This window comes from Bombus vancouverensis, chromosome 3 (assembly GCF_051014615.1).
Source record: "Bombus vancouverensis nearcticus chromosome 3, iyBomVanc1_principal, whole genome shotgun sequence".
Taxonomy (NCBI): domain Eukaryota; kingdom Metazoa; phylum Arthropoda; class Insecta; order Hymenoptera; family Apidae; genus Bombus; species Bombus vancouverensis.
The window spans coordinates 6,444,514-6,516,602 of NC_134913.1; the positions used below are offsets into that span (position 1 = coordinate 6,444,514).

General features: G+C 36.0%; 1 protein-coding gene and 2 long non-coding RNA genes across 3 annotated transcripts; 2 read left to right on the forward strand and 1 right to left on the reverse strand.

The window, feature by feature from the left end:
- Positions 1 to 18,058: 18,058 nt before the first annotated feature.
- On the forward strand, positions 18,059 to 20,396 carry LOC117165853 (uncharacterized). Its single transcript, XR_004466109.2, has 3 exons — positions 18,059 to 18,122; positions 19,383 to 19,830; positions 19,955 to 20,396. It is a non-coding gene; the product is annotated as an uncharacterized LOC117165853 (long non-coding RNA).
- Positions 20,397 to 38,941: 18,545 nt separating this feature from the next.
- On the reverse strand, positions 38,942 to 42,330 carry noc (zinc finger protein no ocelli). The gene is made up of 2 exons (XM_033349138.2): positions 41,756 to 42,330; positions 38,942 to 41,358 (listed from the first exon to the last, which is right to left on the reverse strand). The coding sequence occupies exons 1-2, from the start codon at positions 41,840 to 41,842 to the stop codon at positions 39,991 to 39,993; spliced, it is 1,455 nt and encodes a 484-aa protein (XP_033205029.1). The 5' UTR covers positions 41,843 to 42,330; the 3' UTR covers positions 38,942 to 39,990.
- Positions 42,331 to 47,569: 5,239 nt separating this feature from the next.
- LOC143302511 (uncharacterized) lies at positions 47,570 to 48,549 on the forward strand. Its single transcript, XR_013058099.1, has 3 exons — positions 47,570 to 47,596; positions 47,981 to 48,069; positions 48,176 to 48,549. It is a non-coding gene; the product is annotated as an uncharacterized LOC143302511 (long non-coding RNA).
- The last annotated feature ends 23,540 nt before the right edge of the window (positions 48,550 to 72,089 follow it).

Here is a 72,089-nt window from a genome sequence, read left to right on the forward strand (position 1 = left end):
CTAATCCTTCGCTCCTTTCTCAATTGCCGATTTGTCTCTGTGTGACTCATGGAAATCCAACCAAAGGGCACAGAACCAGTTAATTATAAACATGTGATTAACCAAAATATTAGTCTTCTATAGTATATGTATGCATAATTCAAGTAAAATCTGTTTAAATTTACAAGTTTCTATTCATATAAATATGCAATATACGTGCTTATGCGTAAAGCGCTGTCAAAGTGTCAGATGTTGATAATTAAGTTGATGTTTTCGCGATAGTTTGGTGGAATCATCCCATATCTTTCGTGCATGTATCTGCATCTCTTAAATGATAATGTAGCATTAAGTTTAAAGAAAAACGCAAAATTTTATTGCACTTTACATAGCCACAGAGACAACCAGTCTTTGTAACGTTAGGCGAATAATTAAAGGGGAATGTTAAACGTTCATTGAATGTACAAGAGGCCAATTAAGCAAGAATAATACGACGAATAATTTAACATAGTATTTTGTTATCAGTTAGAAAGTTGTTGCAGCGTAACGAATTTGGTCAATGAAAATGGGGACGCAAGCCTTTTATTGTGTAAATTGGCCGATCTAACGGACGCGACGGTCGAATATAAACGTTCGTTTTCCGGAATTCCTCGGCAAGCGAAAAAGCCGAAACACCCAACTTTTAGTTTGTTTAGCGTATATGAGATAAGCCAAACGCATTTCCATAAACGGAGCGTCGTCTGTGTATTTTTCAAGGTACGTGGAGCTGCCGCGCTTACGCCGTGACTTCCACTCCAGGTGCTAAGCATCGCAATGGCACCGTGAAAATGGAGTTATTTTATGTCGAGCTTATGAGGATCGTTTCAAAGAAAGGCTGCTTCCGCAGAAAATGGTTACCGTCTGTATACAGCTTGGTACACACTCTCAAATTTATACAAGCTGTTACCTTCGTTCTCATCGTCAGCTCTTTCTACTTGGCTATGATCTTGCGTTACCAACGGCAACTACAATGGTCGATTTTCGTCAAAATGGCGCGAAAGCGAAACTGCGCGTTCACGTGATACACCGAACGCGTTATTAGGTCATAATTATTTACAAGCCGTTTGCCAAACATCTGTGAATTCACGCGATCCGATGTCTAAGTTTCATACCGAACACAATACATAGGACGTTTGAAACATTTATCGCCGTTTTACTCTTACGAAAAATTTGTAAAATAGGGAAATCAACGTTTTACCTTTTTCTCTGATATCGCGTCTAATTAATGGAACCGTCGATACGTTCATAAACTGAACACGTATCGAGTTGTACATTTTTAAACTATACAAAGATGGCGAGCGGAAATATGAAACGATAGGTTAATTAACAAGGCGAGTATTTCAACATTCATATTTTGTTTTCGTGAAACACGTTCCCGCGTTTTGGAAATCTTTTAGAAATTTCCAAAGCAGTACGTGCCAAATATGAGAGACTAGATCGAAAATTAGAAAGGCTGAACTGCTTTGTATTTTGAGATTACCTACATAGGCAGACCTTCATTGTAAAAACATTTCGAAGAAACTTTATGATCGTTAATCACTCGAAAATATATATAGGTTATTTATTTAATTAGAAAAATATTTACATTGGAATTCATTTGTTTATGTATATTTGAAAAAGTTTAATGGAAAGTAGAAAATGATGTTAAAAATACAATTCTCTCGAGTTTGTTTTAAAAAAGTAATGTAGTATTAAAATTATGAATAATATGTGTAAGAATTATATTTTACCATGCCTAACAAGGATGTTTAATGAAAGATTAATTATATAATTAACATCTGCATGTGTAAAAAAAAAAACGTAAACCATTTCAGTGAAATCTGAAATGCTAAAATGCACAATAGATATTTTACAAAGTGGGATAATGATTATTGAATTGATCAATTACGAAACGTTACAACGTATGTATGTATACCTATAGTAGGGCCTACGCAACAAGATGTTTTATGTTTTAAGTGAAATAGCAGAAGGAACGCGCGAGATATCGTAGAAAGTTACAGGAAGACGCGCGCAAAGCGTAATTGTTCACAGCTACTAATAATTAATGGCCCTGGAGCCGATTAGATAAAATTGAAACGAATATCATAAATATGCTGGGTTATTCTTGTACCGTGAGCACGATGTGCCTTATCGACTTTCTACTCGTAACTCAGGCGAATAGAGCGCATAAATTTCCGCCAACAATCAACAACGTATACTGGTTTGAAGGTGTGTTAAAGTAGTTTGAAAGTACTCATTACATGCCGTACGTTTTTTGTTCAATTAAAAGATTTATACTTTGGATTAGAAACAGCATTTTATGCAATCGGAGTGCCGCTGATTACCGTTTTGTTTTATCCGACAATTAGATGTACACATGTAGCTGTTGGTATAAATATTCTGTGTCAGATGAATAAATCCCAACAATTTAATTTCCTTTTATATTAATTACAAGTTAGCACCGATTATGCCGAGGACTGTAAAAAATATTTCAACTAGAATTACGATGCACATTTTCATCCTTAGATCTGTTTCTGAAAGAACAACAAATATTTTTAGAATAGTTATAGTTATAGAGTTACAGAGATAAAATAGTTATAGAGTAGACATCTTGAATAAATGAAGTTATTTTATGAGCGAAAATTGAGTTTTAACAGAAACGATTCAAAAGTAATTTTTATTCTCATTTTATATTCTCTTCTTCAAACAACTTCGAAATCCTAAGAATTGAATCGCTATTTTAAAAAATAAATACATACGTAATTGTATAAATTGAAGTTAACATGCTGTTTGACATCTAAGATATTATTTTACTTTTACACGTAATTTTGGACATGTTTTAAATTTGCTATATCTTATATTAAATAATGATAAATTCTTATATTAAAATAAGTTGTTTCGTCATAATTTTATTTTTAGTCCTCAAAGAATAAACTTTACAAATTTAAATAATTTAAAATGCTGCCGATACTCCGTTGCATAATGTATAATCATATATGTAAAATAAATTTTAGCAAATTTTAGTTCAGTAACTCAAGTCATTTTTATCATTGGTGGTTATCATAAATAATATCAATCATTTGTAATCGTGTCCAAACAGGATAACATATTTATGCATACTTACGTATTACATATTCTACAAATATCTCTATGACTTAGGTACTTGGTAAACGACCTTTCGACAATAACCTTAAACTATAGCACTAATTAACAATGGAACGAAACAGTATGTTTTAAACATGACCCTCGTTTAACAAACAGTTATTTAAATGACTGTCTCAAAAATATTATATGTTGTCATTTTTATTGCTACCGATAAAAGTTTTTAAAAGGAAAGATAGTAAATACGTATTAGAATGTAATCGTATTTCTAAATATAATTTAAAGATAAATGACAATACGAAAAAACATTTTTTAACTAAACCAAATGTTTAACCAGAAAAAAAGAAATAATATGTAAGAACATGAAATAATAAGTACATGAAGCAAGAATTATACGATTTAACGCCGATAGAACAACATTACCGATCTGATGGTGCTTCATAGGGGGCGATCAATGAAAGCGCTCGGTACTGAGAAATTGAATTTCATCGACTATTAGTCGAAGAAATAGCAAATGATCATACGTCAGTCGAACCAGTTCTCTTTCATTTATAAACTAAAGATAGATCAGAGAGGTACATCTGATCGATTAATACCAAACCTGTTTTACATAAATCGATATCCGATACCGAGCGAAAAGAGAACCTGGTACATTGATAATTATTTCCAACGATCACTTGCCCCGTATCTTTCCACGTCACCGTACTTATATATAGAGAAACGGTCCATGGTTTATTATCGTTATCATTACCACGACCATTACCAGCATTATTACTGAGAAACGGAGCACATCTGTTGTGTGCGGTATAATAATAATCTTGATTGTCTTTGGCCCGCAGCTCACGCCACTTTGCGCGTCTACGTGCAATTATACTCTCATAAGAGAGACCGTTGCTTGCGAACAACCGCGCCGCCGAACAGGGGATAAATGAATTGATATTTTACACTAACGGCCAAGCGTTCGCACTCCGCCTACCGCAATTACTTAACGCCGTTATAAACTTTCGGCTTGTTCGTAACGACTTGCTCGGCATAGATTGCGAACTTATCTTTCTCAATAACCGTATTAATATTTTCTTCGTTAAGTATTTCTTAACCAACCAAGTTAGCATTTTAGACAGCTTTTACAATGGTTATATTTTCAATATTTTTTACTCTTTAAATATTATACTATGAGTCAGTTCTGTTATCGATTCTTCGTTTAGTATCTAATTTTACCATTTTTACCATATCGTACATAATACATCATACTCCGTTATGAATATATATCGATATAATGTGTATTTACGTGTAATATAAAAATGGAAATGCAAGCAGACCAGCCGACCGGACCTTGATTGTAAAGCTTAAAAAATTACAACGACGAAATTGATTATGGAGGGAGGGAATGAAAGATCGTCTATTTAAAAGTTACCTTCGATATTGTCTCTGTTAGATCAAGAGAAACAGAAAAATAAACTTATGACTAACAAAATGAAATATGTAGACCTATGCCATACACGACATTTAAAAAGAAATCAATTTATATTACGCTTCTCAAGCGAGTAACAGTGTATTCAAACAACATTTTATGAAGCACATCTTATCCATTGAAACCATTGAGAAGCCATTGGTAGTTGCCTCGTTGTATGGCAATTTGCTTAAAGTCTCTTCTTTCTCCGGACGCTACATCGCTAAAATTTAAATCCAGACCCAAGTCTTTCTAGTCGTAAAACAAAAAAACTACTTATAGAGAAGGAATAAAAAGATAGATCACGTAAGCTAATTCAATTTCACGTGGACGACTATTGATCATAGTGATTGCTGTCCGTTCACATATACATGCTCGAGCAATTACAGTACTCGTACATATATGGAGTTTGTTTCGAGATATGTTCGTCGCGACCGCAATCGCAAAATTCAAAAAATCGAAGGGCGCAGCTAGAGAAGACTGGCATGCTTCATTTGTGCCAGCGTCGCCGTTGATTTTTCAGATTGCATTTCGCGAGACAGGTTGGACAAGCGAAAGGATAAGCCTATCCGACCAGAAACTGCGCTAATCTACTCAGTTCTACTTATACACTTACAATTACAACAAACGCGCCAGGAAGTATACTATTTATCCTATCTAATTCTACATTACAAAGATGGCAATATAAGCGTATCAACACATTCACTTCATGGTATTTATACATAACTCGGGCGCTAAAGCCTACAGCAGAAAGACGTCTCAAGTCGCTCGGGACAATCGAATACTTTCACATTCTAATTTTCGTACTATTTTCTTGAAGTTGGCTGACGAAGACTAGCTACTATTGCGTAAAATAAAATGATAAAACTTATACATAAATATTCGATTTTAATTAGATATATTTCAATTTCAATTTTAATTCAATATTCGTCGTCGATCGCGTTATATAAATATTCATAATCATGTGTATATACGTCATCTGAATAAATGATATTATTGAAATAAGTAACACGAAATTTGTTACCGTTATTGTATACTTTTCATTATCATATCATTTATTAAGATTAATAATTGTACTATTATTCAATTTGTTGTTTTTAACATCGTAAATTGCGAACGTATCGATAGTAATTACGAAGTTTATTAATATTTCAAAACTATGTTGCTTGGAATATAATAGGAAAGGACGATGCAATTCCACAGCCTAACCATACCAGCTAACCAACGTAACCATACGATACATACATAATGTGAATACAGAAAAAATAAGCCTGAAAATCATGAGCTATAAAGATCATCTTGAATATACTTTGATCTTATAAATAATTATAATGAACACACTCTGTAATTCCATTCACGGATACATATACTAATTATCAACATTGCGTTATTCATATCAGTTCTTTATATTGTAATATTTTGATCATTTAACAATTGTACCTATATTCATATATTATACTTTTATACAAGGTGTGTACTACAGGTCATAAGTCATTGTATTTATATTAACATGCTGCATCAGAAAATAAGTAAAAAATAAGTAAACAAGGAAAGTTAAAAAAATGAAGCTGACTTTGATATTTCCTCTATATCCCCATGTATAAAAAAGATCATTAACAACAGATTATGCATCAAAATCAAACAAATTTGCAAAAGCAAGAGATTTATTCATGTTGCCTGTTTTAAGTGCTCCACTCTGTATACGTATATTAGTCATTAATGAAGTGTTATTAACATTTAAAAATGTGACGTGTAACAAAAACATATTCTGAACTAATAAATAACTATGTTTTATGCACTGTGCTCGAAAGTTTCACGTAATACAACCAGTCACCTGTGTCGATTTAAACCTTTCATTTTACGACATGATTGAGTGACCAGAGGGGCAAAAATGCATACAACTATTTTATGAGATGCGAAAACTTGATGTCATTGATGATGTTGTGGCTGAGGGGATGTCAACATACAGCTCGGCATCAAGCAGGAATCATCGAATCCAAAGGAATAAGTGGAAGAAATCTAACGAGGTAACGAGGCATAGAATATTATAATTTATTCTTAAAGACTGTGTTAATTAATTGGAAACTTTGAAACAACTAAAGACTGACATGTTTGTGGTTCTTCGGCTTTTATTTTCTATGGGAGATTGATTTGTATCAAACGTACAATTTTAGTGATAATAATTCAAGAGAATAAGAAGTTTAAACTTACGGACAAATTTACGTTCGCATTCTATTTTTTAATTAATAATAATTAACGTAAAACACCAGAAGTGGAATTAAATGAAATGCACATTACGAGGTTATTTACATTCTTGGCTTTTGGAATATCAGAGAACTGATTACCATTAGGTACTTTCCTGAAAGCAGGAAAAAGAGGAAGGAATGAGAAATCTTTAACAAAGTATGAATTACTGTAATCTACTCTGGCTGATCTAACGATGATTGTTTAGAAGATTTCAAGTAATAAAATATGAAATTCTAAAAAAATGTAAAACTTTGATAATTGAAAAATTTTTTTTAAAGAAGAATTATAGAAATAAAATTAATATGAAAGCTATACGCAAAGACTCTAACATACATTGTGGATGTGAAAAATTAAAAAAAAAAGATATTATTCTTTACAAATATATAAATGACTTGAAACAACATTTTTCAATACACGAAATCGAAGGATGTAACGTAGAATACCGACTGTGAGATCTTGCTTAGCTGTGGCTCATGAAAATTATATATATTAATTATATTATACTAATTATATTAAATATATGTACATAATTTCTTCTATCTTTTTTATAGTGAAATAAACCGGACATAAATAGATGTTATCGTTGCAATAGCATCCAACTCTCTAATATCCAATTATTGTATCGCTTGAACAAAGGATGAGGAAATGCGTTGTATACAATAGAGCAATGTAACCGTGATCCAATTTATGTAATGTTTGTACGATTTTAATCAAAGGAATTTTAATATGTAAATAAACAGTTTATAAAAAGATATTAAGACATAAACATTGCTACAAATCCCTATGCTTGTATGTGTGAGAAATTATGTGAGTAATTTAATATAATTAGTATAATATAATTAATATACATAAGTTTCATGAGTTGCCACGGCTAAGCAAGATCTTACGGTCGGTATTCTATGTTACGTCCTTCGATTTTGTGTGTTCAAAAATTTTTTTGTTTCAAATCATTTATGTATTCGTAAAAAGCTCTTCAAAGACCATATATGGTGTGATAACACAAGATAAAATTTCAGAACTTATGAGTAGTGGGGGTAAATTTTGAAACAACATTTCTCTTTTTTTTAAATTTCTCACATTCACCAGTGTTTACAGTTATTTATTGAACAAAATAACAGTAAAGAGATAGTGAGCTGGCAATTTTATCTGGCAGTGTGTATGTATAGTTGATCCGATTTTCGACCTTCGTCGTGATTTACCAAGCGAATTTCGTTCACGTGGAATAACAAAGCTTGGTGGCAAATAGAATTGCTGGAGAACCTATGCTCAAGGAAGTATTTTCGATAAAGCGCATATTACGTCGCGTGTAAAAAAAATGGTTCGTTGGATTGAAACGTGAAGGTTCGAGTAGAAGCTAAACACACCTGGGCTAATATGATTTCGGCGAACAAAATTTATAGATTTGAAAAGTAGATACTCCTACGATTAGAAATGTCAAATAGCTACGTGTCATGATTGAGTTAAACGAAATTGATTAATAGGTAGAACGTATAAAGACGATAATCTTTAGTTTGAAATAAAATATTGTGCCCAGCTGGAAAGTTGTATATCTTGTACATATACAACAGTATGTGTTCACACGTATGTATTATTCTCTTATTCGTACGTTATATTCACTACCATTAATTATTACTATTCATACCTTATATGTATATATTATGAACCGCTGATATTATAATTATAATTAATACAATTATTATAATATGAAGATTATAATCTATTAGTATTTGTACATATTCATGTTCCAAACGTTAAATGCTTTAAGATTCTGAAAATCTCCTTATAATTGTTCCTTATCGCTTTCAATTTTCTCGATGCAGAACGGAATGGAATAAAATTCTAATGTGGAGTAAGATGATAATGTTGGCATTTATAATTAAAATAAAGTATTGCGAAAGTTGATAATTGCTTAGAAAATCAAGTGCATATCGAGCTATAAAGTATCACGTAAAAATTGATGATAAGATAGTAGCCCGTAGATTGGCACGATACGCGTGGTTCAATGCCCGATAATAGTTTCAAATTCCTGAGTGGTGAAAATACGTAGTATGTATCGCGGCGAAGATAGTAATTACCGGTTTATTAGCAACGGAATCTCGAGATTCTACGAAAATCAAAGAGCAGTTGGTTGTTTTGCGTTATAAAGGATCACACAGATTTCTCGCGTGGCATTATAACGCGGTGTGCCGCAGCACGCGGTAATTACAGGATTTGCAGGTAACGAGCGAATGGCGAGTAAATGACACACGAAAAAAATTTAACTACGATGGAAAGCTCGGCGCGATGTGGTACGGCGTGGTGTGGCAGCGAGCGGTGGTCGCGTCTTGAGATACATAAATTATATCGACGTTGCACGGTCGGCTGGCAACGCATGTAAAACAAAGTCGTTATGTCAAAGAGGCATCTTGACCTAGCAGAATCCCGTCGCGCGGACACGACTCTGACAATCGTCGTGTAGAGTGTAGAATGTAGAGAAGCGGCCAAACTGGCGAGCAGACCAAGAAGGGGAACGTGAGGCAAAGGGATGGTAGGCACGGCGCGAATAAATAAAGCTATCTCGACTCGCGTTTATCATTCGCTATCCGAGCGGTCCTCGTAAATCTGCCCGCCATCCAGCCAGCCAGCCTTCCTACCAGCCCGCCTGTCTGCTCCCAGTCGATAAGAGTCGGCTACGGGGCAATATGTTGCATCTCACCCCTGGACTGCGCTTCATAGCACGAGTACAATTATGCTACAACCGCTTTTAACCTCTCCACAACCGCAGCCACACAGCTGTCTTCTTCGCGCTCCCGATACGTCGCGTCGCACGTTCACCTTCGCGCTTCCAGCTTACCAGAGCGCCCTTCCCTCGCGCGATAAATATTCCTTCGAGATGGAAGACGTCCTCCGGATATTCGATGGGCCGGATGCAGATAACCAAATGTACATGGAGCTCACGTTAGGATTGTATTCTCGTTCCTTCCTCGCGAGCCTTTACGTTTTAATTTTCCGCTCAACCGGACACGTTCCAGCGTTACGTAGCCTGACACGTCCGTACTCGTCCTTCGCTATACGATTTACCTTAGCGATCTCTCGATCTCTCATCGATGATAAACGTTTATGCGTTAAGCGCGAACCGAGTTTCATCCACACCAATTATCAATTATTTAACGTTGATAGGTAATTATTTAAAAAGCGTTCATATTCGCCTGTATATAAAACTTCCGGCGTGAAAACGTTTTATACTTTATTACAAGCATAAATCAAAAGCTAGTTGGGCTAGATGCAAGCGTGTTAATCTTTTACTTGTATCTACTCCGCATTTGCATACCAATAACTGAATCCATAATCGCCAATAAATTGAATTGATTTAAGACACTATCGTTTAACAACAAGGTTAAATCAATTTCTTCGCGCGTCTGCACAATCACAGATAATGAATACGTTATACGCTATGCAACCAGCCATGTACTCGTTGCGACACGTCAAAACTAATAAAACTCTTGCACAATCCTATAATCGCGTTAGTCATTGTGGGAACGATGATCATTATCTCTTCTTTGTCACCTGAAAACATTTTTCTTCGCAGTATTATTGTATTCGATGTTGATTATTCGTTAAACGTTCTCCCACGTTTCTTAAGAAACCGCCGCATTGTGACACCAACGCTGTAAATGCGTAAAATATTCATTTATACAAAACGTATTAGGTATCTAACATCGTTTTCCATAGATAGCGTATAATAATGTGTTAAAGAATTTTGTTACAGCGAGGCATTTCACATAATTACTTTCAACAAGATACTTCACACAATTTGCTAATATATCTACATTTTATAAGGTTCCTTGCATACGCAATAATTCCTTTCAACGTACTTAACATGAAAATTTTAATACGAAAGGAACCAGCCAAGTGAAACGTATTTGAGAGAAACGATTTCTTACAGAGATCGTACATACGTATTCAGAATACGTACGCGAATAAGTTAAGGTACTGCGATTTTATAGCGTAACAAAAATGTCATTAAAAAAAGAGAACAAAATCTGATATATGTCATACCTGACCAATTTGATATCAATTCACTGGTGACAGTATATTGTAATTTACGGCATAGGATACAGTGAACAGTACAGAATAATATAACATATAATTCATCGATTGTAAATATCCGTTTTTTCATAGTAATATTTCTCATAGAATTCGGTAAATTGTTTATTAATACATCGAACAATTTCTTTGAAGGAAACGATCAACGAAGATAACTAAGAACTTACGCGGAATATTAAGGAATTCATTCTTTCTTGTAATATTACCAATTTACGCAAAGAAAAATTCTTAAAAGTCACTATAGCCCATCGTTGATTTTATAAAGCATATTATACACTGTTTATGCTTTAAAAAAAAGTACTTTAGACCTTAATATCTTACATAGATTATGCAGCGAAGGAAGTAAGAAAAATACAGGTTAGTTTCGGAAAATCCAAGCTTTTCAAACAAATCGCAGGGATGTATAATCGTACATAAAGTAAATTCGAGAAAGATGTCCCCTGTTCGCATGCGGGTTATAAATACGTAAATGCCATTGAGTAACGATATAAAATATTTTCTGAAAACAATTTCACCGTAAGTATCCGCACCTGTGGCACATAAAACTGCTCGAAATCGCGCGTGGGTAAAACATAAAAGATGTTTCGAAAAGAGAAATGACTAAGTCGAATCAGCTACGGAAGCCGGAGGCTTTAAAGGGGCCCGGATAAACGTACCGTGCGTTCCACCCCGCGCAGCGTTCTACGACACTCTACGTGACTCACTCGACAAACTATCAATGCGTCGCTTCGTTCTCAATTCTCAATGTCCTCGTCGTCTTCTTCGTCTCTGTCGAAAAGAAGTAAGGAGAAGTAAAGAGAAGCAGGAACGAGAAGGGAAACGGTAAACGATAAAACGAAGGGGACAGGCACAGAGAAGCGGTATCTATTTTTGTTAGTTTCGTCGATGGGTTGTGTGTTGTGTGGATTTTCCCGTTCTCCGTTCGTTGCTACCCCTACCGAAGACATTACATTTAGATATACACGCGATCCAGTAAATTCTTTTTACAACACGGTTAAATCAGCATGAGATGAAAGGCAGGGTAGAGCGTGTAGGATCGGTTAGTATTAATGCGGACAGCACATTAGACACGTCTCCGTGAAGTATCTAACAAAGATAAAGTGGGCAAGAGGAACTGAGAAGAACTATAGCAGAGCATTGGTACTCTGTGCGAAATAGAGAGAAAGAGAAGGAAAGAGAAGGAGGAACGAAGGAGAGAGAGAGAGAGAGAGAGAGGAAGAGAGATAGAGAGAGTCTCTTTGATCCGCTTAGGCTGACTGCGCCATCAAAGTAATCCGACAGTAGATTACTTTCAATACATACATACTACATACGTATGCTCGCTTGTCCGGCAGCCGACTCGTGTTAAAATCCTACCGTGTGGGTGTATCCGTTTGTACTCACTCGTGTCTACGTATATGCAAGACTAACCGCCATATCTACCGTCGATTTATGCGGTCAACAACGCGATATCTCGCTCAAAGCGAGTCGTCGACCATCTCGGTTCTCTCGGTCGACGTACGAAAATAGCGACCAGTATGCAGAAAACTTTGTATGCCTACGATCTACGATCCAACTCGCATGTACATTCTCCGAAATTCTCGTAATTCGTGCTGAATCACCCAGGGATTTACATATGAGCCAAAGAGTTAATTCTTGCACTGTGATATCGGCCGAATATGTAATCGCTGTCTAGACGTTCAACAAATATCTAGATAATATTTCAGTAAATGTAGACAGTAGACACGCTTTGAGATTCGTAGTTCGTTCCTTGTCCGGTTTAAGATACGAGTCCGGACTACGATTTTATGAAACGTAAGTTATAGAGACGTCACCCTGTTTCTAGTGAAACGAACGAAATGTTAGCACTGCAATGTTTTGTACGGACCTATATCGAAATAGTGCAGATCGTATACAAATTTTACGAAATAACACTTTCAAACAAATACGAGAGAGTTGATGGCAAATATATATTTACATATATTGCAAGTATCTGCGTGTACCTACTTATTTTATGCATGATTATCATTACACTCAACTTTGGTATAAATCAGTCGCATTTTACACTTTTATGCATCCCTGTATACATATACGTATATACGTGCACACATATACAGTCGCTCACATTAATATTCGGACACCTTTTAAAATGGAATAACCTTTGTAATATTGGACCAAAATTGGACTTTACGTTTTATGACAAATTCGAGGGATTTGTGGACTAGATTTTTACGATTTCTTATCTGAACCTGTGATGAAAATTTGTACGATACGTTCTGTTGATTTATGAGAATTATTGTATATACATACTGAAAATTTCATCGAAATAGATTACGAGCCTTGCCAGTACGTTCTTACGAGCTATAAACTGTTAAAAATGGTAAAAATCGCAGATTATCGTGACTTGCGGCTTATAGCTGCTATAACATCTTTCCATATCTGTCGCTTATTTCTGCATCAACTGATTTCGATGAAATTTCCGGCATGTATATCTAATTGACATAAATCTGCAAAATGTATTTTTTAAATTGAATTGCAATTGCTATATTTTCAAAACTTTTTTATGCGTTATCTAGTAAAATAGTTCTTCTAACTTCCCAGGAAAACACAAGTCGTTTCGTCCAATCTTAAAAAAATTATTCCGTTCGAAAGGATGTCCGAATACTAATCTATATTCTAAAACACTAAGTCAATGTACATATACGGAGTTTGCCCTGAAAACTACTTTGAGAAAAGAAATATAAGAAAGTTTGAAATCAAAGCTTCACATATGATACAATGATATTTATCGCCGTATACAATATTATGCATCTTTACACACGATGTATACATTACGCGATTCTAATCAAATTTTTTAGTCTTTAGCTTCACAGATTTTTTGCAACTTCGACAGTTGATCGAATTTACAATTTTTCGCTATATGTATCTCTTTCACCGACTATACCTATATTGTAAAGATATAATAAAGTTAACTGTTAATGTTTATTGTTAGTATTTTGTCTTACAATTATTTTTTACGTTTTGGCATCGAGAGGTTAAAAAACTCGTATATTATATGTATTTTAATATCATATCGGTTCTATTAGTCATCGATTTCTTTTTGGTCGTTAAAATGCCTTCCTTTTAATTACGAGTACGTGAATGTAATAAGTTTTAAGGGTTCGCAATCATCGATTCGATTACTACGCTTCAACGTTAATCACCCGCAGTCAATGATTCTTGTGGTTATCGTAACATGCAGCAGATTAATTATAGTGTCGAGGCGAAAGACAGAAAGTCCAAAGGCGACAGCGGTTCCGGCGGGGACTTTCACGTTCCCGGCTGCAACTGGCAACCCGTCAATTAGCGCCACTGTCACTGCCTTTAAGGTTTGCTGGAACCCCTCCTTTTCACCATTATCGCGAAGAATTACGGTATGTATAGCTGTCAGCTCGTAAGTCTCGTTTCTGTTAAAACTAGTTGCCCGTTATCCACTCGATTAGCGATCAATTAGGTTCATGTGACAGCCGTTAAGGAGATTCCAACAACCACTGATACGAAATATTTCACACGCCTTTCTTTCTCTCTTCCGAAGAATATAATCATTATAAATTTCACACTTTTAGGTAAACTCTCCAGGAAGATCGCATCTTCCAACCATCAACATTGATTACGTAGCACGTTATAACAGGACTTTTGATCGTTCAACCTGCGATGCCAGCCATTAACTTTAAAATATCGATGACGTAACTTTCAAAAGGATCTCTCGATACTTTCCACTTTTCGGTCATCGCGTCAAAATTACAAACGATAAAAGTAAGATTTGAAATGTGTTAAAAAAATGTTCAACATGTCCGAGTGTAAATTAAGAAAATGCACTAGTACTTGTATTCATACCGTTTAATCTTAGTAGATACAGAAATCTATTATCTGTTCGCATACCTTTTGTTGTTAATTGGCTCTGTCTTTTTCTTTTCGTGGTAAGTTGCAAATTTCCAAAACATTTCTATCCCTGTAATTTACATATGTAATACGCTGAGTCTGAGTTAGTCTTCTGGAATATATCTTCTACCGAATGTATTCACGTATTTCAGCGTCATTGCAGAGTTATCAAGAGCTGTCTAAGGTATTTTACGGATCAGTCGCGAATGTCGATCGGTGTATGCGTGCCTTTCTAATATCCTAGAAATACATAACACAGTAACGTATAACTGTCAGGCTGTAATTCTCGTTTCCACTAAGGTTACTTGCCTGTTGCTCGTTCGATTAACGGTCGATTAAGCCTGTCGGGCAGCCGTTAAGGAGATACGAGAAAGAGCCAAAGATATGAAATGCAAGATACTTTATAATTTGAGATAACGTTATGAATGGTAACGAGCTCTGCCCGCCTTCTACGGTGCGTGCATGCGCGTGTACGAATACGTGTGACTACCTAACCTGCAGAACAGCGCATACATTCCTCTTGGCCGTCGTTTTAATCGAATGGAAACTAATGAAGCCGAGTGTTATGCCGCTATAAATTTTTTGCACAATTCGCATGTTTATCGCGATAACCGCGAAACCCAACATGCTGCGAAATCGAAGCTGCTTTTAAATTTTATTATTATAACTTTATGAATTTCGATAGCCTTTCTCTCGCTCCGGAATTTTATGGAACGTATAAATTTTAGGATCGATGACGATATAAACGCTGACACAACGTTGCCGAGTTGTTCCTATTTCCACTTTCAAAATTGTCACACTTGCATAAATATCCCACATAACATATAAAATTAATTAACAAGCAGAAAATTTATGATTGACGATAGAGCCATTTCATTTTATAATTCACTGATTCATTATTACGTACTCAGACGCTGCTTCGCCTAGGAAGAAATAGTAATTAACTGCATCAAGGTTATCGACACGCATACTTTATCCACAACTAGCACCTATTGTAGCCGGATCACATATATATGTATATATACTCTTTTTCTCAGGTTTACTTTTAAATTTATCGATCTCCCTTCTTTTTCGCTTAACTACTATAAATTTTCATTAAATGTGGCACGACTACGTAAAGAATTAAATTATTTTGTTTTAACCTTAGAAGATTCATTTCCGAGAAAATAAATATGGAAAATAATAAGGTATTACGTATAAAAATAATAAAAAATGAAATAAATTATAAAAATTAATATATTTCCTTTTTAATGGTTTACTTAGTTTTTTTATACGATAAACATAATAATATAATACAGTAATAATTAGTTAGAGTATTCATTTTTATTCATTAGAATTTTCTTATTAATATATGAAACTTTCAAATTTAATAATTTAAAAAGTGTTCTTAAAGCAAAATATGTAAAATTATTATTACCTAGATATTTAGGTTTGCTCAATTATCTCGTAAACGTATAGAATAACATGGTTGAGGCTTTAAATGATCTATTTTAAATTACAGTGTTAAAAATTATTGACATTTTTCAAACTGACAACATCTATAATTTTTAATTGCCATATTTATAAATTTTCATTGTAAAAGCGTCTCAAATAGAAAGTGTTTGTAAAAGCAGATAATATATGATACGTTTATTCGTACCAATTCTGATACTGGAAACGCAGGTAATATACAAATAATAAATGAACAACATTTAAAACTTCCGCTCATTACAGCGTTCATGACAGACTGCGTAAAATCAATAAACAAATGTTTGTTGAAACAAATTATTATTACTTAATGGCTGGTAGCCAAACCATAAATTCGATTTCCATGGATTTAGATAACGATAGGCGGATACCCATGTACGCTGTACATACACTAGGGATATTTTATTCCGGCATCCTGATACAGCATGTTCGTGTAATTCTCAATTACAGCACATATCGTAATTACTGTTAATATAATTGACATAAACATTAGTTGTATTTCGTAGTATCTACTAAAGGAGCAATAAACTGCGTTTTACAGTATTTGTTCATTTCGCTTGGAAAAAATCGTCGAATATAAACCAAATGTGTTCACGCTTTTCTATAATAAAAAAAATTGAAAATTGATTCTTTACGCGTGTGAAACGCGTAAGTTGGATATGATATTTGTGTATTAGGTTTCAGGATATAAAAATATCAATAAAAAGTGATTACGTTATGAATTTACAATAGTTTAGTGTTTCTTGGTTTGATTTTTATTACTTGAACGATCACACGTTTAATAGATGACAATATATTTGATGCAAGTCAAATAATATCATCAGCACTTTAAGGTTACTCATAATACTTAGATATATACATATGTAATAGCATTTTAGCCGTAGCTTTGTAATAACCGTATCTATGTTTAGTATGGGTACTCTTCTAATCTCTGTAAATCTTAATAACTCTACAAATCATATTCAGAGACAATTTCGTGAAAATTACAGAATAATTCAAGCTAAAGCATTATCGTGGTCGGAAAGTGCCTCGACTATTGTACGCCGTTTAAGCTGCTCTTTCATATGCATAGCATGTTTCATGTATGTATTTAGATGTATGTATGTCGCGTAATCAAGAAATTAATTTAAACATTGCTAGGATGTCCTTCCTGCTCATCTTTGTTTGCAAGTATTTTATTTGCTATTATACTTATAATTATTATTTGTACTAAACAGAATTATTCAAACTAGTGATAGATTTTTAGGCATTTTTGACAGCTAATTAAGAGCGCTAATTAAGAGAGCGTAAATGCATGTATCATAGAATACATAATAAAGTAATAAAGTAAATAGAAAAATTGCATTTCACAAGTTCTAGCATTTATTTTACAAACAAATATTATTTTTGAAATAAGTTTACTTAAATATAGAAAAATGAGATAAGAACATAAAGTCAAACTTTAGGGCTGACGAGCCCCATTTGAAAATTCAATTGATTCGATTGCAGGATACTTTCAACGAAATTCTCGTTCAAGTAAAATATAATCTCGTATCAAATCGTAAAAATATTAAAATTCCGATTCATTCTTATAAGTACATCTCTGATTAACGATGTATTTACGAAATTATTAAACTAAAAATGGCAAAAAGCTAATTATAATTTGCAGAGTTCTCAGAATAGAGAGTTAGAGAGTGTTGTTACTTCATTAAACATTAAAAAGTTTACGATAATACGAAGTTTCCGAGGATAAGTTGGATCGGTGGATTTTAGGAACAATTACGAGAAGGTAAGACAGTTGGTACGATCGAACTTCCGAGGAGGCGCAAGAAGAGTGAAATAGTGGAGGACGAATGGAAAATCGCGGCAAGGCACATGAATCTAAGCACGGTAAGCGGTAAGTGAATTGATCGTTCGAGGCGGCACATCGTTACGACACACCGGTGTCTCCATCCATCTATCCCCGTCCTTTAAATCGGCGTGCCCCGTTCTTTGTTTAACTCCTTTCTCGCCTCCCCTCGGCGAGCGGAACGAACGTATTAGGTTATGGACCTCGCTTTTCCAGGCGCGCAAGTTATAAATGGCCGTTGCACGCCGAGCTGAAACGTATACACAGGGTGCACGGTGTATTCTCCCGCGAGCACGAGAGGACGAAGATGACGTTAGGCCGCGAGTTAGAAGTAGAAGCGAGATCGCAATATACCGACGCGAGACTGGAAGCGGGACTAGTCGACGTAGTCGATGGAGGCGCGCGGGCTAGTGGACTCGGATTTATGAGACCGTCATATTTCGCAAGTTGCGAGCCGGTAATTCCTGGCCGTGCGGCGATTTATGGCCGCGGTGTGTCCCGCCTGCGCCATTAATCCTTCCCTTTCGCCCTGAATCGAACTTCCACCTATCCTATAGTCTCCTCCTCTTCTCCTCCCTTCTCTTCTCTTCTCTTCTCTTCTCTTCGCTTCTTTCCGCCTCTCTTCTCTTCTCTTCGCTTCTCTTCTCTTCTCTTCTCTTCTCTTCTCCTCTCTTCTCTTCTCCTCTTCTCTCCTCTCCTCTCCTCTCGTCACGTCTTTCACGTCTCGTTTCGACTCTTCGCATCGCGTCACGTCGCGTCATGTCGTATGTCGTTTCTTGTTGCCCCTTCTGTAAATATGAATTGATGTTGTCCAAAATTCGAAATGCTTGAAATCTATCTTGAAACAAACAACTCGCTTATTTCGTTTAAATATAAAACGCTTATGAACGATACATTTGATCCTTGACATATTATAGCCTTTATTCTTTTGGAAAAATGACACCAATTTCTACAATTAATTATCACCATGTTCTTCCTGCCATCACTAAATTCTGAATATTTCTCGTATGTTATAGTGAGGTAATATTTGGATAATATTATTCAAATATTTTCGGACTCTAATTACGTTTTTCGGCGATTTCTTCAAGAATTTTAATCACCAATTTCACCATTCAAGCATAAAATGTTTCGTAAACCAATTACTTTTATTTACGTTTGCTGGCGAAGTTAATAGCTTCTTGATAGATTGTAAATGTTCAATCCCGAAATAGACGAGTTTATAGTTCTTTCTAAATTAAACAAAATTTCACGTCATATCGCATTTTAGACAAATCGAAAGGTATTAAAATATGATTTTTTCCAATTCAGGAATTTCATTTCCACGTTCGCGACAACAATGCTACACGACTATTACCTATGATGCGCGCAACTTATTACGGATCCACGCAAACGACTATAGGACGTAGATTATCGAGATTAAACGAGCTATGACTGGCATCGTTAGACGAAGAAAAGAAAAGGTAGTGGATCGACAAAATAATTAATCGCAGCGATCGGCATGGTGTTGGCGGTTCTAGTAGAAACGAAGCGAGCGAAGAGGAGCCGGTTGCACGTCAAGTATGCGCGGAATGAAAACTGTCAGTGGCCTGACACGGCGGACTGGTTGGGGGCGACAGCTTGCTAAATGCACAACCACCCCGGCTGACTCTAGTCAACGTCTGCATACCATCTACCTGCCTCTGCTTCTACCGTCACCGCCTCCGCCTCCGCCTCCACCACCACCGCCGCCGCTACTGCTGCTGCCATCGCTCGAAAAGTACACCTCTCGATATTGTTGTCCATGCGTTAAAATTTTTCCGTGGCTCAACCATAAAAAAATCAACCGAAATTTATACATATATCAAAATGTATAAATAAATGACCGGAAAAATAATTTGCAGATGCGTGATATTGACGTACCGCGACCGATACATAGTCCATTAACCTCTCGCCAACGGCGGAAAGGTACAACGAACTGCCGAAAACCACTTTAACTGCTTACCGCGAGACCGCAGAAGCAATGATTCAACTTGTCGATATCGATTTCCTGGAGCTGCTTCAACCAAGGTATCAACGAGTCACTGGTTTTTTTCGGCCCACATATTATACGTCAGTGGCCGTGTTCATTCGCCGACTCATGGGATAATGCGATGCGACGAGCGTCAAAATTTCAAGCTGTCGTAGGAACTGCTTTTCGAGCAGACTTAACCGAAGACAAGGAAGATGGATTATATACTTTAATTTTCATACTGTGTATATAATCGAGGGTTCTTCGTTGTATATGCGTTATAAACGCAACGTTTCTGAATATATCATAACTTTTTAACATACATACATGTACGCAGGTGCTATCATAGTTGAAAAGTTTACGTCTTATGTATACAATTTTTATAAATATCCTGTTATACGTTTATGTTCGCCGATTAAATTCTGACCAAAACCCAAGCTTTTCTATTATGGTAGCTGTGTATTAATTTTATTTTATCTCTTCTTAAATTTAAATAAAGCAACTATTATTTCGACGGACTAAACAATTTATTTTCCTAGGAAAAAAGACAATTAAATGGAATAAATGTTAAAGTTTCGAAAGAGGAGCTAAACATATTTTTTTTACAATTTACATAAATTATTTATTACAACGTTTACTAGGATATTGTACAAGTGTGTGCGCGGGAACGGTGACGTGGCTGATATTAGTACAACGTCAAACTTATAATTGGCGTGTCCCGATCGATATTTTAATTTATCTAAGGGGAACGCTCCAGTGATGCTGTCAGTACACTTAACGAGTAAGGACAGCTTGCCGAACCGGTGAGTAGAAAATTGAAAACGTGACGCCAGCTATTCAGATGTCACATACCCACATCGTTGGGGCTGTCAGGAAGTAATAAGTAAAAATAGATCTTTCTCCTTCGAGTCACCAATTACTTTGACAATTATTCAATTTACCACTGACAATCTTGATCGCAAAAACTTTTTTATCTCCGAACACATAACAAAGTAATTAAGAAAATCTTCCGTATCTTGCCGACATTATGAATTTGTTTTCCATAATAAAACTAATAAGAGCGTTTAACGGAAAAGTACTTCGGATAATTATAAAATGAACATCGAGTGTTTCAGTTTTCGGATAAATACTGGAACGGTATAGTCATAAGATCGATCTAATATCGCAATAATAAACGAAATATTAAAATAAGTAATAAGTATATTCTAGGAAAGATGAAGTAAGATGAAAGATACTACCAACGCATTTCAAAGGATTATTTTATATGCTTGCTGAAGGCTGGAGCAAAGGAATCGAATAACTCCGAAATTTTTATTGATATTCTTACAAATAAGAAAGCAAACATAATGTCTTGTTCGCTCTATACTTTTAAAATTAGTAAAATTTGATGTTTAAACGAAGTAAGTAGACCTCGATTCATTGGATTATCGGTGTCGATGGCAATTGTTACGAAGTGAACTAAATTCACCAATGAAATTAACGTCCCATCGTATCTCTCTAGTAGCTCACTTGAACCTCTATTAATGAAATCTCACTAAATAATGTAATAGCAATTACTTAACTGATACGTGTCTGCCAGTTTAGCGTTCAAATAGACGGCCGATATTGTGTAAGCGTCAGTCATTTTAGAATCAATCATCGTACAGATTCGAATACGAACTGCACGTTTCCACGTATCTATAATTGAATTTTTGTTACATTACCTGTTTACTTAAAATATTTTTTTACAGGAACATTTATTACAATACGATCAATCGCTGATTTGTTAACCTTTTTACTTAAAACGTATGATATTTTAATACATACTCCACTTGCTTTCAAAATTTCTGTACATAAACTAAATCTTATGTGCAATATTAAGAAAAAATCTTGATTCGAATTACGCAAACTATCATACTTTCGTATATAACCGATTTATCGTACAAAGAATTCGTATAATAGATATGTACGTGTTGCGAAGGAAAATACAACGCATTTATATGAAAGTATATCACCCAAAACACGTTATTTCGTGAAAGCGTATCCCACAAAGCGAAATGAATCTACTATTCATCGTATATCCTACCCTATCTGAAACGACGTGCACACGATCATTTTCATTTAATGCTCGAATCTTGCGGACAACCGTAACAGCTAATGTTCACCGTCTTTGGCCGCGGCAAAAAGACGAAGAAAGAATCGAGAAAGCGTTCTTGGAACAGAGTATGTATAGATGTTGAGGCAAAAAAGAGAGGGGACGGCCAGTTGATGCAAAGCCGGCGAGACACGATCGAATCATGCTGGCCCATTGTCCCGCAGTAGATTGGCTGATTTCGTCGGGACGTTTGACGAAGCCCCACCGCTGTTGCGTTCGAGATTGATTGGCAGTGATAGGGCCGATCGACAAGTACGACCGAGACCGGCACAGAAGCTCAATAAAGGTAATTAATGGCTCGACCAGACCATAGGTGTTCCGACCGAGGAGGGGGACACTTTAACTTACAAGAAGACATCGCCGAACCATTCGCCCCCAATTTCATTGAAAGTTTATAACAGTCATTCATTCTGATTCCTCTGGAATTTCTTTGTAACTGTAACGTTAATGAATTTCTCGCGCTTTTGTATCCTACTTTTTCTCGTAGCAACTGCCGCTTGTAAACAATATAATTAATTTCCAAGTGAAATCCATTCGAGACTCGATGCAACTTGATCTTTTTATATTAGCTAGATTTTCATGTGAATTATTGGACTATAAATATTCTACTTCAGAAAGTGCTCGCTACTTTTCCATTTCACTTGTTATAATAGTTCGTTATAATAGACTTGTATATATAATAAACAGATACGCTGAATAAAATTTCATGGAAGTAGTGTATATTAAAGCGTATTGCACGAAAGTACGAATATCGGAAATACTTGAGAATCATAATCACGTAGTCTATTCTCATTAGAGGAAAATTGCTTGTGCAACAGGTGCGACATCCCGAAATTTCGTTGTAGTATGATTTAAGCAAGATTAATTTTAAGATACGAATGTATAAGTGAAGGTTCTCGGTATGTGTGAAAATACGTACACATGTCCGTTTTCATACTTTCTCTCTTCATACGAGTATCAGTGTTTTATCAAGTTATTGATCGTTCGTTATTCATAAACAGTAAAGTAATACGATGTTCAAGCACGGTAAAATTCTTTCAATCGAACACGCGTTTTTTCAAGATAACATTATTAAAACACAACAACTGAAAAGAAATTACTACGGTGTATGTGATTGGACCTTTTTTGTAGAATATCGGATAGCAAAAATCTTTGCCAAAATAAAGCCAAGCGAAACGAAATTGCATTAATGATGTTATACTAATTTTAGCATCGATAATAATTTCTGCAAAACCATTTCGATTTTAGGTAATAAAAGAGTTGAATAAAGAAACGACTGAATGATTTTATTGGCCATAAATATAATATAGCCACTTATTTTATCTCTTATAACCTGTTTGTTAATATTATACAATAATACCACTTTTATGGTTATAAACATTTAATCGATTGAAAACATCAAAATATAACTAATATAATAAAAATGGATTACAATAAATTAGTTAACGGTAATTTGTAAAAATTAGTGTAAAACAAATTTCTGTAATCATAATTTAAAAAGTATGTATTGTTATATGTAATTTCAAATTAACAATATGAGAAAGGATCGTTAAAATTTCTTTTGCCATAAAATATATTTGTTTAGTTTTAATTAAAAGGCATAAATCGGCATAAATTAGAGAAATTAATGAAGAGAAAGTAAAGAGAAAACTACCGATCTTATATAAAATATAAACTCTAAAATAGATATCCACTACACAAAAGTAATTAAACTGTTACGGATATAATAATCTCTGCGTACTGAAAGGCAATAAATAATAAAAGCATAGAGGAAACTGATGCATGTAATAAGAATTATATGTATGTACAAAAAATTTTTATTTTCTACAAATAGTTTTACACTTCCATTAATTGACTGGTAATCGCAAATGATTTTAGGAGTTTTATAATTTTATTGGTAGTCTTTATTATTGTTATACGTATTAAATACAGGATACATGCGATCTTAACGATGCGAACTAATTAACTTTTTTAATTTGTTAAAAATGAATAATCAGAATAACAAAATTATTCTTCCTCGTTAACGCTATTTTCATAACGACAATGCAATGTAAAATACACAACTATCTTTCTTAAACAATATCTTGTGGTATAATACATACATATCCACATATGTATAATAATGTCAAAAGATGTTATTACGCGTATATAGTATACTTATCAAAAACTCGTAATCTTTTTTTTTCATTCTCCCAGAAGCTCACCATTTACAGATTAATTTTAATCTCTAATATTTTAATCGCAAAGTGCAATTTGTTACAAGGTGAGATTATGGGAATATTACTATAATGAACTGCATAATTCTTCTTAGGCAACTACACAGATGTTACGAGTAACTATTGTTTATATTATCTTAATCGCAGAGTCATGTAACGTAAAATTATGTAGTGTATAACAAATAAAGTTAGCTACAAACTTTTCTCCAATTCCTTCGTATTCTACAATTGTCCTAAAAATACAAAAGCCTAGGCGTCCAACCCTATCAAGTACGATCGTGGTTGATCATAATTAATATCGTCACGTTTAAAACGTTGCACGGTATTACGATCAATATCTGCGTGTATTGTACGAAATTGCCGATAAATCATTCTCTTGATCAGTAAATCGCCATAGTCCCTATTTTACGTTCTTTGAATAACGAAATAACGTAGTTAACATCAGACTGATAAAGCATGATATTAACGTGCTGAAAGTATGGTTAATGGCAATAGTAAGAAGAAAGAGGGAAATGATAGAACCTGAGCTGTGTGACGTCAGAATGAGGGTAAGGCGTGAGAAGAGACGAAGCGCAAAGTTCCCTCTGTCAGTTTGTTTCGTGCCGTAGCGCAAAGCCAAAGCAGCACGAGCAGAAAGACGCGCGAGTTGCGTTAATCATGGTCGTGGCGCGGGTTGGGCTGCACCGCATCGCCGCACCACGTCACGAGCGTCGCCGTACAAATGAGTCTCGTGCCGCGTGCCATTTGTTTCAATCTATGGACAGAGATAATTACAGTAGCATCGAATAACGCTCGTATTCGGGTCTCTTCACCGGTCAGTTTCCACAGGCGACGCAGGATGATGCAGAACAATGTAGAGCCGAGTGGAATAGAACAGGGCAGTACAGGGCAGAACAGGGCAGAGCAAAGCAAAGCGCAACAGAACGAATCACGTTGGTCTGGCTAGCAGGCTCAGTTGACGTTACTCCAGACAGGATAGTTCCTGTCAAGCTACATGGAGACAAACGAGCGACCGGCAATCAACCGCTGTTAGCCCTGTCCGACCTTTCGCCAACCGCCATCTGACCGGTCCTTTTTGCCCCTAGAACCGTTTCATCATAATTTATTGTGATACTGTCACGTTAATAACTCAATTTATTTCGCTGGAAACCCTATTATTTTTATGGTTAGCCTCGGCTTGTCGTCGCGAGCCACGCCACGCTGCAGCTGGTCACGTATTTTATCCGGTCTCGCGTGACTCCCCGTCTACCTCCGCTGCGCTGTGCCGATCGCCAGCTCGCAATACATCCTACGTAGATTCTTATACTTCTTGCAACTTTCCGTACATCGTTCCAACCATTCTCAAGCAGACGGCATCTCTTTCACTACCAACGGCACTTGCGTAGTTTTCGTTTAGATTCCATTTACTTGAAGCTTCGAAAGAAACACGAATAACAAACGATACAAGTTTTATCAAAGAAATTTTTTTTAGTACACATTTATATAGTTAACATCATTGGAGGAATGGAACGGTTGCCCGATGCTTACATGATAAAATGGCGAAGTATTAAATTATTTGCTAGATGGACGTTACAATACCGAACACGTACGGTGTAAATCTTCGTTGAAATCACATAAAGGAAAAACGGAAAATTATAGTTGCAAGCTGTTGAAGATCCGTAAAGTGTGCTCGTTAATTTTAAACTTTAATAGGTACTTCTCCGTTCCTACTGGCTAATCACTTCATAAACATAGTGTGCCAGATACAACACAGATACAATGTCCGCATTAATCGTAAGAATTGCTGGTTTACGAGCGGCGCACAGCACGATGTGTCTTTCCTTTCGTTTCGTTCCGTTTCGTTCCGTTTCGTTCCTACCGCGTATGCATTACATCACGTGGCTAATTAAGCCCTCATTATTCTCCGTGAATTATGGCAGTAATTCACCGACTTTCTCTCACTACGGTACACGGACACGCAAACAACGATGCCTCGCGAGGATCCACCCGTTGAATTTCAAATGAACGTCCATTTCAGGCGATTATAAAGAACCACTTTTTTCCCTTTACACGGCGATACTTCGCCAACGATATAAAATACCACGCAGTGTGTAACTGCTAATTTATTCGATTTCGGAATATGCCGGTTACCCGACAACGTAACAACTTGCTGACAACCACAAATGAATCATGAATTACGTCATTAAGGCCTAGAAATTCGGTTTATTTCGTTATCATCGATTATGTTAATCGGCTCTAGGAAAATGCAAAAAGTAGGATTGTTAACAAAATGCCAACATCGATACATTTTCAAATTGGCGTTCAGAGATCGAACATCACGATCCTGTAATTCCTACAGATACATATAATTAACCCGTGCCGTCGATAACGAAGAGTTACGAGGTATTTTGAGTCGAATAATAATCTTCATCGAGAATTTCTGCGTTAATAGCATTATAAATTTTAACGACAGATTTTATCTGATATAACACCGAATGAATCATTACATTAAGAAACACAATCGTAAAACCTAAGATTTTATGCTTCTGCAAATAAAAAACGAACGATACCAAAAAACGAGTATTTAAATGTAAGCCGTTTCGTTCTGAATTTTAATCGAATCTGTCTACACCGTTTCCATTTTCAATATTTAGATACGCTAATTTAAAGAAACAAAATTGAATACCTATCTCGATCAGAAAAGTGTAATACATATAATTATGCTGGGCGAAGTATGTTGTACATAATTATCGCTTTCAGCGACGCCTTTTACACGTATTTCCTATAGGGCAAAATATCTGCAGATATCCTAAGCAATCGATATTGAACTGTTACCTTGGAATGTTCATTTTTCGCATAAATAATATTCAGGAGTATTGAAAATTAATAATTTGTTCGTTAACAGGTTATCTAATAATTTCCTCTTTAAATGCGGTTGTTTTTCAATATCGTATCTTGAGTTTAAACGATTGCTGCAACTGGGAGAGGAATTGGGAAGCAATTAAGTAAGATTTTATAAAATCAAAGTCATCTATATATTATCATGATTTATATATCATAAAGGACGAAATAAAAGATTATTTAAATGTTAAAAAATTGTGTAGATATGTTTGATCCTATTGAAAATATAGCTTTTTATATTAATGGTTTTATACAATGGATAAAATGACTGGCGTACGTATGTTAAAACTTTTTTTGTGACAAAAGAAAAAATAACGGTACACACATATAAGCAAAATTTGATAAAATAAAGAATCTTTAAGAAACATTATTCGCCGAATGATGCACATGGTACTATTACCTTAAATATCAATATTATTATTTGTAGTGAAAAATACATAAAAGAAATGTTCAGTGATTTCAAAAGGGGCGTATTACAAATATAATATTTTATTTTATAAGCTATTTAAAAAATGTATATTTACAAAGCAAATTCTTATAAATGACAGAGAGAAAAATGACAAGACATTTCGATAAAAGTGATATGTCTATTGTACATTTTCGGTAATTGTCATTTCACATATATGTAGAAAATATGTATATAATTTCGTATTGATAGCTTTTGACGATTTCAAAAACAAAAAGGAGTAAAACAATACATAATGGGAGTACGAAACATACTTTTATAAGTCGTATTTAAGCAAGTAGTGTATATCATGTTCATAGTTCGACGGATCTGCTTCCTCCTTACTTGGAATTCGTTCAAGCCGGCAATTGAATCGTCCTACTCGGAATCACTTAAAACCACTCACACAACACTGCGGTTGACTTGCACTGACTGTAACTTGTGTAATTCTATTTGGAGCTAATGAAATAAGTGTCACAGGGGCTCGACAGCGATACGAACATGATTATGAGGACAGAAATGTCGAGACGAACAACAGAGAATGGATAATCGGCACTTCGATTAAAATGTGACCATTTCACTACAGAAAAGTTTCCTGTCGTTCTACATACGATGCTCCAAATAATCAAAATATCGTCTTGTTTTCGTTTTATTCGTTTTATTCAAATGAAAATTATCCGATATTACAAATCTGTAAAATACAAAAGTTGAAAAGAAGACATTCAGTTTCTCAATTAAACAAGAGTAGTTAGGATATATATTTATTAAATCGTATTCCTCTTCTGCTCGGTGTCGAAGAATTGAAGTTATACAATATTAATATTATTAAAAATCTATACTACAATATTCGAAAAAGTTTATTATCATATATGAAAAATATATTTATGTTAGGAAATTATTTCGCGTGAAATGTCATTGTTGCTTGATTCCTAAGATCATTTTGCGATTTTGCAAACGATTTATTTTGTGTTACTCGACAATTACAATTTTCATAAACGATTTTCACCTTCCTTAAAAATCCTTTAATAACCATTTTAATACAGATGGCCGGATTTATTCCAAGATTGTTCATAACTTTTGTTATAAAAAAAAATATAGTGTCTATCTATTTAAAAGATCGAAAGCGACGTAGAAATTTCGAAATTTTGGCAGGTGATTAAAAATATTAAATAGTATCTGTATGGCTTTCCTCGAACCATGTATGATATTTATCTGAAACAATTTTCGCTAAAGTTTTTATCTGCGGAGCGATCAAAATATATACGTATGTATATAGCTGCAATTACACGCGCTTCATTCTGTAACGTAATATAAGGCATCGTTTCAACAAGGTGAATGTTTAAAAAGTCGCAGAGACGGTTTAATCAAAGACTTGTCTGGAAGGCGTACAAATTGAGCTCGATAATTGATTCGATAATTCCAGCAGCAATAAACTTTCTTATTTCAATAAAAGTCTCTTGGTGTAGATTTTAATTTCTATTTGCAATATCGACCCAAGAGGTTACGCGGTGCTTGTTGTCTAGAGAGCACAAGCCCGGCAAAGACATTGCGGTTCATTAAGACGAGGTTGCGGCTGATCCTTCCTGATTCCTTGTATTTAGATTGTAAAACGACGCGATAAGGAGCGCGAAGGCGCCTTCCATCCGAAGGTATATCTACCCTCGACTGGGCCGGATATATACGGGCTCGCAGGATAACGCGAGGCAAGAGATAGCTCGGGTTTAACCCCTCGCCAAGCACCGCTATACCTCCTCTTACTTAGGAACTCCTTGGCTCCTTATCACCAGCCCCGGCTATAACCAACCGAAGTTTCCTCATCAATGTCCCATCCAACCTGGCGTCTGCGACTTCCTGCCTCTTCTCGAGTGCCTCGTTATACGGCTTTTGTCACTAACATTTTACTTGGAAATTACGATACCGTGCTTTAAGCGAAACAAAGACGCTTGACTCATAGTAATTCCGATCTGCGGAATAGTGTAATTAATGGATATCGTGTATCATGTTTCGATGAAATCAAACCAAGTATGGCAAATGAATTGTGATGTAAAGCATAGAAATCCATCATCCTTTGTTTCGTGGGTCAATCTCTCGAAACAGAGCAATTAGTTTATTAAAATATCTAACGATGCGTACAAAATGTCGCAACTTTTCAATAACTAAATATATGTACTTGTATTCAGCGATTGCGATACGAACGTTTTCCTCGTGTATTCGTTTATAGAAACAACTGAAACAATTCGAGTAGCGGCGAAATAAAATTCGTACTTGATTGTGATAATTTTCTGAAAATCATCGAAATAAAATGTTCTATCAAATATCGTTTTCTTCTCTCGACACCATGTTACCACGAAATCGGTAACAGTCGTTGAGAAATGTCGACTGAACGCCGCGCTTTGTGGACGGGAGTAGCAAAAGAAAAAAGCATAAATGCCGTATATAATAACTACATGGCTCGCTCACAGATAAATGCAAGTATGACATATATATGTATAATGAAATGTGAGTATCGTCTCTTGTCAGTCCGCTCCGTTACACCAATCACAATTACTCGGTCGGCTCCTTTGTAGTCGACTAGATTGAGAGATAACTTGCTCCTTCATGCTCGATCCAATAATTTAACGTAATTACAAGCGTAGCATGCTGGTAGATAGGCTGCAGACGCGGCTCAGGCAAACACATTTGAAACTGCGTTCCATGCCACGACTCACGACATCGTAACGTGAAATGTCTTTTAACAGAGGATCAGTGATTGGCTCTGAAATTAATTTGATTTCGAGAGGTAGGATCGCTTTCACAAACGAAGGAAAATGTAATAAAAATATTTTTCATGGCACGCCATTCCGCTTGAATTTCAGGCGAATTAATTTAATGCGTCCGTTTAATTGGATCTGCATCGTCGATACGCTTGAACGCACGATTATTTCATTGTCACTTTAAACCAAGGTGAAAGTGCACGTTAATTTCATGTCATAATGGTGCATTGAAGTGTTAATAATCGCTGTAATTAACAAGTTTGAACTGAGAGACGATCATTTCTATAAACGTAACTGACGCAACCTTATTTTGTTTACTATACGCATCAAATGTATTCTATTTTTCACAGTCTCTCTTTATTTTTCAGTACATATCTCGAATACACTATAAATTGTATATCCATAAATTTTAGCGATTTAAACGATTTCTGTATTGCATACAACTGTTTCAAAACACACATCTACACGAGAGTAATAAGACTATCTTTACATAGTCTTCTACGTATTGCCTGAATTTTTTAGCATCGCACATTATTTTTCAAATTCCTAACCGTTCCTTTCAATACATATTATACATACTTGAAAAAAAGTAAAAAATTTTAAAGAAACTTTTTTTAAATTCTTTGTGCTATAGGTATACCTACAGCCAGCCCTTAAATAACACTTTTCGTTTGCTAGTGAATACTGATCGATATCGCAATAAACTACTGAAAAAAGTAATACACACCTTTGTAAAAAATACATGTGTAACAGGAACATACTCGATACTTTGAATGTACTACACGTTCTTTCGTTGGATAGAAATGTCGTAAAAAATGTTTCATTTTGATCCGTTTATTAATATAGAAAATAGTCGCTTTCATGCCGGAGGTATGTTGTAACACGAAGTTGATGCTATGTCACAAGCAGTCGAGTCAGTCAAAGATAAAAAAATCTGTACTTTATTGAAACGCTATAAGCACGCGAATTGTACACACGACACACGGACGCAATGCGGCACAATGTGACGCGGCATTGAGCGATGAAATAAAATGAAAATCCAAAAGCATCGATCAATTATCATTATACATTATATTCCTACAGGTTTTAAATAAGCGAGAAAGAGGCGCGAACGAAACCGAAGTTCATGGCAGAAGAAGCCACGTGAAAAAAAGGTTAATGCTATCCCATTAAGAAGACTACGATATACGACTTGTGCAACATTATCAGCCATTCCAGCGGAACGATAGTTGCCTCTTCCCTAGCCACTGCCGGTAGACTCAGCTGATCGCTATGCCGCTGTCGTTTTATGTAAATTCTCGACATCAGCTCTGACCCTACAATTAGTTATTCGCGTGTACACATAAACTTTTGTAAAGATTTCCTGGTGTCTTTCTCCTGGAATTTTCAACGATCGCACATCGACGACGCCGCGTGCTTCTGACTCGCGACGCTTTGGGTATATAAAAATATTTCTATCCGATTGTATATTTTTCGCAACATATCATAGCAAAGGAACTGTTCGATGGGAGTCACTCAAGAGCCTTCGTGCTTTGACTCTTGGTGATCGGTAATGAAGATGAACAATCTATCAAATGCAATCATTAAATAAAATAAATGATACTGTTGTAACGAAATATGTATATTTCAAGGTGTTGACGACCGACTGGGACACATTTGGTACTGACGTAGTAACTTACGAAATACGAGGAATGGCCTAATGCTGTAGGGAGATGTAGCAAAAGCTCGGCGATGGATTGTGCACTTCGTATGGAAAATCGAAGGGAAACATGGGAGATCGGTATTTCAGACGAAGCAGCTCGGAGGTCATCCTTTACGCCGTTTCCAACGAGCTGTCCAACGATCGAGGAGATGAACGCGCATAGTCAATACTAAGTCAACGTCCAGAGACGTGTGGACGTACGTCGTTCAAGAAGAGAGAGGAAGATAGAGGGGATAACGAGAAGGAAGAAAAGAAAGAGAGCGAGGGAAACGGTGGAAGTGAGTGAGAAAGGGAGAAAGAGGGAGAGGGAGAGGGAGAAGGAGAGAGAGAGAGGGAGAGAGAGAGAGCAAGATAGAGATGGAAGTGAGGTCGAATAACAGGGTACGCTCCGATCAACATTAATCACTATCCGAAGCGAGTAGATAGCCGTCGAATGCTCGCTTTCTAAAGCAAGGTGAAGGGGTGGCTGATAGATGGAGGTGATGAATGGCTCCGTGACGGGGAGCGATCCATCATCTCGGGGCCGACATCACGGGAGCTGCCTACCGCGAGAGCTAGCAGGAGAGATTTCGCGCGAGAGGTCACCTCGGCTAATTCATCATCCGGTCCGTCGCGTTTGCTCTCTCCCTCTGCTCTCCTTTTACCCCTAACCATCTCGTTTCCTCGTGTCCGCTTGGCACACACTTCAACCCTCTCCTCGGTTCTTCGTCCACTTTTCTCAATCCCTTCCTTTCTCTTTCCTCTAAACTCCCTTTGTTTTCAACGTTGCTTGCCTCTGCGACTTTTCACCTCTGCGCGCGTCTGATTTCGCTATTTGCCCTATGATAGCAGCGAAAAAGCTAGGCATATGTCTTTTCTTTTACTCGACTGCTTCGAGGAAATGTCAGCCACTTAAGTATCTGAGTCTGAATCAATCTGTTCAACTCTTCGCTGAGACAGCAATCGGGCGATGTGATCAATGAAACGGCCAGATCGGTATCTGTACTTTTAGTTAATCTCCGCCGATTGATCCTTGTAAAACTTCTCATCAAGCAAATCTTATTGGATCGTAAACCATCGTTCGACTCTTAACATATTTTCGAGATTACGTCGATTCTGCTGGGTTCTATTGTAATTCCAAGAACTCTGATTCTTACCAGTTTTATGCGATGAAATTCTGCTAACCTCAGCTGTTTCATCATCGATGAGTAAAAATTTCGTCGAGAAACGTTCCAAACTTCTAAAGTAAAATCAGTTCTTGGCCTTGCATCTACGTCATCAACAAATATAATACGATAATAATCTTCAATGTTCTGGTAAGTCGATCATTACAATGATATACCAGACCAAATGTAATTATGATTTTTAATCGAGATTTTCTTGAAGACGCTTGAGAAGGTACAATCTTACGTGTAAAATGCGATGATAGCAGTAATAAGTAACATAAAAGTCTTGAGATATTGATCGTTGAAGAAATATAAAGGACCTTTTGGCTTCATTTCAAACAGTTTTTTGAAAAGTAGTTCCAAATCCTATTTTGACATTTCCTACGTAAAAGATTAGACGTAATTAAATATCGTAATTAAATATGTACAGATGACTTGAATATTTCAGTTATAATTTGCAAAATTGCGGATGCATTGCTGTACAAGCTATCCAGCGTATATTGTACTTATTGCAAGGTTTCGAGCAAGAAAAGTCTATTTACCATTTTATCATATCTTAAAAATATCGATTCTAATGTATATTTGAAAAATAAACTGAAAGATATTTCCAAGTGCCTTTTGGAGCAATACTTCTTCGTCAATGAGACGGACGTCGTCTTCTTGACTCTACATGATCGATGAAAATAATGTAGTATCCGTCTAACCTTTGCTTTGAAGTGGATGCTACATCAAGATGCTATGATAATCTTTTTTGCAATAACTTTTGCGATAAGCAAAATTAATTACAAAGATATAAAACTTCTTATAACGAAGACTACATCTATACATGTTGTCCGGAACAACAAACTAAAATATATTTTCACGTAAACGAAATCTCTAGTCATTTTCTTTGAGCAAAAATGTTAATTGTTTTGCGATTTAGTGCAATTACATCTATCGTAATCAACGTCTACAACGCGACATATTTTTGTTAATTTCTACATTATTTGTCGACGACTTCTATAAACAGACAGCAAAGATGCTTTGCTACTTTTCAACATTCCATCGATGTTGAAGAGTTAAATCGAAAAAGAGGTCACCTTGGTGATATATTTATGGTTTTTCGAGTTTCGATTGCGTTTTAATCGTGCGTTACTCTTTATGCCGACGTTTCATGAACATTACAGTTCGCTTCGTCAGGACAGGTCTGAAACTTCATTCCTTTTATTAATATGTACGCTTAAAGATTATATCTTCGCGCACTCTGTTTATTAAGAAATACACGTAGTTTCTTCTATGACAAGCAAAAATTAATTCGCTACACGACGATCGAAGAAATTCTTTGAAAAGGGGCAGCCGCAGGTAGGTCGCATCATCGAAATTAAATACGCTCATACGCAAACAGTGGCTGGCACTCATGCTGGGTGTAAATGGAAGTAACAAGGAGGCATAATGCATCACCGTCCTGCTGTTGCTTCTTCCGTGCAGCGCCCCCGGCACGATGACGCTGCGGGAGACGACGCGACGCGACGCCGCAGAAACAAAATCGACGAGGTACATACCTGTGCTATACGTAATGCTGCATTATATCTAACGATAACAGTGTTAGTTTTACTTTAATGTCCACAGATATCGCGATCGATGTTCACACAATAACGTTACTTTCGTCCATTTATTCCAATCGCATCTGTTCCAATAAGTTATAGCTACGATTATGCGTTATTACTAGAAAATCAACTTATATAAGATTAATCGCAAGAATTGCTGCGGTTTTTATGTGATTATGAATTTTAAGAGAAATCGAAAATTTATTTATTTGCAAAATGTATCGTTACTGTTATCAGGTGCCCGATCAACGATAAGTCATTGTGTCGTCACGTAATCAAAAGTTGAGATTTATTATAGCTTGTCAAAAATCCTCTGTCGGAAAAGAAGTAAATTCGATAGGAAAGCAATAATCCGGTGTCTTGATCGCGTTATCCGAAAATTCAATTTTATATGACAGAAGTGCGAACATCGTAAAACCTTCAGCGACGTTTGACCTATCGATTTCGTCTTCCACAATTTCTGCCGAGGGGGATCGGCTGTAGCTTATAGATGAATTATAGTTGCTCTTTGCTGTCGCGCATTCAACGGTGATGTATGACTCGGCGGGAGATGGTAGGTAGAAAACATCCACGATGTACGGCCTGTTAATAACAGCAAGAATGAACGAACGGCTGCACAACGCGGTACACAGATGCCGCTGGCGGCTAGACCCCCTTTGTGTTTTATTACAAACGATACGTCAGCCACGATGTATGGGCTGCTTTTATCTGCGGCCTGTTATTGATGTGCTAAATTGTCTGCTGTGACTCGTAAGACTGGGCAGGATGGCTGATAGACGTCATTCGAGGATATGTTCTCAACGACAAAAAGATTCAGCCGATGACACCAGGGACTTTTATTCTTTAACCAAAATTACAGTAAATTTCTGGTAACGTAAAGTCTATATATGTACGTAACATACTATGTAAGTTGTTGGATATCGAAGAACTTAGTTCCCGTGTTCAAAGCTATTCCCCCAATACTCTGTAATTAAAATTCAAAGTTTTTTTTTGCAGCCAGTCGAGTAGGAGGTTGATAATGGTTCGAGCAAAAGAGAAACTCACGTTCTAGAAATAACGGGTAATAAATCGTTTGTCACCTTTATTTGTGTCTCGTTGTACATGTTCCCGTTTTTCCCAATTATCAAGATAAATCTGGATAGAATAACAAAAAGACACCAAGCAAAAGAGAATACGCATTAGGTATAATGTACACGCTATACATATCTTACAAAATAATGATAAATTGCTATCTGTAGCGCAACGTTTAACTTTTAAGAAACTAACTGAAATAGATTTATAATCTGGTTGTGCAAAAGGGAAAAATATAATTATTACTGCAACGACTTATCGAATCATTCAAAGGAAATATACATCAAAGCTACAAAATTATTTAGCCTGGGTAATAAAAAACAACACGTCATGCACTACCCTATTACTTTCATTGACGATGCAATTTTACACGGCAACGCCAAACAAAGAAGATTTCAAGATTAAATAAATGCAAACAAACACGAATTATTATTACTCGTTTCATTTCATAATAAACTATATATTATCTTGAAATAGACAATAGATAAATAATTTAAAATAACCTCTATATCGTGTATATATGTATTTTGTCAAAATGTTCAACAAAGAAAAAAAAATGAAACATAATTAATTTTATACCGATACTGAAAGATATTACCAAATTACTAAAATTATTTTTAAACTTTTTCATAAGAAACCGCATAGGTTATTCTTAAATATGGTGATTTATTACAGGCTCATAAGTTACTATTCCATTTAAAAGTTATATAACTTTTAAATAAATAATAAATAAAAATATACAATTAAAAAAGTTATACAACTTTCAAATGGAAAAGTGATTTATGGACCACCCTGTAGATATAATAAATCTATCTGCTGTAAAGCAGTAACGAAATATTATATATAGCCTGGCATAAAATATGGCGATTTACCGTTATATGAAATAAGTAAGCAAACTAACTAAAGTACTAGCTATGTATTTTTAACGAATTATTACATAGAGCCTAGCGTGCAGTGCAGGTACTAATTATTTAGTAATTAAAGGATAAATAAATTCAGTGAAATATGAATTACTTCTATCACACAAATTGTCTATTGTTTGGCTTCAAGAAACAAGGGAGGGAGGATAATAGACATGTTATCAAATAACGTAGTTAATTTGTAAGAAGCAATATAGCCAGAACGTATCATTGTATAAGAAAACAATCAGAGATGTACATACTCGACAAGTCTTATCGTGAAATAAATTTAATTTTTTTCCAATGTTAGCACAAACACTAAAATAACGTGTCAATACTAAAATAATAAGTTCAAAAAGCAATATAACGAACAGTTATTGCTAAATTTAAATACATAAATGTTGTTAAAATATATTATAGGATCAATCAACAAAATTGCAGAACAATATCTTTTTATACGTTCTTCAAATAGAAGGGGTAAGTTCGCTATTAGGATGATTCAAAATAAATTCTCAAACAAAAAAAGGGAAAAAGACAACAACAAAGAAAAGCATAGAAAAAATAAACCCTTTTAAAATATAGATAAGAAGTTAGGAGTATTTGAGTGCGCAGATATGGGATTTTCGTAAGTTTTTGTCCCATGTCTGAAGTTTAAATTTGAGACTAACGACCCAGAAAATATCAAATTGTAATTTTACTTCAAGAAAAACAACCTTATTACAGATAATAAAGAAATAAAATATGTGTAACAAAATATATGATTATTTTATATTTGTTTGTTATTTCATTTATTTGTTAATTCATTCTTTTGAAAATTTAAGCTAGTTTAACTGAAATGCTGCTTGTTACATCATAAACAAGAATAGTCCTATTATTCCACAATTAAGCTTCTATTTATTGCTATTGCACAGTCATAATTGAAAATCCGATATATATTTTATTTACATGCAATATATTTATACATTTTCGACAGTTACATAGCCGCTTTTATATTAATTTTCCAAGAAGTGCATATTTCTTAGCAGATTCAATCACAAGGGGTAAATTACGTGAATCGATCCATGTTCGTATAAATACTCTACTTAGAATGGACGAGCCACTAATTGAGACCCAACGATGCACATAATGATACCGAAATAACATGAATTCCAATCCATGAAACGGGTCGAGAACGCGAAATACGAGGAAACTATTCATCCCGACGTTTAAAATCACCAAATATTTCACTTTGCTGAGCCAGCTGAGCCTGCCACCGCCTGTCGTGGCACCCTGGCGATAGAAACGACGTTCGCAGAGGGTAAAGCAAGTCTCTCCCTCTGCATGGGTCTAAAAACCTTCAACCACCCACTCCACCACCCCCTCTCCGCATTTTCCTCCCTACTTCCACACCCTGCCCCTTTTCCTCCTTCCGACACTACGCTGCAGATTTATGCGCCCCGCCTTGCAGCGCTGATATCCGAGAACTCGCGACCTGCTCCGTCCGTAATGAAAGAAATAAATTTACTCTCCTGGGTACCCCGGGGATTGAGACTCACCGTTCGTGCGCGCACATGAACAACGAGCACCCTGGTGGTGCGCATCAGAAGCGTAGATACGGCGGCTCCTCTGCCTCTTCTTTGTCGTCTTCTACTTTTCCTACTATTTCTCTTCAGTTTTTAATTTTGTACTCGCATTAATACTTTTGATATATTCAATTGGTACGATTACAAAACTATTCCAACATATGCTCATTTTAAATGACCTAAACTTTTGACGTTAAGTCACAGGGGACTATATTATTAAAGCATAATATCTTTAATTTGTGGTCTACCAGAGCTAGTAACTTAACAGAAAAATATGTAGATCAATAGTAATAAAAAAGATTCAGTACTGCAAAGTATGTCACATGAGATACGAAAATATTTTTTCTAACAAAATGATAATAAAAATTATTTTATTATACAAACGTAAAAAATAATAAATAGTAATTTCTATTAAAATAAGTTTTATTCGAATGAAAAAGAATTAAATACGCAACGAGTATGGAGAATGTATTAATAAGAAGACAAATTTAATGATTTCACAAACATTGTTTTTATTAAAGCGGTATGGAAACTCAACGATATTTACAAGAGATATTTACAGTGCAAATAATGTCTATCATACATTATGTTCGTTCAATCAGAGTACTTTACATAACGAAGAATAAAAATCCAATGTATTTCTGAATAAATGTAAAGTATTGTTAATTATTCCGTTTATAATAACTGCATTCGGAAATTCAGAGGAAATAATAAGCACATTTCTTTCTCAGTTTCATCACTTTTACAATGTGTCACTTATACAAACGATACGAATAAGTTAGACGATACACTTCATTATAGATATAGTTTAGATACCATCATTAATGTTATCACCTATTATTTTTTCGAAAAAATAGCGTAATATCACAGTTACATTGTGGACATTAGAACATGCACGACCGTTTCAAGATTCACGCCATCAGACTATCGTCACTATCATAGAAGAAAGCGATTAGTGGGTATCGCTACATAAGTCTACGATTTTCATCAACACCTAACACTGTTTCCGTACGACTAATTGTATCACTTTAAACTTCAAACACAATTAAGAAACAAGCGAATGTTTCCCATTAAACATGAAAATTAATTAGCACTCGAAAATTTCGCTACGCACGGCGTTTTTGCTACTTATCCATAGGTTTTTGAACTTGGTTACAAAGATCGAAATACTTTACGCAGTAATGTGCCGTATAGAAACATTCCTATCGATTCGAAGATGTCTAAGGTGTCTATCCACAGTGTACATGTTCTTCCCTACATAATGATCAAACGTTAGGAGGTACGTTAATATAGGTTTTCCGCAAAGAATGATTTGATGGTGAAACGTTAAAGTCACAAGATATCTTTATAAACTTTAATTGTATTCTTGAATTTATACACACATGTTGTATATATATATAGGTATCTTTTTAAATAAATTTATATTATACACGTTTAATTATTTACACAACAGATTGTCAAAAGCTCATTTTGACAATTTCCTATTTTACACTATTGTAGACTGTACACTGAAAATGTTTACACCGGAGCACCAGTTTAAGGATGTACTGCAGCACCAATTCGCTGGCCGTAGATCGCGTATGGAGAATAATAAGGTCCTAATGCGTTGAAAGCGCTATAAGGTGATGCGGCGAGCGAGGCTGGAAGAGGTCCCGTCGGTGGCTTTCCGTATGGGTGATATCTGGCGCTCAACGGACTCAGAGAAGGCGTCGGGTAAGACCCGCCGCTCGCACGATGTAAAGCTGCCGACGGCGAGAGCAAAGGATGCGGATGTGGATTGCTGAGTAAAGCGGCTGAAGACGACGCATGATCGCCACCGGTTAAACTTGTGTGGCTACGAAGATGCTGAAGAAGCTCTTCCGATGTAGTAAATCGCTTTCCACAATAAGAATCGCCAGCGATCCAATTACAAACGTATGGTCTACCACCGGTTAATGTGGACGGGTAAGAAAGCGACGGTGGAGCCATAGGACCAAACGATGACAATGCCATTGCCAAACCGTACTTTTGATGATCACATTGTGTACATCCACTCGGACAAGTTCCAGTACTCATCATTAGCTGCGCGCTGTGCATACTATATTGGCAACCAGTACAATAAGGATCCTTACAAACCGGTACTAGGGCCTCCCCACCGGCCGGAGTCTTGACACGAGCGTAACTCAGATAAGGGTTTCCACCTGTCGGAGTACTTGATGGATAACCCAAAAGAGCTGCTGCTGCAGCGTGATGATGTGAAAAGGGAGATGCACCAGCAAACGGTGGTCTAAACGCTGGATTTTCTGCCAATCCAGGTGGGCAACAGAGTGGGTTTCCAGAAAATCCCGGAAGACTAGGCTTATATGCACCCAAGTTCGATTCCTTTGTATGACTGCCAGAAAGAATCTCCATGCCTGATCTAATGATCGGGCTAGTACCATTGTTGTTATTACGTGGCGATCCATCGGTTTTGTCCCGATCCGCCGGTGTCTTCCGATCAGTGGATGGAGTGGTGCTTGCCGTCGCTGTCGCTTGAGTCGCGGGAGAGGCTGACTTTCGGCCGACGGGCGTACGATTTCCCGATGACTTTTTTTCTGTGTGACTGGTATCACTCACACTTACACTCTCTTGACCACTAACACTGTGAACACTTGCTTTCGACGCAGGTCTACTTTCGTCAGTAGATTTTTTCGAAACAACATTAGTTTCGTAAGGCTTAAAAGCCAAGGATTTCCCGTCCGACGGGCTGCTGCGTGTACTACTCCGTTCCAACTTTGCAGCTGGTGGAGATTTTGCGTTTGTACCGGTATTCATGCTCTTCGGCGTTTTATCCAGCGGAGAAATCAAAGGCTTTGTTGGAGAATCAGCACCTATCTGACTGCATGTTTGGGCCAATAAAGCTAAAGGACTCTTCTTCGCATCCAACTGTAAAATAAAGTTGTGCAACTCGTTACAAATCAATATCGATGTTTGATATTGTATAAATACATACTAAAACTGTGAACGTAATATCGTGAAACATTTATTATTTTATGAAATACACAAGAAAAAGTCGAATAAGTGAGTGTACAGCAACCCGTCGGACATCGTGTACCGTCGGTATACGACAAACAAATGAAACATCTGATTTTTGAATATTCAAACGAAGTTCATTCGATTTTCCATAAAAAATAACGTTGTTAATTTTAATTTATATGCAAAATAACAAAAAGAAATAGAACAATGTAAAAACTATAGTACTCCACTTCCTTCACTGCATCCGTAATTAAATAATTTAAAAATTGTTTATCAAAAACAATATTTTTTTGAAGCATATACTAACCGTAGTTGGAAGCGGAGAAAGATAATCCGGTTGTAGATATTGATTGTGTCCAGTAGTCAGCATACCGCCTTCCTCGAGGACAACCATTTGGTTTTACACTTATTAAGCCAATCACTGCACAAAACTACAAGTAAATCTTCACAAATCACGAAACAGGAACAAACTGATGAACGTAAACGTTTTAAATATTCCGGGGCACAGTTTCGGTATATGCGTTAGTTGATCAATCTCTCCGTGATATGAAACGATTAAACGCAAACGATGTACACCAAGTGGAATCCAGGAAAATAGTGGCAGCTCTCGACGGAGCTGTTCGGTGCACGAAGTGGAATGCGACCGCAACGCCGCCTGGCGACACGATCCGCTCTCTTCCCCTCCTTCTTCGGCAAGCCAGGGTGTATAACCTGTCCTCTCTTGTCGTCCCCACCAGTTCTAGTCGAAGGATTATGGTGGGAGAATTGCGGTGGGGTTTGGCCCTGTGTGGGGTGTGGGAAGGCATTCTAATTCAACACGCCACCCATGATGTTGGCCCGACGATGACAGCTCCCATCCCGGCTTTGATATTTCACCGCTTTTACAGCCGTCCATCCCCCCTCTCTCTCTCTTCTCCTCTTCCATCTCCTCACTCTGCACACCCCTTCCAGTTTGCCTACCATAGCTACCTCGACACGGAACCGTCCCTGCCACCACGGCAACCCGATATTTTATACCGTGAAACCTGTCTGTCTCTCCGACCGGCCCCGCTTAATAAGCAGCTTTCAAAATAGAAATGTAATGGGTCGGTGGGGAAGGGAATGTCGGGTGATTGATTGCTCGCTCAGCGACTTACCGACTTGCCACAGCCCACGGGGTAACGAATGACAGCCACTTAAGCGCTGTTTGCCTACAGTTTTGTAAAAGCGTTTTAATTATCGCCCCAACCGCGCCTCGACTTTGTCGCATACTGACTCACCGGATACTAAACGATTCGAGCTACTGATCTCTTCTGACTTCCGTGCTAAGATAACACCGTTAAATAATGTAAAGTAATGGAATGTACACGTTTCGAGGAATCGTCATTCTACCAAAATATAACGAACAAACACAAGCGCTGGCATTACTTTTAAATAAACGTCTTTGAAATTTTCGTTGCGAATTTCCGCTATAAATTATTTTCCAAACACAACAAGATGCGTTTTGATTTCTACTTTAGCTGGCTAACTGTCATAGTTTATCATAATATGTAATCAATAATGTATTAGTTGGAAGAAAAATACCGTTTTCACGACTCATAGAAACTGCTTTCGCAATATGGTCGCTATAGTATTTATGCGAAACCTTTAAAACAAACGTGTGTTCTGTACTGTGTATTAATAAAAGCTACGCATCGTGACTGCTGCACCCGCCAAACGTGGCCATTAAAAAACTTGAATACCAGCTGCGTTGAAACTCAAACGTTCCGCGCGGTTAGGGGATTGTGGCCATTTCACGCGGTATGACTTTAAGTAAGATAAAGCGATCGGTGAAGCAGTTATGTTACAAGGTAATTACAACGAATTATGACAATATCCACACGCTGGCTACGTAGACCGCATAATCGCGGTAAGCAATAATTAGCCCGAGAAACACTTTGTGTAGAAATGTACGCGAATAGTGTCTGAGAAATGTATACAGTTATGTCAGTTGCAGTTTAAATTTAAATTCATAATGTTTTTGGAGTTTCGAAATGGTATAATACATAATAAAATATAATCAATTTTAAACGCAAAGTGTCCTATGTAAAGTTTCAATTTTAGGTCAACTTCCAATAGAAACAAATAAAAAAAAAAAGAATAAAAATATAGAACCATATTTGTTGCTGATTTAGAAATATGTAGATATGTAGATATATAAGAAATTACTTTAAGAATTTTAATAACTTTCTGTACATATTTATCGTGCGTACTCTATTTGTGAAGGGTGAAACGAACAACAATTATAGTATATTAATTATGTCTAATCTCACACACATTATTACAATTTGCTATTGCATAGTTAAGATCGTAACGTATTAAACAAATCTAAGAATAATGATAAATAATAGTGAAAGTCTACTAATAAGAATGATTGCGTCTATATCCGTTGAACTTCCATTTTCAACTAAACAGTGGGATACAAGGTAATATTAAATCTTTCTATCGTGTAATATTTCCCAGAAGAAATAAAGGTCTTTGGGAGTTCTACTTCCATTCTATATCTTTGACTTTCTGTATCCCTCTCATTCCTCCGCTCTCCTTTCTCCTGTTCTGTTTCTCTGAAGTTATGGCGCCGTTAATACCCCAATGGCAAGTCTTTGACGTTTTGACGCTGACGGATGAGTTTACGGCTAATATAGTTCTCTTTCATCTCCGCCGCTCCTTCAGTCCACGTTTCGGAGATTTCAAAACGTCAGCTACCAGACGGATAAAGATTCAGCTTTGATGTGTTACTGACAGATGCAGTGACATAAACAATGTTTATTATGTAAAATGCAATGCTAATTGCATCTGATGTGAAATATGCATTATTTCGTTAATCGTAGGAAAATGTATACATGTATGCAAACAATAAATTTAATAAATATAGATATAGATCATGCCAGTTTTATGAAAATGTCCTTCTAATAACGTAACAATAATGCTATTGTAAAGTAATTTAAGTAACAGTAATATAATGCGTACACAAACCCTTTCTAGTTTACAGTAGTTGTAAAATGAGCGAGAGAAAGGAAGGCAATATAAGTAGGTAATGCGATAAATAAAATACATGAAATGATAGATAATATTTATTATGATTAGGCTATAATTTTCCGAGCTATTACAGACTGGCATTAGGATACTGGTTAGTCATACCTGCCTGTAAATAGATTTAAGAAATTGGGAAATTTTGCCCATCGTAAAAGCTTTTATGGGCTGTGTTATAAAAATGTCAAGTGGGAATGAAGGATCATAAACAATAATAAAAATTATATTTTATGAATTTGGAAGAATAGCATGACGTGTCAATCGATATATAAGATGCAATTATATTTATCTTGAAGTTCGATGACAAAAGAAGCTTCTATAAATCATTTTCTAAGGAAAATAGTTTTTAGAATTGTTTATATTTAAATATATCGAAATGGGTAAGACTGGCTACTAGTGAACGTGTATTGGCCTGGAAACGGCAGCTGTCCTCCATTTTTCCGTTTCGAAAGCCAAAGAACGCTTACGAAGTATATAATTTATAATCCATGCGTCAATTCGAATCAGACATTAGACCGCAATAGCTTTTCAAACATCACCGCTATTTTCAACGAGATTCAACAATACTTTAGTAATACTTCAGGATGATCGTTCTTCATGACGTATTGTGACCAAACGAATTCGCTTCGGGGACAATAGATACTAGAACGCTGGATAAAAGTGTAAAAATGCTGACAAGCGGATAATAAAGGAGGCAGTCAGTCACTTTGAGAGATGGCGCGGAACAAAGAGGGTGAAGGAAGAAGGAGAGGGGAGGCTGGGGAAAAGTTGCTCGGTGAGCCGTGAAAGGGAAAAAGATGGATGAACGCAAACGCAGTTGGCGTGCACAGAGGAGAAACAGAATTTGCGGCCGGTAATAAATCATAGCAGTCTTCTTTCTTCTCCCTTCGCCTCATCCCTTACTTCTTATATATCGAACTCGTAGCACGAAATGACAGGGGGGCGCTACGTGATTATGTACGTATCGTTGCTTTCCAATACAATCTATGTTGTAGCAACTTCCGCCAAAATGTGACCTGTTTGTCATACGTTTATCTTCAAATTTACGAGTTCCTATATTAGACACAACAATATATTGTTTATTGAAATAGGGGATAGGAAAATTAAATTCTTTTTTAAACAAACAGTGTCATTTGAAATGTCATGATTCAATGTCAAATATTCGATGAAATCACAATATATGTCGTATGGCTCTGGGAAAAACTGTTATTTGGTGCAATATTATACGGCGCGTGAGTGATAATAACAGTAACGAACGCTCAAGCAACAACAACATAGCTGCGTGCGACTAGCTCGTAATTATTTCTGACATGGCGTTTCATCGGTACGGTGATCAAAAAGGTCACGTCGTCAGGCTTCCGACAATGTGACAGTCAATACATTGACCAGGAAAGAGGAAGAGAAAAAAATATGTGCGGCAATAATAATAACAGGGGCTGGAGGGAGGGATGGAGACGTAGACAGAAATACGAAGCTGGTGCAGCGCAGACAACTCGGCAAGGGCCTCGTTGCCTCATGTTTAAATCAGCGATAACGAGAAGCCTCGGTGACATATGTCACTGTCGCTGTCAGCCGGCTACACAATCAATATAGTCACCCACCCGTCCGTTCGTTCGTTCGTCCGTCTGTCCGTCTGTCCGCCAGCTAGCTTGCTCTCAGCCTGCCCGCCTGCCTGCCTGCCTGCCTGCCTGCCTGCATGCCTGCTTTTCAACCTTCACATGCATAGACCGTATTCCACCCGATAATGTATTCGGTACGTGACTTCGTATTCGACAAATACAAGAGCGTCCTCGGTCCGGCGCGACGATACGGCCGCGACCCGGACCAACCACTATTGCAAACTATCTTCGCCGCTAGCCAAAAGACATTTGCTTTTATGGAAAAACGAATCGTGTAATAGGATGCTTTCCTCCTCTTGAACGACCACTTTCGTTCTTCCTTTCAATTCTATTATGCATTCTGCATTTTGCTATTCATGCTACGGGACATTTCTTCTCATTTCATCACTGCGTCCATCTCACCAATCTATTAGTATTTTTCAAGATTGAATTTTGCAGATTAGTCGAGCTTGGATTTTATTACGGAATCCATTTATTTTAATCGTCTAACAATAGAATGTATTGAGAAGTACAAGAAATCGTAAAATGAATTTATATAATGCGTGGAAAATACTTACCTTGTTTCAAACGTTATTACGTAAATGCCACGTATTTCGTAATATTACAAACATTCTAATGTATGATGATAGATACTATTTATTCTTTTGATTATTTTTCGATAAGATGTTTCTTCGGATTTTTTAAAATAGATAGATGGATAATTTAAGAATAAAATTGTAGAATAACATTATATATCTTAATCTTAAAAATTATAAAATATGAATATGAAATGTAAAATTGCAGTTAAAATTTAATGGGACGGTATCACTGTATAATATCTAGCTTCAAGTAATAAGTGTGATACATAATTATTTTATCGACTTATATAACTTAATTGAGATGGTGGACGAAGTGACAATTCGTCAATCGTCTTTCTACATCGATTACCTTGTACATATATATTTTCGATCAAATAGGTTTATCAGTGTCAATCAATAATAGCGGCTTAACGATTAAATGACTTGTTGAAAGTGTATGTAATGTGTTTGTATGATGAAAAATCGTCGCGAATGTCAATGTGTTAAGAATCATTTATTAATTATAAAATTATAATTGTATATAGACAATGTAAAAAACGGAATATCCAATTTGCTACAAAAAATTATTAATCTTTCGGTTACTGTTCATAATTAATGTAATAACTTCAATCTATACCACGGAAAATCATGGTTCTTTGTTGATTATCTAAACATTTGACGTAGTTACATAGGTAATTATCGAAGCGTTTAATGCTAATTCGATCTACTATAAATCTCTTAATTACTTGAAGCACAAATGTCTGTTTATACGCTTATAAATATGAATGAAGCAAGACGAAACACGAAGATGGAGACATAAATCATATTCAGCATACTGAAAAGCCGGGACGCTTATATAAATCATATTAAATTTGTATAATAATGGTAAAATCAGTATATACATAATTGTAGTAAGTTAGTATGGTAAGTAAATTGCACATAGTATGCGATTTTGTGATGTATCTCACTCGTGCACACAATGATATATTTTATTCGTGATACGTTTATTTTTGTATGAATTTTCATTGTTATAAACACGGTATCAACATGTAATGTATCCATATATTACATATTTGTCATATGGATACATACGAGAAGATATGTCCGTAGCAAAATGTATTATGTACTTATTTGTACCGTATCTTTTGTGATTTCTTATAAAAAAGCGCATTCAATTTATTGATCCAGTCATAGAGCGATGAGATGAAAAATTAAGAAAGGTCTCTGCAAGAATTTTTTTCTTATTTTGCATTTAAGTCTGTAACGTTCTCCGTGTAGTATTTTGAAAAACACGCTTGTTGAATACAGATTGATTTCTGAGACTTTGGAGTGAATTAACTCGAGGTGCCACTGTATCGCACCTGACGAAAAAAAGGTCATTCGAAAGGGAGCTTCAGGTATATCGAATTTATTATAGGCACTATGCGCCGCCATCCTCCGATCTCCACTCCGAACTATACCCTGGGGATCATATTTTATGTTTTAATCTCTCCATTGTTCCAGGTATAACGGAGTTTAGAAAGAAAAATAATGCCTACTCGGAACACACAAAACTGTCGGCCATAAAACACTCGTGTCGGGTCACCCAGCCAATGCGCAATTGCGCAGGCGTGCACGACCTGCATTTTTATGTTGGCGGTAAGGTCCGCGTACAGATTTTCTCCAAAACGTCGGATAAAAACGTGGACAGAGAAAAAATACGCTAAACGTAATACTATTACAATAGCGTCCGGCTACAACATGCAAATCTACAACATGCGGCGTGTCGACATATGTATCTGGATTCTCTGGGCGATTTTTTCTATCTTTCTACGATGTTTCTTTAATTATTCTGTCATATCCGTGTAGAATTTTTAATGTATTATATGTTTAACGATACACGTTTGAAGTAAATTTCGAATAAAAATTGTTATACATATGTATAGACGTATTATATATATACGTGTGTATATCAACGTTCTTAAATCATCGAAGTAAAAGTTTTTCTTTTGCAAATGGCTATAAAAATTTCAAAACTATTTAATTGCAAAATTATAAGATCGTCGGTCGGTAAAGCATGTATAGTGTATATACAATTATATTTTGGATGCCAGAATAAAAGAATTACACACATAACAGAAATATGAACAGAAATATGAAATATATATGTATAAATTTATATTCATATTACAATATCTCTTCTTCATTACCCAATTTGTTGAAATATTAATTAATATTTATAGTTTTTTTTTCTAAAGTAAAACCGGTAGTCATAAATCATAATTCTTCTTTATTACACGATATCCTAGAATAGAATGCAGTACTTATCCTAAATAGGTCTATTACCTTAACAATAAGACGTCAGTTGGTGTTGGTATTCAATAATAGCCTGGTTGTATCCACGCCATTATTCATACTATACAGTTTGAAACCATATATAATGCGATAAGACAGAAAGGAAAAAAGATTCTAAGATTTTATGCATATGTGTTTAAACGAATTTTAAAAACAGAGAACATAAAAATCTATTTTGGCACTTACAATATTTAATTCAATGCAAGGCTTATATTTTTCGATATAAAAGTAATTTTCAAGTACTTGCATTTTTGTTATATCTCTTATCCATATAACAATTATTTTCTATAATCATAGATCGACTATCGTTACTCTATACTAAAGGTTTTAAATTATTCCACAAGAAAGAATCTATATAAATCAATTTTTCTATTTACATACAATCGATTATGGAAAAGTTTATTTACGACTTCGGAGGCTCGTAATGTAAAAGTTTATATCGAAAGGACAAATCTTATTGTGTAGGTTTTTCTTTTTATTGCCTTGTATACAAAGGTAACCTAGATCACGTCTATTAAGCTAGAAGTGGGAAAATAGTTGCCTATTTAACCAGTCGTGCAGTAAAAATTCGCAGATTATCTATAGTAGCACGCAAATGCATTGCGTATTTTTACGAGCTCCTTCATATACCGTAATGACATTGCTTTCGATAAACAAGTCTACGTTAAATCATATCAAGAGACAAGACGAGGAGGGAAAGAATAAGGATGATTATGGCTATGAAGTATACACGATTTAGCAATTTTATTTCCGAAAAGTCGGCATTCAGAGCCCTCTATTTATGTGGTGCGGTGCCTGGTAACATTGCGGTTGTTAATATGTCGAATAGTTTTAGATTCTCTTAGATGAGGTTACGTCGTGTGACTAATTCCCCCGTCTTCTGGTTGAATTCGTTCTCAGCTACGTTCTCGCTGGTATTATCGGAGAGGGCACCCTGCCATTATCCTTACATCCCAACCCTCTCTTCTGGGACAAGACCTGGGACCGCTAATTATTTCGGACGAAATGACCCAACGGCCACCATGTAATGACAATGCTGAGGGAACGAACGCCCTGCCCAAATCGTGTTATTAAAATAGGAGTCCTGATTCCTGATGATACGTTTACTCGACGGTATAATATCCCAAGCTATCGGTTTCGATGCGAACGTGACTGTTAAATTGTTTCGCGCATGGATGATGAATCGTTGTTCCGAATGAACCGAGTATCGTTACTATTAGTACACGTGAAAATCATTACAGATCTAACAACGTATCGTAATCACGCGACTGTTATCTTCTCAATAATCCTAATGCCTTTCAAATCATGCGATCGTAAATTTGTAAGTATCTATCATTGTGTGTACACATTTATTTATTTATATACTTAGAATTTTCTTTATTTTCGTTTACCATTTTTTAAATTTTAATACTCTGCAATTTTTTTTAGTACATTTCTGTTACGTTTTTATTATCCTAGGAATCACACAGAAGAGAACATATCTTTATACATATTTATTTGTATGGATGGTGAATTATTGAGAAATGTAAAAGGTTTCAATCTGCATCATTTAAATATACACGTTCAGGAATACAGCGATACGATCAGCGAATTTGACTTCGACTTCGGTAAGTAATTGTTTCATATTGACCAACACTTACTAATTAGTAATATATCTTTATATTTTCTTATTTCTATTAGCGTCATTTCGTAAGTTTTTATTTATTTCCTAGTTTTTTTGTTGCCTTAAGTAGATACTGATGTATTTACATTTATTAGCATATCTATAACTTGATTTTAAGATTTCAACCACATACGACTTGATGTTCCAATACAGTAGTAAATAATAACGTAAAATACAGAAAATGTTGTCAATAGGGCAGTAATATCGTTTCGTTTCGGAGCGAACACGAGGGTAATACGTTTTTCTCGACTTCGCTCGGAATTTTGGAAGAGCTGTGTGTAATCAGAGACGACATCTTGTCTTCTACGGTAGGAGAAGTCCTGGCATCTCGTCACTCGGCCGTCTGCTTTCAACACGACACCCGTCTCTCATTCGATGCTAGACGTCGCCTCCCGCACTCTCGACCAATATGTCGTCTCCCTGCACCAGGGAAACCATTGGAACATGAAAACCTATCGTGACAGCCGATCCTAACTGTTTCACGCTACTCAGTGACAGGAAACGCGACGTGCTTATTATACGGATTAATTGACCAAAATGTGATTTTGTTCCTCCTTCACGTTTCCACGGATACATGAAATCAAAGAACCAAATACGTACACACATACATATGTATATACTTAAAGTTTCGCTCTACGATTTAAACAAATATTTAAAATGTTGATTTCTTTTTTCCAATAAATACCTATTCACTTTCTGTCTGATCGTGACATGTGAACGTATTGCAAATGAAATTGCAAATGAAGTCAGTCTAAAGAGCATTGAAAGTTTAACATCTTTTTTCGAGAAAGTAGTTTAGTTACGACATACGGTTCTTCCGACGAGCTTAGTCGTCATTGTAATAAAAAGAGTTTATTCTTAAATTTCAGGGTCAAGGACAACTTTGTTGTCTTCTCTTAGCCGATTTCCAGTAATCCGAAGATAAACAGGATTATTGTAACGTACGTAGAATTCCTTTACACCCTATACAATCGAGTCTGCACTTTTATTATAGTTAATCGTTATTTACAAATATTAAATCTATGACAAGATAAACGATTTTATTCAAGGTTTCAGAGAAAGATAAATGACGTTACCATCTTAAAGTCCCGTTTTCACTAAGACGATGTCGAGCAAATGTTTGTCGCTGTTTCATGTTTCTTGAAGAAGTCGACGCATGTTACTTTGGTATGAGCGAAGTGTTTCTAAAAGGTGCTGTTTGTCGGAAATGTTTTGGAACATGCAACAAGAGGCGACAGATAACAGAAAGTCGTTCGTTGTTGCTTCAGTAGAGACGGAGCCTTAGAAAAAGTGAATTCTGAATGGAAATTCGGTGACAGTCAATTATTGAAAGATGGTGAGACGATATTATTTTTTCTGGTCAAAAATAAAGATATGTTCGCAGCCCAGTTAATTTTTTGTCGAAACAGGTAATATCTGATTGAATTTAACTGAAAACTTTATCGTACTACACATACATAAAATCGTGTCGAGAATTTGTTTTATTCTTATATGGTCGAATGGACAGAATTCGTAGTTCCTTCATTTTCAAGTTGAAATTTCAAATGGAGTGACGCATGTTAACGAAATATCCTGGCAGAGACAAACACGACGTACAGGCATTAACAGTTTTTTACGCGCGTTTTTACACAAGCCGCCTTCAAAGTCGGCACGGTACAACGCTGAAATTACTGGCGACGCGAACATAGAGAAGGGGAATACGTCGGGTTTTGAAATATGACAAACGCACGTGTGTTGTCCATGGGTAAATTTTGTTTATATTCCGAGTTGTACGAGTGTTGCTTGCTGTGTCTGTACAACGCGCTTCTTTGATGAGGAGAGACGAGCCGTACAAGAGCCGTGGTCGTGAACTTCACACAAACGCACAACTGCGGCCAGACCGGGGGAAACGGACTGAGAGATCGGCGCATAAACCGTACTGCCAACGTATTCAAGAACATGCCGTCTGATACGTATACTAAGCAAACTAGCTCCATGCACGTTGCTCGTAAAAAGACGCACACACGGTGACACGTTTAAATCGAATCTCCGTCAAACAACCCATAAGCATGTATACATACACAGATCGAAGGAAACTGGTGATAGGTAGCATGTAATACCACTGACACGTACTTAGGTATGTACCTATGTATGTCTGTACGAGTCTCATGCGCGCACATCACATGCGTTTGAAGGTATCGCAACGAAAAGGAAGAAGGGGGTGAATTTTACCCCATTGCGAATCCAGAGAATTGCGCCTGCCAAGGCGTAAAACACGAGTGCCTCGTGAGATCCCGTGTAATTTGTATTTGTCGTTGGGATGTGCGTAAAATCGGATTCGTGTAGCAGACATAACGTTGCCGGCGACGTAGAACGCGTTTTCATCCTGATGTACGACACCTGGCGTATGACAGCCGTGATTTATCAGCTACCGAACAGTTCGCCGAAGCCACGGAAAATGGAGATGAGTTCTGTGTGATATGTTTTTCTACAAAACAGTGAACATACTTTCCTGTTTTTTCGCGCTGCTTCTTGAAAGACGAAATAAAGTATTTTTACTGTCGTGTCATGCAGAATGTAACGCGATTACACGAATAAAAAGAATTGGTCGAATCACTCGTACGCGTTTATAACTCGTGTGTTATTACTTAAATATAAGTTATGCAACATAGAGAAGAGGAGAAAGTCATTTATCGATATTGTGAAGTATCGCGAAATCGAAAGATTTGTAATCAAGAGATATGTACAGTGTATAACTTTCGAATATCACAACAAAATCAGATTTACAGATAAAGAATTTCGTTTAATTATTATTGAGTTATGTAAAACTCAAGCGTAGTCAAAAGATAAGTTTGTTTCCTCTTATTGCTTCAGTCTTTAGATAGCCAGTAACGATTAGAAGAGTTTGGAAAATGATTTATTTTCAATGTGTTAATATGGTTTATGTCTCCTTTCGTAAAATACGGTAATAGGAGTTATTTTAATTTAAACACATATAATATTTTTATAGATTCGAAAAAATACAACTGATGAAAGTTCCATAAAGTTTTATAAAGGAATCCATAATATAAAGAATATTAAGCAGGCAGTCTTTTAGTGAATACAGCTATATTAAAGATTTGGAGATTACGCCTATTCCTTAAATAGCGAGCTTATTTTTTTATTTTTATCTGATACGATTGACTTTTTATTAACCTCAGAATATTTAACGACCTAAGGATTATTATTTTATGTTTTTTTTTATGCGAAGTGACTTTGATTTATAGTTAGTCAAAGTTCAAAATTCTGACTATAAGTATATTATCAGTGGTTGAAATATTTAAATATCAGTGATTGATTTGTGAATAAAGCACAAGACATGTGATGTAATATTTCTTCGAATTATGGGAATCACTTTGGCCGCTTATATATATACCTAACTTTAAATCAGTCATGCTTTAGTGTATGTGTAGATGTAATTATTTGAAAATTTATTATAAGTTGTATATAGCAAATTAACTTACACTGACTAATTTGCAATAATTCAATGTAGACGCAAAATTCCACTCTCTCCGACCGAAACAAAAAATTGTTTATGACTTTGAAGCTATTAATTTTTCGATCCATGTTTATTAGGACTTCCTTTAATCATTTTGCAAAGATTGTGTTATTTACCCTAGATGTTTCACATAATATTAAGGTTAATAAAGAGTTAGATTAGTAATCCGAACTTGATGATATGTTATAATCCACTTGACGTATTCTATATAGATTATTTCCCTTTTTTATATTCTGATTGCTTTAATTTTGGTTTTAAACATTCTTTATTCGAAACTTTATAGTTTCACGAATACTTTTCTATTTTTGATCACAGATGTTCAGTAAAATTTATTAGTCAGCGTTCTGTGAAGATGTTGTTAAAACATGTAAAATATTACACGGTATCTTTAATTGTAATTTAATATTATATATAAGACACAACTACATATATAAAATACATTTAGGTATACGTTCAAAATATTCAAAATATTCAAAATTGATAATCGTATGCATTAAACTATCTTAAATTCTCAGAAGCGATAATATCGAAAAGATATGCATTTTTCATATTGCTTCGTAAATTACATCAATACGAATCTACATATGTAGTATAATGCCATTTATTCGTTCCCATCCCCCGTGAAATGTACGGCATATTTATGTTATTATACTAACAATTATGATATTCGTAACTGATTCACGCAGAAGAATTAACTTCGATCAATGTGTGACACATCTTTGTGTTTTCATTTCCCGTGAAGATTATCATCCATAGACAGGTTGATTACACGTGTATCGGAAATTGATAGTTCTGAAACATCCTGTTTCTCTTTCGCTGGACTTTTATCGCAAGCAAAATCGGAAGGTTTACAATTATAAGTCAACGTAGAATCGGTAGTCACGAATCAGGACGTCCATTTGTCTCTAACCGGCTGACTAACGGAACGCGTGTATATCGTCGCCTAACACGCTACCTACCACGTTGACAACGAACGCTGTTTGCCGGCTTGAATGAGACGCGCGACGCGCGATACTTATCTCCGGACCCTCGTCCGCTCCGCACCTTCCTATCTTTCATCACAAGAGGACAATAATTTAGACCGAGCGTTTTCGCTTTTTATCTCATGACCGAGTCAACTGATATCCGTTTGCCCTCGATCCTTAGCATTCGCTACGTAAACAGCCAATAATATCATTTCTTTTCTTGCTTTCCTTTCTTCTTAGATTTTGTCCGATTCTGCTATTCGCGGTAATAGCGATTTTTGCATTCCGTGAATTCTTGTACGTATTACTTTCTATCCAAAACATCTGATTTTCCGCTCAGCTCATTCTTATAAACGATTTTTCTACAAATGCCAGTAATTTAAAAAAGAGGATATGCCACAGCTTTTTTGCAAGTAAAAAGTTAGTCAACGAATAAGGATTATACAATGGTATTAGAAGGAAATTTGTTGACAATCCAGTAATAAATATTGGCATACTTGTTGCGTGGTGCGTGAAATTTGTTAAAAACAACAAAGCGGGACGACAGACATTGAAAACGAATAACGCGTAATTACGACGAAAGATCGATACCTACGGAGGTACTTGTTAAAAACTCTTAAATCGTAAACATTGGCGGCGACGGTAAATATGGCCGCTATTCGCGTTTCGCGAAACTGAGGTGAGCAAAAGAGCAGGAGATGTATAAGTAGACGATATGATGGAAAAGGAAAACAGAAACGGATAACGAAAGAGAAAGAGAGGAGGATGAGAAGGAGAAAGCAGTCGCAGCTCCGAGTGACAGGCGGACGTAGTGAGAATGACACACTCGTTTCCATTTGAGCAATTTCAGTGCGACATGAGACTGAGACGCCGCAGCGACCGCGGTTGTCTTGCCGTCAAGGGGAAGAAAGCCGACGAAACGCCAGGAACAAAAGAGATGAGACAGGGTCTGTGGGGTGCGCAAGCTGTCACCTGCATTGTGTTGTTGCTTTCCTTCTCTCCTTTCCTCCTTGTTGCGATCTCTTCTCCTGCCTCCCCTTTTCTCGTTTCCTTCCTCTCTCTCTTTTCCTCATTGTCAAGCTCCCTATTGGTTGCTCATCCTTTTCTCGACTTGGTTTCACCACGATCTTTCTCCGGTATACCATATACGTACTTCTCTTTCTTGGTCTTCCTAGGCTCGTTTCTGTCCTCTGTTCGCGACTCTGTCGTATTCTGTCGGCGACTGGTTGCTCCGCAGGGGTACAATAGCCACTGGCGGTTTCCCTGTGTCCTTGTGTCACCGCGCAGCATGCCTAATCACCCTTGGGCAGCCGTCTGTTATTGAGATGTTTAATTAACTCTATTGTGATCCTCTTTCGGATTGCAATCGTACCGTACTCTCGATTATTATCAACGGTGCACCGACGCCAGAGGCGTCTTATCCACCAGAAATCATGGCCTCTTTGTGTCTTTGATCTCGCGAAAATCAGTACGGTCTACCTCTGCGACTCCGATTGCGTTTATTCAATTAATACCATTGCCTGTATGTTTTCGCTTGCTTTAAATGTTCTTCCTCTGATGTCCTATTCCTCGTCACTTGAAATATCTACGTACAATATGAGCGTCTATCCAAGGATAAAAAATAGTTGTTTCTACATGAAGTTTCTGCAATTTTCATGAAAAGAGTCATTGACAAAAAGGTAGATTTGGAATTTTTGGAAGGGCCAGCGATCGCTGGATGTTACAGAAATTTTTCAAAAAAATTAGATGATTAGAAAATATCAATTTTTAAATGTTAAAACGTTCTGCTTAGACCATTATAAATGGATTAAATTTCAGTGGTTTACGGTAACCGGTAACCAATATCGACGAGTGAATTTTTTTTTTTTTGGTTACCAATAACCATCATCGATAACGGAATATTTTTCTGTTACCGATAATCATTATCGATGATGGAACTTTTTCTTTGTTACCGATAACCATTATCAATGATGAAATTATTTCTTATTACTTTCGACCATTGCCAATCTTTGTAAACAATATTTAAATATAATAAAACGAAAATTAGGTATTTCCTCTGGGAAGTCAAAAGTCAAAATTCGAGAATACAGAACTTGGTCTTCGCAACGAATACAACACGATGTAAGCAAACAAAATTTGGCTTTGAATTTCCAGGACGCACTTTTGTTTACAAATGCCGCCCACCAATCCAAAGATGTAGAACCCCGCTGTGGTGGCCTTTGCACTTACTTTGTATACACTCTGTACATATACAATGGTAAGTGGCTGTCCCACCTAACTCTGTTACCCTTAACTACTCTCTTATTTGTCACGATACGAAAAAATGTTTAGAGATAAAGTCATTGTATTTTAGAAGGGAAGTTAACCTATGAGAGCGAATGTCATTTCAAGCTCGTATCTTCTGAGGTTTTAATAGTGGGAATGTCTTTTTAACGGGGTGATGTGTTTTCTTGTTTGCTATTAAAAAGGTGAAGGTATTCTGAAATGATCTGCGCCGAAAATTTCGCAAGTAAATGACTGAAGTGGAAGCTCACGGAAGATGAATTGCAGAAACAAAATAAATACGTTAATCGCATTGTTTATCGATTGAATGTGTGAAACGACGTTCCGACAACGGCATCAGGTATACAAATGCGTATTTCCAACGCCTGTGCAAGCATATGTTCGAATACAATAAAGAGAGCTTGACATGCATAAGCTTCGCGCCTAAATAAATTTTCATATTGAGTTTGAAGGGCAACACTTTGAGCATACATTAAAATAATAAATAATGCGATCATTTTCTATGAGCTCTCATTTCAATCATTTACTTGTGAAATTTGCGGTTCAGATCATTTCAAGCTCATGGTATGGTACATGGCTCTATGTGTTCTGAGCATATCTTTTTAAATGATAAACAAAAAAATAGTGTGGCGGATGAAAAGAGAGTTGTGCGTTTCGCCCTGGGACTACCGGTGGACTCGTCAGTAAGGCTATGCCCGGTAATTCCTGCCTTAAACGTAGAGGGAGTCTCGCTAGGTGCGGTATTTGTATCAATCGCTCGTATATTCGACCGCTAGTGAGACAGACTCGTTGTCGTCGTAGCCCTCTAGTGTTGACGGTTGGTGCCAGCGGATCGCCCGGGAGGTGTTGCGCCGCGTTGATGCCTCGACCTGTCGACCTCCTGTTGATACCGATCCGCCACAATAGGTTATTCCGTTTAAAACAATCGTTACTATTATTAAAATCTCAGAAGATACAACATTGAGATGGCACTCAAATTGAAATAGAATAACTTTGTCTTGAAACATCTTCTTGTATCATGACAAATAAGAGAGTAATTAAGTGTAACAGAATTATACGAGACGCCCTATATAAAAGTAAATAAAATAACAATAAAGATTGTAAGTATTACGTTTTGAGGACACCATAGATGGAAATTGCGATATTGTATCATCTTATTTTCCAACTTATTTTCATTATTATTGTTATTTAAATGTATTTTATCAACTCGGTACGGTTTTTACCGTTACTTAAGCCGTTCAATCGTATTTTTAAAGTTCGGTAGAAGTTAAAAAAAAAAAAAAAGACAGAGAATCGCAATAGCGTGACATAGTAGTGACTTCGATGTAGTGGTTGTATTTGTAGGGATGGATTATTGCTTTTTGTATTGGTATATAATGAAAATAAAAACAAGTAAGATTAAAGGTAATTTCACGCGAAAAGCTTTCCACGATTCCTGCCGAAATACTGTCGGTGCGCGTAGACTACGATGTTATAAATTTTGAAAACGAGCTGTCAAGCTAACCTATTCGGCCCCAATCCAACAACGAACAACAAGCTGCTGGTTCGTGTATTTTAAGAGTCGATGCTGGTAGACGTATTATGTCGTGGATTTCGAATGCACGGCTACATTTCGTGCGGGTACATTGAAGATCGTGGATACTGGTTCCATAACAGCGTGTGCCGTTTAGATACGGACGTCATTTTGTATTCGAGTCTGGAATGCACTTTGGGTTTCGGTCATATTTATTTTCGTATCTGCTTCATCTTTATTCGCGTGTTTAACTGTGTTAAATGTTTCGCGATACGACCCGTAGATTGTGACACTCTGTGTCAAACTTTGAAATGGAAAATTACAAAAGCTGGCAACGAAATATTTTGCTGTATTTTATTAAATCGCCGACTATCGCTCGCGATAAAAATGCTGCTTTACATTGTTCTATCAATGAAACTGTTCAACGACGTTGAAACGAGATTTCGATATTTCTGTCAGCTTTGCAACAACATTCTCTTGTTTACAGCCGTCAGGCTGCTTGTTGCATTTCACACGAGATAATAGCTTTTGCTGCTTATAGTTTAAAGAAATTTTGGTAAAATGTACACATTTGTGTACACAAAAGAACTGCCTGTACACTTTGTCTACAAAATACAAGATGTAAAATTGGAAGATCGTTTCATCCGGAAATTTATCTTTCGCTAAAATGTATTATACGATAAAACTCGAACTAATTTCTACACGCGACATACGGTACAATTATATTCTAGAACACAAAATTAGATTAGATTGATTTAACGTTTCTGATAATTTCTATCAATTTTTTTCTATAGTTTCAATCGTATAAGGCTAAAATATATTTGATAATAAATTACAATCGATGCGAATATTGGCTTTACTTTGTTCTTTAGATTATCTGAAAGATATTCGTAAAATGAAAACAATACAAAGCGAACATATTTTTTTTTTTATATTGTTTAATGAAATGACGTAAACAGGAAAAAAATTGTTACGTCACTTGAAGCAGATGTCTGATTGAGTTTAACGCTGTATTCTAGAAAAATATGAGCAAAACTATCAACCACGTGCACGGAAGGATTGACACTAGCATGAAAAAGAAAATGCCACGTATATTTACGTACACTCGGCGGCTTATCAAGATCACAGAGAAGATTGATCGTTTCTCAAAGGTAAATTCGAGTCGATACGCTTGATCATTTATAACCTGTACGATGCCGATTGAATTGGTAAATCGTTTGGTTTAAACATTTTCACGTGCCTGAATATGTAATTACAACATGACAGCGATATTAATTGCATCAACGTCATTGAGTTATATACAGATGCATCGAAACTAAGGTCGAATAGAACGGTATACTCTGTTGTAAGTTTTTACTTTCAAGCGTTAGATGCTGGTCAATCGCGACTCGCAATATCTGTCGATGTCACGGTTGACAAATGCGGCCGAGTATCCAGGATAATATACGATGCAAGCAACAATACGTTTCAGTGGAATTATGCAATGATATTTCTATCTAATCGATGAATCATCTAGTACTTTTAGGTGGCGAATGTCATTTTCATGCGTCACCAGCTGCCAACACAATAATTAAATAGGGAATTGTTAACATTGTTGACATTCATAATGTACTCTACGTACATAGCATCACTATCAGCATTTTATTGCCACGTACTTGAAACGAATGCGATGTTATTACCATTTGACATACATCTACCTTATGCAAATTGAATGCCAAGAAAACGTTAATTATCGTAATGTGAAGCGTTCAGCGATGGATGCACGTTGAAAGGTATCTGCTTACGTGAATTTTCCTTATCCTTGTAATTTGTTAAATACGCGTAATTAGAACTTCCATATATTTGTTAATTACATTTTTTAATATCTTTCTAGAATATTCTTTACATACTCACGTGTACATATATTGTGCGTATATGTATTGTACATAATATATCGATGCAAGTATAGGTAATAGAATATTTTACTTAATAAAGATCATGGCCGATAAGACGTCATTCCAATTATCTTTAATGACTAGTTGCAGCCGCTTTAGAACATTATTTAATCAAATTCGATAAATATCATTTTCCAACCGGATGTAATGAAATTAAATGCTTTTTTCAAATTCATATATATCGTAACCTTTGGCTTCATCATTGAGTTAATGTACATGTAGATAAAAATTGTGTATGCAACTTCGTAATTGCAAGTAATTACAGTAACAATTTTTTATAAAAGATCCTTTAGAACTTTGTAGATACTTATACGCTTTAAACGTACATACGCGTTAAATAATACCATGTCGGCAATTAGTCTTACGTCTTTATTTATTTAATAGGTATCTTACGTATAACCTATTTTCCAGAAACTAGTTTTTCACTTTACATCGTTAAAATTTCGGATTACTGAAATGCAATGTTAATAAACAGTAAAAATATCTGTAAATAACTCTGTAACTCTGTTCTATAAATTAACATATATATACATATTAATTTATATAGAACATAATATATTATATAATATATACGTGGCAATATATAATATAATCTATAACACAATATGTATATTATATATATTACAAAGAACGTTTTATAATAAATTGTAATGCCTACATTACATAAAGATAAAGAGAAATCAAATAAAATATCTTGCAAAATGCTTTTCGATGATAGTTTACGATACAATCTTTGATATCTGTTGTTGACACCTGATTAATCGATATAAATCCTGATTTATCCAAGCTACCTAAGTATATAGCTCTCCGAGTTGATTATCTGATCTCGTGAGGAATTTTCACTCTTAGCTTCGCGTTACATATACCTATTAGACGTGAAAATTTTAATAACGTTATCATAAAACGAAATTTCGTTGTTCGCTGTAACTACTGTTACATCATTGCTATGTTAAATAAAATAGCATATATTAAAAAAACATCTAAATTGTTGGAAATTCGTAATGGTTTTTGGTTGTTATCCGTTCGTCTATGCCGCGGTTGTTCTTTAACTTTGATCCCTTTCGGTAATACTGCTCTCGGTAATGCTCATATATTGCTATACGGAGGGAACGTATCTGTCGGTATTTTGCGATCGTTAAGCCTGTAACGTATACGTTACGTGTATAGCCCTCTGCGTATATACGAAGCATCGCACTGCCTCGTAAAAAGTTAAACGTATTACACGTTCGCGCTGCGGCTCTGGCCACGTTGACATTTTGTGTATAAGCACGCAATATAATTAGCGGCCATAACCATAAATAAGATAATTTGCATGTATTTTGTATAATAAAGCTATTTTACGCCGTGGCACGAATCTCGTGCTTTATGACCAGGGTATAAAAGAAAAAGAAAAGGAAAAAAGAAACGAATATTGCCTCGAAATACGCAACTACTCGACGCGAAATCGAGAACGCAGCAAACGCGTTTCCATCGCCGCGGCCAACTACGAGTCTCCGGAATTTATAAATCCTAATTACTGACGGAGCAACGTTCGCTCTTCCGCTTTGGCTTCGTCACTCGTAACACGAACAGAATACACGACTCGAAGACGGCAACGCACAAGTTTCTTTGTTAGGAATATAAAAGGTATACACATTCAATAGTTTCAATAGAACTACGCTATCTTTTAAACCGTCTTTTCGAGGTTCTCCAACGAACGATCGCTCTTTTATTACCGTTGTTACTCTTCGAGCACTTGGATGTCTGTCTTAAATGCTACAGATACCGACGTTCGTTTCTTCTAGAAATGTGTAACATTCGTGGAAACCCTGTTAATTGTATTTATCGCGAGACGGTCGAAGCGTACGGGTAACCAACTTTCGTACCCTATCTTGGAAAAACTTAAGATGTCATCCATACAAATGGCCCCATTTCGAGAATCTTAGCGGTATCCAAGTCCTAACACAGCAATTGTAGTGGTTGCCTGGCTACGTGAGAATAACTGTAATGCACCGTACTAGCGAGGATACATAAATTTCAGTTGAATGGTGAAACTAGTAAGAAGCGTTGCTACGTCACTGCAGTCAGCAAAGCTAAGCAGTCAGCCAGTCAGGCTGGCTTCGGTGTACGGCTACGAACAGTTCCTCGTCTAGCATACAAATGAAGAATATAAACATGTCGTCATTATCTACCGGATTTATAATAAGGATACACCAAAGCTTGACGCGCAGGTGGTTTGCCAGTGGTTCCCAGTTTTTAATCTTTAACCTGCACGTGTTATTTACCCTTGTCCTCGATGTCGGCGCCTATGCGATTGTTCGAATCATTGGAATATATTTGAAACGGGTTCGAAGGAATGCATCAGATCGATAGAATCCTGTCACGGATCGATGATAAACATTGTAAAAAGGAGTATTGTTAAAAATTGTCTACTCGTATATATTTTCATTAACGAGATTTAGCTGTAAGATTTTATACTATTGCTAGATTTTATTTCGATATAGTCGTTAAATTGTAAGATTTCTTAGAAACAAGGAAACATAGATTATGAACAGTTATGAACTTACTAAAATAAATTTTAAATACAAATGGAGACATTTATCGAGAAAACAGGTTTGCAAGTAATTTTCTGATCGTTCTTATCCTTCATTTATTTTCTACATTGATACACACGTTTGTCTGTGATGTATATACGTTTGCCTTCAAATAGATCACTTGTGGTTTTCAAAATCATACTCGGGTTTCATTTTATAAATTTGTTAGTACCCTACGATATTCTTTGTTGTAACGTGTCTAGTTTTTCTAAAATTATATATAGTTATATATGATCGTGCTTTTATTAAAAATATGAAAACAATTTATATCCATTATTCTTAGAGCCCGATGCAAGCGAGCGACTTTTGTCCGCGCGATATCACTGCGATCACGTGTCTGTCTTCGTTGTTCTTAACTGGGAAAACAAAGAGTGACATACGATCGCAGCGATATCGCACGGACAAAAATCGCTCGTCTGCAGTTAGGGTGAAAGTCTTTGCAAGCAGTTCGTTTTTTCAGTCATCTTTTAAACTGAAGCATATTTTAAATAATTTTGTATATGTATATGTTTCCTTTCCATCGTTAAAATATCATGCGCTAATATTATATTCTAATTGTGCCTGCGTTACTAAAAGTTAAGTAAATCATAATTTCAAATTGCATCATGAGCTTTTACATATTTTTGTACTATCTTATTAGTTTAGAGGATTCGTTGCAAGAAGTAAAATTTTAACCTGTCTCTATCTTAATTTTAATAATTACTACCTCACTCTATTAAATTTGACCTTCAATTTAAACTAAAGTTGACTTCTAAGCGTTATTTAAATTGCTACCTAGTTTAACTTCTATAAATATTTTAATGTCTGAATCGTTATAATATTTTAGTAGACGATGTATCGCATATAGTTGTAATTTATGATTAAAGGAAAATACAGGGACAAATGATAGAGTATTGTATAAATATAACGACATGTAGTTATTTCCTTGCAATGCTTTTATCTTGAGAAACTGAATGTATTTCGATAAATAAAATACAAAAATGTTATTCATACACACAAGCATAGCTAACTATACAGGGTGGTTGGTAACTGGTGGTACAAGCGGAAAAGGGGTGATTCTACGCGAAAAAAGAAGTCGAAAATATAGAATAAAGATTTTTTTTTTAATTTTTCCATCGAGACAACGATCTACAGTGAGATCCGTTCTAACGAGAAGCGATAAACTGCACGCGTACCGAGCGAAAATTCAAAGTCGATTTTCTCGAAAACAAAGCCTCAAACGAAAAATTCTTATTCTATATTTTCGACTTCTTTTTTCGCGTAGAATCACCCCTTTCCGCTTGTATCGCCAGTTACCAACCACCTTGTATATCGAGTTCTACAAAAATTGAGCTTTATGAAAAAGTTCTATTCCATTTAAAATTTACTTTAACAAATATGATTGTTTTCTGTCCAGTCGTATCATTCATCTTGCTGTATCTTGTATATTTGTAATACACTGTCGTTGTAATTTGGTTAATAGTTTTAACAATTTAATATAATTATTATGATTATTTATGTAATTAACTATGTAGTCTTAACATTAGCTTTAAAAGAATAATATAAAAATACTGTTATCCGTCACTTATATTCAATTTTCAGGTAATTTAAGGTATTCGTATATAATAGGTGTATGTGTTTTATTGCGTGTACATACCTACATTGCCACTGATAAGTATATGAACACATTGTTCAATTTATATTAACGAAACATGAATGTCAGTAAAATATATGAATTAATAGCAAAGTAACAATAAAAGCACTATTTATTACCTTCTTGTGAAATCAACTGTTATACTGAATGAACCACGAAACATGGTTAGCCTGTTGTTAGATTATTCTGTTGTTAGCGTGCCGATTGAAAATTTTGTTTGTCTGAAAATTTGCCCTAACATTGTTTAAGCAGAACTTTAAGATGATTCTAGTACATTTTTTGTCGACTCTTTCTTTTCGGAGTTTACAAAGTTATCTTCAGCTTTTCATAGATCAACCTATATCCTTTTTACGTTTATCTTCTAACAGATTTTGAGACGAAGTCGATAATTGTCGTTGTATTCTTATATTCTCCTGACAACTGAACAGAAAAGACACTAAAATAATAGCCTAGTTGAAAGAATTTTGTAGGATCTTTCCAACAAGAAGTATCGCCATTTGAATATCGTTTTAGATAAGGTAAGCCATATTTCACGTGAACCATTAATCGTCTATTTTAAAACTTATCAGTGATATATTCAAATTAAATATACAACTTGTGTTAACATGTTTTAACAATAACAATTATTATTGCTAGAATTACTCACGATGGTCGTTCTATCAATTTAAAGGAAAACATTCTATATTTTATGTATGTGTTGGTAACCAAACGAACTGAAAGTAATAAACTGTACTGAATGATAAAACTGCATGGTAATGTTTGTTATTTACAGACGACAATCCTTCTATTGCATATTAATCTTTAAAAGTAAATAATAGCAAAGCAATAATATCTCATATGTCAGCTCTAATAAGGCATAAGGTCGCCTTCAGTCTGTTTGTGCTTTGTAACTAAGTTACCTTGTAGTAAAAAAATGCTAGTGTTCATATACCATAACATTTGAGCGATAGTATAACCTGCACTAGACTATAGAAATATATTATGTTTTGTAAATGATGTACTTCTTATTTTGCATAAATACGTATTAACGAATATTACATGGTAGCAAGGACAATTAGAACAGGGCTTAAAACGTTTATAAAAGAAAAGGTAACATTTATGAAATTTAGATTTACATTGCATAAATTCAACTGAAAGTTAAAAAAATGAACGAGCGAACACATAGTGGAAAAAAATACTCGTAGTTTGTAAGGTCTTATTAAAGTGAATGACGTGAGAAACATGTAAGTCTGCGCGAAATGATGGTAGAATTTCGATAAACATCAACAAGGAAACAGCGGAAACATTGAAGATATCACGAAGATTTATTTTCTGTTATTGCTGCTAGAGTAATTAAGAAGATTGGAGGATAAATAAAATACTGAAACATCAGAAATATTGTAACATTAAATAAATATTAATACGAACATTTATCAGAGAAAACGTGCGATATACATAAATAATGAACTGTTTGCAAAAGAAGCAAATGCGTGAATTAATTATGAAAGTGGAAATTCAGTCCAACTTTCTTCTTTAAATTGGCTCTGATATCTTATTCAGAAAAAAATACATACGTATGTTCGTTAATGCTTCAAAATCAAGAAATCTTTTTCTCTATCATCTTCTTTAATAATCTTGACAGTAATACATAGCTCGTACATGTATTATGGATCACGATTATATGCCGTCAAACAGATTCATTGTTTCTTACATGAAGCTTAATTATGATTAAAGACGCTTGTTGCGATTGAACTTATTCAAAAACAAAATATGTATACGTGTAGAAATAACAGCCATAATAAATCTTATCTGAATCGGCGGATAATATTTATGTATAATACCTATCGCTTAATTCGCAAAGAAGCTTAGTCGACTGGAAAGGCAGATGTTTTAAAAAGAATAGTACGGCATGTAATCGTAATCTGAATCATCGAAGCGTTGGGTTGTTGCGTGTGACACACGCGGTAAAGCAGCAATTAGCCGGACGACGTCTCCATCAGCACTCAAGCCGATACCCGTTGCTTCATTAGGAGATAATGAAGCGTTTGAGTTAATAATTTCCTGTAAAGATCCGTAATTACCTCGTGATACCTTTTGAACGAGAGAGGTGCCTGTAACGATCCGAATGTTAATTGGGCTCACAATAAATATAATAAATGCGCAGGCGTCGTTAGCGTCGCGTCATTGAAAGCCAAGCTGTACCGTCGAGTCATTTCTTTCCAGCGAGGATTAAAACCGTCATGTGCCAAAACGTTGAGCCTCGAGCAAGTTGACGTTCCTCGTCATCGTGGTATTTGAAGGAATTTTGTAAAATTTTACATATTAAAATATAATTATATTTAAGATCTATATATAAATATCTTTAGAAATACGTTTACACCCACGCAACAGGTTTATGCAACACGAATCACGAAATCGCTAACTATGTACTTTCTGCGTGTAAACATATGACGTGAATCATATTCACTGTCAGTTGGTCATAACGTTCTAAGACATAATGTAGTCAATGTTACGAGCGCATGTGTAGCAATGAAAGTTACATCGAAACGTTGAACATTGGCGAATATGCAATTTAAATGTTTGATTTATTTGAAAACCACCACTGTCATGAAGACGTCGAGTGTATTTCATACGCGATTATTCGTACAAAACAATTATTTTCTCAACGACAGTTAATACCATGCTGGCTGTTGCGATAACAAAATATGTCAAATGCATTACATCTTGAAATTTTCTATTTGAGGAAAAGGAATACGATCGATGAAGATCATATTTTACTATTATTAATTTAAAACATAATCATATAAACGTAAATGATCAAACTGGTGAAAAGTGGCCATATGTACAAGGTATATGTAACAAAGTATATATTATAATAAGAAAAAATAAAAATTCAATAAAGAAACTGAGAAAAGACTTAAAAATTGTTACTACACTCCACTTTAATCATTTCGAACGTTTGCTTTGCAAACGAAATTTGTAGGACATTACGTATCCTAATCGCTTAAGTGTTTATTTAAACTTCCCTCTTCATCTTTGCATTTTATATTTATCACTGAAATTATTGTTCACGTGTTTTAATACATCGAACATGGTGTTGATCAATTTTAAAAAAATAACACTTTGTAACAAGAAACTCGAAGTAAACAAATTAATTAAATGAACTGACACTGTTTTGCAACATTCGTAATTATATCGTAATTATCGGGGTAGCGATTATACAAACATTTTAAGATAAAAACACTTAACAGTGGAGTAACGCTGAGGTGTAAAACTAAATGGTTAAAGTACAATTACTTTTCATAGAAATCCTAAACGTAGACATGGCTGTTAAATAAATATAGCGGAAACCTTGGTAATTTTGATCGAACGAAATGAGAAAAAAGATGAAAAAGCTAGGCCGAGGCGAAGCATCCCATAGCTGACCGAGCTACGTGTTTGCGAGAGCATTATGAAAAAAAGAAATAGAAGGGGGAAGAAAAATAAGAGTGAGCGCGGGAGCTTCCCTTCGCAGATTTTTCGTGACAAGATAAGCCACGTCCTGTTTACTCTGGACTGCTGTGGCGTACGAAGATGCTCGTTAAGCCTTTTAGTGGCAGCGTATCGCGCGAGCACCCACAAAGTCGTATATCACACGGGGGTACCTCAGTTTGTACTGGTACCTAACTCGCCGCACGGAAACCCCTGCGAAGAAGACAACGATTCTACATTAAGTACTCCTAGCTCTATCACATTCTCAAACTTTTACCAACGATAGTCATCGAAACCACTAGCCGTTCACTTTCTTATCTCGATCCCTCGAGCAACAACATTTTTCATCTTTCATTAACAACCGACTAAAGTAAAACTCCAATAACATCGTTAAAATGCTATCTTAATTGCGCGAAGGATTTAACGCAATTTAACGATTTTTAAGAAAATAAAATATTTTGATCTTTATTTTATTAGGATATCTATTTTTTTATACAATTTACAGGTAATTAACGTAAGAAATACGTTTCGATTCGTTGGTAAATTTTATGTAAAATTTATTTTATTAACCAGACTCGCCATTCGAATTTTGACGTAAAGATATGGCTTTGAATTTTTATCCGCGTACAATGGTGTCGCAGCGATGGAAATCGTTCGATATAACATTTAAATTATAGTTAAATTTGTTAATTTACCGAACTTCTGCAACGTTATGCCAAATAATACAATTCGAGGCAAAGTCACGCTTCTTCCGAAACTCCGAACGTTTCAAGCAGATCAAACGGCACGTAGAAAAAGCATGTCACAAGAATCTAAGGAAATTGAAAATTATTATTTGCAAGCGAAACAAAAGTACGGCTATCGGATGAATTAAGATCGGTTACAAGAGACGATGCATCCAGTACAAAAATTAGCAGAAGCAAGTGATTGAAAAGCTGAAATGTTAGTATTCGTGAAGATATCACGCAGAAAGCGTGATTGGACAAACGAGCAAGATAGGGAAAATCGAACGCGTTTTAACCGCGCAAAGACAACTAAGCCTAGATAAATGAGCGCAGCGCGCTAAAGCGGATTGCTTGTAGGTCCATTACGGGCTAAGATTTCACGATTACAACGCATTGTTGGTTGTCGTTAATATAAACAAAGAAGTATGCGACATTGGTCTCAGATTTGAGTGAAAATGGAGAAAAGTCAGTGAAGAGAGGGAGCAAAAGAAAGAGAAAGAAAGAGAGGGAGAGAGGAAGAGGGAGACAGGAGAGCGAAGAGGAAAGAATAAGAGAGTCGGAGAACAAGCAAGTATACTCTTCGAACCGTAAGATCCAGGATCCGATATACCCAGGTGAGGTGAGGTACGAAGCAATAACTGGTCATGTCGCCCAGTAATTCAGTAGCCAATTAGTTAGACGGCGGCGGGAGAGTCGGCGAAGATGTCTATCTGGTCTCGTACGAGGCGGCTGCGCCAGCGAGCTGTTGCAGCTTCCTGCACCATTGCACCTACACGACGATGCCGCGTACTTACACACATACTTGTACGAGCGGAGAAGCGCAACACGGGCAGAAGGAACACCATGGAGCATTGGTGAGGGGTCTTCGCGAAAGACAAGCGTGTACCTCCTGGAAACCGATTCAGCGGTGATTTCTGTTCTCCTCCAACTAAGCCCGATCCCGAAGATATATTGGCCGTAGTGAAACGCAAAATCTTTCGGGTCGTTGCACGAACTGTAGACGAGTTGAAAACTTTTCGATGAAGCCGCGCAGTTCGTTTCTTCCATAGTTCATTTCCACCATGTTACATAAATATGTAATAATCATTTATAATCGGTGAAAATTCGTATTATTAGCTTTCCTCTTTAGGAAATTCAACCGATTCTTTTAAATAAAAGCATATATGTACAATAGTAGCTAATTCAAAAGTTTTATCATTGCTAAAAGATATATCTAATGGCATTGTTTCATAGGGAAAAAACGCTTCCTTTTCTTAACGCGAGCAATTTGCTTTTCTTTATTGACGATAATTTTCAACAAACTATCTTTCGTATCTATAACGTTGTTTACAAACTAAACGTTTGAAAAGCGTTGGAAAATTATTTGTCTTTGTCAGACGAAGGTGACGTGACAAATAATTCTTGGTCACCGTGTACAATATCGCGGTACACGAAACATGGTAACAATGAAAATTGTTAAAAGTCTGTTTAATGTTTATATTTGTTAAAAATTTAATGTTTCGCTTTGCGTTGAGAAACTATTAATTAAACGCGATCAGTCTTTCAAAAATAGTTGAGCACCGGTACGCTTAAGTAAGCTATTGCCGACGAGTATTTGTTGATCGAGAAACGATTCGTTAATTCGCCGAAAGTCCGGTTGGTCGATTATTCGTGAAGCAATTGACAGCATTTTATCAAAAGTGGCGAAATAAATCAATGAAAGATTTTCGAAATGGCCGCTCGGTTTGCCAAAGACGATGAAATCGATCTTTCCACGCGGCGGGTACCATTTAATGTTTCAGCGAAAGATACCGCAACGTCAAGTTACGAGGAATCGGCGATAAGTCTTCGAGTCGATACGGGGCACTGGTCTTTCCGAATTTAAGAAAGTGGATTTCAATTAGCTCGAAGACTTTGGAGGCGGCCGGCAGCCGATAAAATAACGAGGAGCCAAGCCCTTACACGAACACGTCCGAGAGAGGTAAACCCACACTTTCTTGGCTCGGGTGAATTATGCTCTCTCTGGACCGTAACTTACCCACACGGAGTTAATGCGTGCTTGTGCAATCTTGCCTGCCACGGTCCAGCCTACCTGGGCTAATGAGTAGGTGTTTGTTGGACATTCTGACACGTTTTACGACTCACCAGATTACTTCCCTCCTTCCCGTGGCCGATAGATAGAGCCGCCGGCTGTTGCGAGTGTGCCGCCAACAAAGATTGGAATAGGACACTTGATTTACTACGAACAAGCCGTACGATTTCATTCGAGGATACGCCCGGTATCGCCAGCTCGTTACTCTTTCGATCTTGTCAAGCCGAATCGGCTCGTCGATCTGCCGAAGGATTAAAAATTACGATTGATGCTGATTTAGTACCCCGATGCCTTCTGCATCGCGATTCACGAAAATCCCTATCGTATATATTTCCTATCGACAATACCGTCGCATTGATCTTTCTTTACGCATGCTCCGACGCGACTATCCCCGGAATGATGCATCTTATTTATCCGTTCGAATTTATATATATATATATATGTATCTATGTATATTTACCGGAATATGTTGAACATCGACCAACGAAATGTTACAAATAAGATTCTATCAATCTTTTTCGATCTTCCATGCACCTACCTACGAAATCTTTTCATCGTAACTACACATACCTGTAATCGCGACTACATAGTTGTAAAAGTATGTAATCGCAAATATTCCTACCACAATCGTACGCGTACATTTGTTCAGCTCTATGATCGCAATTAGACGATTTTCGTCTAGGTCGTTTACGCGTATCGTGATTCAGTTTGTTCAGTTCGTACGAAGGAACATAGCCGGAAATAAAGTTGGATAAC

Coding starts and splice junctions, on each gene's coding strand:
- noc (XM_033349138.2), bottom strand. CDS start 41,842: ATGGTTGTCCTCGAGGAAGGCGGTATGCTGACTACTGGACACAATCAA. Junction 41,359..41,755: donor TTTCTCCGCTTCCAACTACG/GTTAGTATATGC, acceptor TTTATTTTACAG/TTGGATGCGAAGAAGAGTCC.